This window comes from Lepidochelys kempii, chromosome 1 (genome assembly GCF_965140265.1).
Source record: "Lepidochelys kempii isolate rLepKem1 chromosome 1, rLepKem1.hap2, whole genome shotgun sequence".
Classification (NCBI taxonomy): domain Eukaryota; kingdom Metazoa; phylum Chordata; order Testudines; family Cheloniidae; genus Lepidochelys; species Lepidochelys kempii.
In genome coordinates this window covers 1,074,626-1,133,793 of record NC_133256.1, presented here as the reverse complement: position 1 = coordinate 1,133,793, position 59,168 = coordinate 1,074,626, and the positions used below count along the sequence as shown (strand labels likewise).

General features: G+C 47.5%; 1 protein-coding gene and 1 pseudogene across 1 annotated transcript; one reads left to right on the top strand and one right to left on the bottom strand.

The window, feature by feature from the left end:
- Positions 1-17,231: 17,231 nt before the first annotated feature.
- On the top strand, positions 17,232-18,173 carry LOC140913429 (olfactory receptor 52K2-like). The gene has a single exon (XM_073349855.1). It carries the CDS (start codon positions 17,232-17,234, stop codon positions 18,171-18,173), a length of 942 nt encoding a protein of 313 aa, XP_073205956.1.
- An 11,696-nt stretch (positions 18,174-29,869) lies between these two features.
- Positions 29,870-57,666, bottom strand: LOC140896714 (olfactory receptor 52R1-like; annotated as a pseudogene).
- Between the last annotated feature and the right edge of the window lie 1,502 nt (positions 57,667-59,168).

Sequence of the window (59,168 nt, the reverse complement as noted above, 5' to 3'; positions counted from 1 at the left end):
CTGGAGGTGATAGATTGGATCTCCTTCCTAACAGCCCAAAATTGCCTTATTTCAATATGACTGGTTTGAAATGTGTGAGGATGTGACCATTCGCTTCCCAGCTTCTGGCTGCCCCTGCTGCTTAGCCAAAGGCCTTAAGAACAAGGCCTTAGACTGTCCTAGTGAGAGAAGGCCGGTACACAGGCGGACTGTGATTTTGAATTCTTTTTTTTGTACTTTTATAACTAACTAACTAATAAAAATATGCCCAAATTCTTCAAGTCTGTGCCTTTACAGACAGGCCTGAATATCTGCATCCTAACAGCCTGCTCCCCAGAAGGGGGAGTGAGGGACCCTATCCCAGCTTGCTGACACCACCCGAGGGGTCCCTCCCGCCTGTTTGCCAGACTGCCTGCCAGTGCTGCTTGGAAGCTGCTGGTGCCTCGAGGGGGAAGAAGAGGAAGCCCTTGCTGTTGGGGGAGCACGCAGAAACCCTGCAGGACACTGCAGAGGGGGCTTCCAGCAGGACTGAGAAACTTTCCAACTTTGCTCTTGTGGTGGGGATATTGCAGTGGGGAGACAGGGGGAGTGGTCTGGAGCCTGCCCTCATCCATTTGTCCCTCCTACCCCGCACTTACCATTGGCCTTCACTCCTTACTCCAGGACTCAGTGGCATGCCTAGCCCCTTTTTCCACCGCTTGGACCTGTAGCAGCTGCAAACACAGACTGAGCTTTTACAAGGGCACATGCCTCCCCGATCCCTGCAGCAGTCTACCTCTTTCCCCGTTGCTACCTGTCACGCCCACTCCTTGCAGCCCTTTCTACCCCACCTTTTGCCCTGGACCCATTGCAGCTTCAGTTTGCTTGCCTGCCCTGCTTCAGCCCCTGAAGCTTGTCCTTTTCATTTGCTTGCCCTGTCCCATCTGTTCCCAGCCTGTTTACTTCTCCCCTTTCCCTCTGCGGTGACCCTGCCTTCCTCAGCCCCCTCGTTCTGTGCATCCGTGTCCCCTCCAAACATGCTTGTATCCCCTCTCCCATTACACTGAGCCTCATTATTCACTGTATTCCCCCTCTGCTGTTATAGATCTTCCTCCTCCCCTAGTGCAGCTGGAGGAGTCAGTAATCCCATTTTGTGATGGTGACTGCACCTCTCCTTCCCTGCCTTGATAGGTGCCCCTTTACCCCCTCCTCTTCTACCTGCAGCCTAGTGGGGAGTAGCAGTCAACCTTTATCTCCCCCTTCCCCATTCCCCCCTCCAGTGTTTCCTCAGAAGCTGGTGGGGAGGCCCCTGGGGTAGTGGGTGGAGAGTTCTCCTCCATTTTTGAAGCAATCAAGGCCCTGGGTCTGACCCCAGTCACCCAAGGGGAGGACGTCCCCCTGTCAGCGGACCTCGATCTGGGTGGATTCACACTGCTCCTCCTTCCTTCCCTTCCCCTATTTGTTTCTCCTACTCTTACTCCCGGTAGCTCCCAGGAATCATCTACCTGGTTGGCAGCACACGGCACCCCACCAGTGGCCACTGAGCCCTCTGAGGCGACAGCCAGTGCCATGCGGCCAGGCCCTGAGCCATTGGGAGGGCCCCATGTTGGAGTAGGGTAGCTGATTTCCTTCCCAGGTGGGGGCCCCATTGTTGAACTTCCATCCCTATGGGTGTGAAATCCGCTGTGGTGCCCGAGTCCAGCATCACCGAGGGCCCTCATCCTGCTCCTGCTCCCCAACCCCTGAGTCCAGCCGACAGGTGCCACACTCTGATAGCTTGGCTACCAGGGCCCCCGATCCCAGATCTGCTCCACTCCCTGATCCTGCCCCGACCCCAGTCCCATCCCTGATCCCGATGCCATTCCCATCTCTTCCCTCCTCTACCTCCCATGTTAATGCCACCCTTGGAGTCATCTCATTCGACTTCCTGTCAGACGACCCTCATAAGTCATGTGTTCCAGTCCCCTAATCATTTTTGTTACCATCCGCTGGACGCTTTCCAATTTCTCCACATCCTTCTTGCAGTGTGGGGCCCAAAACTGGACACAGTACTCCAGATGAGGCCTCACCAATGTCGAATAGAGGGGAATGATCATGTCCCTTGATCTGCTCGCTATGCCCCTACTTATACATCCCAAAATGCCATTGGCCTTCTTGGTAACAAGGGCACATTGTTGACTCATGTCCAGCTTCTTGTCCACTGTAACCCCTAGGTCCTTTTCTGCAGAACTGCTGCCTAGCCATTCGGTCCCTAGTCTGCTACGGTGCATGGGATTCTTCCGTCCTAAATGCAGGACTCTGCACTTGTCCTTGTTGAACCGCATCAGATTTCTTTTGGCCCAATCCTCTAATTTGTCTAGGTCCCTCTGTATCCTATCCCTACCCTCCAGCGTATCTACCTCTCCTCCCAGTTTAGTGTCATCTTCAAACTTGCTGAGGGTACAATCCACACCATCCTCCAGATCATTTATGAAGATATTGAACAAAACCGGCCCCAGGACCGACCTTTGGGGCACTCTGCTTGATACCGGCTGCCAACTAGACATGGAGCCATTGATCACTACCTGTTGAGCCTGACGATCTAGCCAACTTTCTATCCACTTTATAGTCCATTCATCCAGCCCAAACTTCTTTAACTTGCTGGCAAGAATACTGTGGGAGACCATGTCATAAATATAAAGGGAAGGGTAACAACCTTTCTGTATACAGTACTATAAAATCCCTCCTGGCCAGAGGCACAAAATCCTTTTACCTGTAAAGGTTAAGAAGCTCAGGTAACCTGGCTGGCACCTGACCAAAAGGACCAATAAGGGGACAAGATACTTTCAAATCTGGGTGGAGGGGGGAGGCTCTCTGTCTGTTCTGTGTGCTTGCCGGAGAGAGATCAAGGAAGGAAGCAATCCAACTCCATTAGAATCGGTAAGTACTAGCAAGGGAATACGTTAGCTTATTTTTGTTTCGGCTTGTGATTTTCTCTGTGCTGAGAGGAAGGTGTATTCCTGGTTTTCTTTTTGTAACTTTAAAGTTTTGCCAAGACTGAAATCCTCTGTGTTTTAAATCTAATTGCCCTGTGAGATTAGCTTCCACTCTAATTTTACAGAGGTGCTTCTTTTACCTTTGTTCCTTCTAATAAAGTTCTGATTCTTTTAGAAACCTGACTGATTTCTCTGTCATCCAAAGACCCAGGGGTTTGGGTCTGTGATCACTTTGTAACCAGTTGTTTAGGATATTATTCTCAAGCCTCTCCAGGAAATCGGGTGTAAGGGCTTGGGGAAGGATATTTTGGGGGCACAGGAACTCCAAGTGGTCCTTTTCCTGATTCTTTGTTAACTCACTTGGTGGTGGCAGTGTACCCTCCAAGGACAAAGAATTTGTGCCTTGGGGAAGTTTTAACCTAATCTGGTAGAAATAAGCTTAGGGGGTCTTTCATGCAGGTCCCCACATCTGTACCCTAGAGTTCAGATTCGGGAGGGAACCCTGACAGACCGTATCAAAACCTTTGCTAATGTCAAGGAATAACACATCCACTGCTTTCCCCTCATCCACAGAGTCAGTTTTCTTGTCATAGAAGGCAATTAGGTTAGTCAGGCATGACTTGCCCTTGGTGAATCCATGCTGATTGTTCCTGATCACCTTCCTCTCCTCTAAGTGCTTCAGAATTGATTTCTTGAGGACCCGCTCCATGATTTTTCCATGGACTGAGATGAGGCTGACTGGCCTGTAATTCCCTGGATCCTCCTTCTTCCCTTTTTTAAAGATGGGCATGACATCATTTGGGACCTCCCCCGATCGCCATGAGTTTTCAAAGATAATGGCCAATGGCTCTGCAATCACAGCCGCCAATTCCTTTAGCACTCTTGGATGCAGCACATCTGTCCCCATGGACTTGTGCTTGTCCAGCTTTTCTAAATAGTCCTGAACCACTTCTTTCTCCACAGAGGGCTGGACACCTCTTTCCCATGCTGCTCATGTTCATGAAGACAGATGCAAAAAAAGCATTGAGTACATTAGCTTTTTCCACATCCTCTGTCACTAGATTACCTCCCCTTAGTCAGGGGCCCACACTTCCCTTGACTTTGTTCTTGTTGCTAACATACCTGAAGAAACCCTTCTTGTTACTCTTAACATCTCTTGCTAGCTGCAACTCCAGGTGTGATTTGGCCTTCCTGATTTCACTCTTGCATGCCCGAGCAATATTTTTATACTCTTCCCTGGTCAGTTGTCCAATCTTCCACTTCTTGTAAGCTTCTTTTTTGTGTTTAAGATCAGCAAGGATTTCACTGTGAAGTCAAGCTGGTCGCCTGCCATATTTACTATTCTTTCTACACATCGGGATGGTTTGTCCCTGTAACCTCAATAAGGATTCTTTAAAATACAGCCAGCTCTCCTGGACTCCTTTCCCCCTCATGTTGTTCTCCCAGGGGATCCTGCCCATCAGTTCCCTGAGGGAATAAAAGTCTGCTTTTCTGAAGTCCAGGGTCCATATTCGGCTGCTCTCCTTTCTTCTTTGTGTCAGGATCCTGAACTCAACCGTCTCATGGTCACTGCCTCCCAGGTTCCCATCCACTTTAGCTTCCCCTACTAATTCTTCCCAGTTTGTGAGCAGCAGGTCAAGAAGAGCTCTCCCGCTAGTTGGTTCCTCCAGCACTTGCACCAGGAAATGGTCCCCTCCAATTTCCAAAAACCTCCTGGATTGTCTGTGCATCACTGTATTGCTCTCCCCGCAGATACCAGGGTGATAGCAGGGCGAGGGGATCTGCAGATTTTTCACCAGGATGTCACTGGGTCCCGGAACAAGATGCAGCTCGCTCTCCAGCGGTGGGGGGATTTCCATCAAATCCTCCGGGGCGTGAGGGCCACCGGGGTTTGTAGGGGAGGTCTCTACAGTTGTTAGATGCTTCCCTTCCTTCGGGGTGGGGATACAGGCAGCTGAAGTCGGGGTACAGTATCTATTTTATCCATCTCACAAGTAGTATGGCTGGAGTGTCCACCCTATTCTCCCCCAGCCTACAGTCCAAGTTGTTGAGGTCATGCCGGGCCACCTGGACCCATATGGAGGGGCTGGCAGTGAACCTTGTCAACATCTATGCCCCAACATCAGGCCCAGAGTGGGTATGCTTTTCCTAGCAGGTGTCCACCCTCCTCAGCTCCTTGGATCCTCCAGAGTGCCTGGTCCTGGGTGGGAACATTAACAACACCCTTGACATGCGAGACCGAGCAATGCCTGGCTGCCATGGAAGTCCTCCAGGATACTGTTGACCATCACTCCCTGGTGGATGTGCACGACCACCACCTGGATGATGGGTTAAGATTCACGTCTCTCTGGATGGAGGTACATCAGTCATGACACTTCCGGTTGGACGGCATCTACTTATCTCACCGTAATCTTTCACGGGCTCACTCCTCCAGCATCCGGCCAGCCTCATTCTCAGATCACCATTTGGCAAGGGCAGAGAAGTGCCTTTTGCTTGGCGCAGCAGTGGTGGGATGTGGCGAAGGTGCGCACTCGACTCTTCTGCCATGTCTTCACCCAGGGCACCAGCCAGAGGAGGGATGGAGCAGTTGGAGTGAGAGGTCTTAAGCTCGAGAGGCATCTGACCACTACCCCTGCGGATCAATCCCTCTGCAGAGCATGCCAGGAGCACTAATAAATAAGCAGGCATGGACGGGCTGACTGTGGAGTTCTATCGTGTATTCTGGGATGTCCTCGGCTCAGACTTTGTCACCGTCTGGGCTGAGTCCTTGGGGAGCAGGGTCCTCCCTCTGCCATGCAGGCATGCTGTGCTTGCCTCCCTACTGAAGAAGGGGAACCTCCACGATCTTCAGAATTGTTGGCCCATCTCAATCCTCAGTACGGACTACAAAGTTGTAGTGAAGGTCATCTCCTTGCAGCTGGGATCCATGCTGGCAGATGTGGTGCACCCCGACCAGGCCTATGCCATGCCATCTTGGGTCTCACCATCTTTAACAATCTGTACTTGGTCTGGGACCTTCTGGAGCTCAGGTTTAGAGAGAGTCTGTCATTTGCCCGCCTGTCCCTGGAGAAGGCGGTCAACAGAAGATGGACCATGGGTATCTCCTGGGCACTCTGCGGGCATTCGGTTGTGGGTTTTCTCCAGGTGCTGTACGACTTTGCAGCTCAACTGGACCCTGACCAAATCTGTCAGCTTTGGGCAAGAAGTAAGTCAGGGATGCCTGCTGTCAGGCCAGCTGCGTACTCTGGCCATTGACAGGCCTTCCTCTGTCTGCTCCACCAGCAGTTGATGGGGTTGGTGCTTTGACAGCCAGAGTTGCTGCTGGTCCTGTTGGCATATGCCATTGACAAGCTCCTTGTGGTCCAGGATCGGGATGACCTGGTGCAGGTGGAGACCTGCCAGGCTATTTACTTGGCGAACTCCTCCACCCGGATGAACTGGGTCAAGAGCTCTGGCCTAGTGGTTGGGGATGGGTGGCAGGCAAGTTGCCTCACACCTGCGCTTCAAGCCATTTGGTGGACTGCAGGTCCACTGTTCTATCTGAGTGTTTACCTCTCCACCACACATCTTTCTCCACAAGAGAAATGGCAGGATTTGGAGGCCAGGGTGAGTAAGTGGCTGTGGAGATGGACAGGACTTCTCCTGTGCCTCTCCCTGCGAGGAAGGGCACTGGTGCTTAACCAGCTAGTCCTGCCCATGCTCTGGCATCAGCTCAACACTCTGAGCCCGGCCCCGGGGATCCTAGCCTGGCTCCAGAATTTTGGCTCTAGAGTTCATCTGGCCGGGACTGCAATGGGTTTCTACAAGGGTTCTGAGTCTTCCCCTGGAGGAGAGGGGACAGAACCTGGTCTTCCTCCACAGCCAGGTCCATGTCTTCCATTTCCAGGCCTTGCAGAGTCTCCTTTATGGTGTAGGTCGTCTGAAGTGGAGAACATTGGAGCATGCCTTCCTCTGCCACCGCTGAGGGCTCCAATATAACCGGCAGCTACTTTATTTCCATATAGGAGGTTTTCCGCAAGACATTTCTAAGCTGCTGGTCTTCTGCTAGGAGCTCTTCCGAACCTGGAAACTGTTTTCAGTGACTAGGTCCATGGCAGTCACTGAGGGGGCAGATCTCCTCATGGAGCCCCTGCTACACAATCCCCAGCTTCGTGTGCAGGTGGCAGAGTTCCCGTCAGTGCGCTGGAGGTTGGTCCTGGCAGATGTCAACAGGATTGGAGACCTCCTGGACTATGACCGGGGAGACTGGGTGGATCTCCTGATACTCGCTCAGTGCATGGCACTTTCCACCTGTTTGTACTCCCCAGTGCATACTTCAGGAGGCAAGGGGAGCCTTATCACCCATTTCTTGGGTCTACCTCAAGCAGATCCTGCATTTCTTCACCCTCATGCCCCATCCCAATGCTAAGTTGTGGGACCTATTGCTATGTCTTGAGGGTAAGGAACCCTGGTAGGGAATCCTTTAGTCTACCTTGCTTCTACAGCCAACTGGGGATATTGGTTGGTGGCTCCCTCACCAGCTGAGGGATGGTCTGTTAGCAGTGGTTGGGCTTGCATCCTCCCACTTCCCAAAACCCAATAGAACCCCCCCCTTACCTAACCACTAGGTTCATACTTGGCTGTCCCCTCTTCCCTCTACTGGATGTGGCACTACTGACTGTTCCCCTTCCTTCTTTGGGTCCTCCTTATGGGGTTTGTTTATCCCCACCCTCAGAAATTACACTGTGTGATAGGTGGATACCCCACTAGGTCCACTGCAACCCACACTTCCTTCCACCATTTGCACCCCAGGTGTGTCTCCCCTCCTCTTCTGGCAGGGGTTCAGGATTGGTCCTTACTTCGCCCCTGAACATGCAGGGCTGTGGATTCCTTAAACCCAGCAAGCGGGGCCTGGGCCTCTTCTGTCTTGTAGGGAGCTCCAGTGCGCCTTTCTCCTCTGCTAATGGCCCTGAGAGGGATGTCTTCCCCATCCCTCCTTCCTCATTTCCTTCCTGAATTGGGCTCTGTTGTCTAGGGCTTTTCACTTTTAGGTCCTGAGGACATTGATCTCCATTCTTATTGGGGCTGTGTGGTTTAGGGGTTTCCATCTCCTTCTTTGGGGGACTGTGATGGGGCGTATCGGCCCTGCACCGGTGCAGCAGGGGTTAACCCTTCTCTGCTAGCCAAGGAGGCCAAGCCCCTTCGTATCTGCTGGGCATGCTCCAGCTGGAGACCCAGTATAAAGGCCTGCAGAGCAGCTCAGTACAAGGAAGGAGGCACGTTGTCTGTTCATGAGGAAGGATTGCCTGTGCTCCAGAAGCCAGCCGGACTGAGCCACGCCTCAATGTGCAGACGGAGGGCGTCTCACAAGGGAAGGAGGTCAGAGAGCCCCCAGACACAGAGGACGTGGTAGGAAGTGACCTGGGAGAGTTTTAGAGGGAAGAGAGCTGAACAAAGGCTGCAGATCAGTCTCTCTCTTGTCTCGGTACCACTAGATGGGACAGTACACCACACCCAGAAGGTGTGTGGGTTACACTACCAGTCTCCTTCCACTCTCTGGCTTCCCCCTTTTTGTCTGCACCCCTTTAGCTTCCTTCCTCTGAGGCTTTTATGCAGCCCCAGGCTAGTTAAGCTGGCAGCTGCTTCCCCTTTACCAATCAGATGCAGGTTTGGGGCATTGAAGAGCGATCTGCCAATAAGATCCTGCTCCCGGCCCCAGGACCGGCTGCCAAGAAGACATCGAGCTGTTGATCACTTCCTGTTGAGCCCAACAATCCAGCCAACTTTCTTTCCACCTTATTGTCCATTCATCCAATCTATACTTCTTTTATTTGCTGGCAAGAATACTGTGGGAGACTGAATCAAAAGATTTGCTAAAGTCAAGATATATCACATCCACGGCATTATCCATATCAACAGAGCCAGTTATCTCATCACAGAAGACAATCAGGTTGGTCAGGCATAACTTGCCCTTGGTGAATCCATGTTGACTGTTTCTAATCTACTTCTTCTCCAAGTGTTTCAAAATTGATTCCTTGAGGACCTGCTCCATGACTTTTCCAGGGACCGAGGTGGGTTTTTTCCCCAATCTGTATTTCCCCGGATTCTCCTTCTTCCATTTTTTGTAAAGATGGGCACTATATTTGCCTTTTTCCAGTCTCCTGGGACCTCACCCAATTACCATAACTTTTCGGATAATGGTCAATGGCTCTGCAATCACATCAGCCAATTCCCTCAGCACCCTCGGATGCCTTAGATCCGGCCCCATGGACTTGAGCACGTCCAACTTTTCTAAATAATCCTTAACCTGTTCTTTCACCACTGAGGGCTGCTCACCTCCTCCCCATAATGTGCTGCCCAGTGCAGCAGTTTGGGAGCTGACCTTGTCTGTGAAGACGAAGGCAAAAAAAAAGCATTGAGTACTTCAGCTTTTTCCACAATATCTGCCACTAGATGACCTCCCCCATTCAGTAAGAATCCCACACTTTCCCTGTCTTCTTCTTGTTGCTAACATACCTGTAGAAACCCTTCTTGTTACCCTTCACATCCCTTGCTAGCTGCATCTCCAATTGTGCTTTGGAGTCCTGCAGGCTTTTCTGCTGCTTGGCCTGCCAGGTTAGAAAGGCCTGCCTCTCCACCTGGTGGGATTGCTGCAAGCCCTGCATGGCCTCTGCATCTCCTCCTGCTACTTCACCAGCCATTTCAGGGTCTCGTCTGTCTCTCAGCTGCTGAACTCTTTCACTGGCTCAGGATCCCAGACAAGCCTCCATGTGTAACAGGGCGTAGTAGGGCTCCCCCCCTGGTTCTGCCTCTGCTCCAAAAACCACTCAGAGAACTGCAGTAACTAGTCCAGTTTATTTACAGTGTTCAATCCCACCTCCTTCTCACCATGTATAGCTTGGGGGCTTCAGCTTTAAGGGCTTCTCAGTCACTTCAGCCAGGAAGGAAGAGCTACTGTACTGCAGACAGACCCTGGTTGTCAGCGGGTGGGATCAAACTTTGGGCCTCTGGAGATTAGTGCATGAGCTTCTACTATGTGAGCTAAAAGCCAGCTGGCTGTTAGCTAAGGCAGAACACCACACCCAGAAGGTGTGTGGGTTACACTACCAGTCTCCTTCCACACTCTGGCTTCCCCCTTTTTGTCTGCACTCCTTTAGCTTCCTTCCTCTGAGGCTTTTATGCAGCCCCAGGCTACTTAAGCTGGCAGCTGCTTCCCCTTTGCCAATCAGGTGCAGGTTTGGGCACTGAAGAGTGGTATACGAATGAGATCCTGCCTCTTTGTTGCTGTTTTCCCTTCTTTTTCTTTCTTAGTTTCCTCCTGACACTTTGTCATAATCATGTACCAGATATGGACTGGCTACAGACCTTGTTATGTACACTGGATAAAGTATAATAGTACCCATTAATACTCTGCCATCTCAGGTTCGCATCAATAAGGTATTTTACATAACTTGCTCAGAGTGGCTCAACGGCGTATTACAACTAAGCATTGCAATATATATCCCACTATTAGTGAAAGGACCAGGCCCATCTCCCCTCATCGTCACCACCCTCTTTGAGGGACATTTGCTGTGTGTTCACCTCTCAGCCTCATCACCCTGACAGGGGCCAGGCACTTGCCGGTGCCTCTGGCCCAACTCTTCAGTCTGCATTTGGCACTCTTAGTGAGGAATGTGAAGAGGCTCGCAGTATGAAAGGGAGCCGAGCTAGAAGATGCTCAGCATTTTGGGCAGGGTGGACGTGAACAGGACCCGGTCGGTGATGGCCAGCATCTCCAGGAAGAGGGACATGGGCTCATACAGGCTAGACTCTCTTAATAACAATGACATTTCCCAAAGCAGCACTGACATACATGATGCAGAAAGGGAAGGCGATCCATACCTGGTCCTCTTGCAGTCCAGGGATGCTGACCAGAAGGAAGATGGCAGGGTGGGAGCACGTGCTGGTGTTCAGACATGACATGACTTGCAGTTCTTCTCCTAGCTGAGCTGGGGGTGCTTTCATCCTGTAAACAAGCAGCAAAGAACCCATGAGTTAAATTCAAGAAAATAGAAAGGAACATAAACTCTGATAAACAAAACATAAAAATATAATGAGGAAGCCCTACAAAGAATTGGAAGAACAGCTCGCGAAAGGCTCAAAAAGTAATAGCAATTTTTTTGAAGTACATCAGAAGAAGGAAGCCGGCTAACCAACCGCTGGGGCCACTGGATAATGGAGACAGTAAAGGAGCACTCAAGGACAATAAGGTCATTGCAGAGAAACTAAATGAATTCTTTGCATTGGTCTTTCTGGCTGAAGATGTGAGGTACATTCCCAATCCTGAGTTATTCGTTTTTAGGTGTAGTGAGGCGGTATGGTTACCTGCCACCCCGGAGAGGGATGAGCCACTCTGGGTGCTGGAGGGAGTGCAGCCGGAACACCCTGGGCCTTCCTGAATAGCTCAAGGTGCAGGACAGAAAGCATAAAAGGCTAGCCTCCGTGCTCACTCAGGGGCCAGCTGCAGGCGAGACCAGACACCACTGATTTGGCTCCTGGCTGGGAGACCCACCATGGACCATGGCAGAACAGAAGAGTGGCCAGACCCGCCAGTAGCCTGCTCTGATCAGAGCCCAGAGGACCTTCCCAGTCTGCCACTCACCAGCTACCTGGAGGACCCCATGTCATTATGAAATAGAGCCTGGGCTGATTGCCTGAGTCCTGAATCTTTGTTGCCCTGACCCAGGCCAGGGGCCTTGCTGTTTATGTACCGCTACTCAGCCCCAACCTGAGGCCTGACGGATTGCTACTCGCCCAACCATAGGCCAGATGCAGGTAGCTACAATTGTTTGCCTCTACTGCTGCCATGGAGAGGCTCCTCTGGCCAGACTGATTCCCCTCCGGCAACTTGAGTCCCAGCCAAACACCTCCACATTAAGTGACAAATCTGAGAAACCATCGAAGATTGAGGTATCATTAGAGGAGGTTTTGGAAGTAATTCATAAACTAAACTGTAATAAGTCACCAGGACCAGATGGGATTCACCCAAGAGTTCTGAAGGAACTCAAATGTGAAATTGCAAAGCTACTAACAGTCATCGTTTACATATCATTTAAATCAGCTTCTGTACCAAATGATTGATGGATAACTAATGTGATGACATATTTTAAAAAAAGGACTTTAGAGGTGATCCCAGCAATTACAGGTCAGTAAGCCTTATTTCAGTACCAGGCAAACTGGTTGAAGATCTGAAGAAATGCCAGCGATCTCACCTTCTACCATCTAGTGTCTGACCTCCCATTCCTAGGCCAGCTAATGGAGGAATACTGCCCCAGCACCAGGCCCTGGCCTGAGCCATGACTGAGAGAGAACCAGGATGTGCAGCTTTCAGGCAGCACTGGAGAAAGTTTTTTAATGAGCTTCTCAATTAAAGCTGTTTTAGATCAGGGCTACACTAGAAACTTTTGCTGGGATAGCAGCGTTGGACAGGGGGTGATTTTTTGCAACAATTCTAGCTGGGTAAAAGCCCTAGTGTAGACACAGTTATACCGGCATAAAAGCGCTTTTGCTGGTGTTTCTTATTTCACTTGCTGCTCGTATGAGCTGCGTCTACACGAGGAGCCTTTGCCAGTAGGGCTACACTGCCTCTGATGGAGTCATAAAACTTGGGTCAGGCGTGGGACCTAAACCCTAGTTTTGTAACTTGACCGGACACTGGGTTGGCAGCAGGGTCCTTTACCATCCAACAGGGGATACATGCTCCCCACATTCCCCCAGTCCCAGGGCGGGGGGGTGGGAGGCCTGACCCCTGCACTCTAGAGCCAGCCCCAGCTCAGAGACCCCAGAGATTCCCCAGTCCCAGCACAAGCCCTGCCTCGCCCCACTCGCTGGGGACTTCCTGAGCCCAGCCTCTGACGTGGCCAGGCAGCCTCACACGGTGACGTCCCCAGGCGTGGGGCCAGCCCACACCCACAGGCAGAGATGGCCAGACCCAGTGGGAGTGAGTGGCCTTGTGACCTGGCCTGTGGGGTCACAATGCCACTCAAATTCGCAGCAATGATCAAAAGTTGTGGTTTCTGCAACCAAACGGCAGCCAGATCTATGAATGACTCCAGGAACGTACAGCACTGGAACAGGCTCCTAGAGTTCATGAGCCTTGGCAAGCCCTGCATGGCTTTTAATTTGTTTTATAATAATGAGCTTTCCCTGTTTTCTTGGGCACCGTATGCTCAGGGAGGGGAAAAGCAGGGGATTGTTTGTCAGTCTCACGCTCCCTGATGAGCTGCGGCTGCTCAGGTGAGGCAGAATCCTGTTGGGATCCCACAGCGATGGTTATAAACCTCCCTGCCCAGCGCTCCTCCGGCACTTCTCAGAGACTCTCTGGACACCTCCCGCTGCCCAGGGCAGCCCCTCTCTGCTGCACAGGAGACAGGTGAGTGCAGGGCTTTGGAGCCCAGAAATGGCCCTCGTTAGCAGCACCTGCCCCACATAATAGCCCAGAGGAAACTCAGAGCTGAGACGGGGTGAGGTGGGATCCTGCAGGTTGTGCCAGGCCAGTGAAGCTTACAGAGGGGCAGGCTGAGGGTCTGGGGAGAGAGCTCTGAGAGTCACTTGTCTGGAAGATTGCTCTGCAGGAAAGACACTTAGCCTGGGTGACCCTCTTAGCTTCATCCCCCTTTCCCTGCCCAGAAGGGGCAGGATTGTTCAGTGGGGCTTGCCTGGGAAACATGAATTCAGTGTGAATTTCCCTCTCCCACATGGAGATGTTGCCCTGGATTTAAGGGATGTATATACCCCTGAATGTGATCAAATGAATTGCAACCCGATTGTGTTCACTCATCCATGATGAATTATTTAAATATAATACCATATAGCAGGGGTTCCCAGCCTTGGGCCGAGGCTTGTTCACGATAAACCCATGGCAGGCCACGAGCCATTTTGTTTACCTGAGCATCTGCAGGTCCGGTCACTCACAGCTACCCCTTGCCACGGTTCACCGTTCCTGGCCAACGGGAGCTACAGGAAGCAAGGTCACAAGTACTGGCAGTTTTTCCTAGTCAGTTTTTTTTAAAAAAAAGTAAATAACTAAAAATTTAAAAAGTAAATAAGCATCCTTAAGTCTGGATGCCCCTAATAATAAAAGCAATAACTACAACCTGCATGTTTATAAAAGTTAGTTATGAAAAGTTTAAATAATAAAGCGTACTTGGGAGCAGTCCTTGGGACCTCTCCTGGGAGAGACATTTTCCTGACATCTTTACTCCCCAGCAGGGAGGCATTTGGCCAATGTTGACCTGTCATTCATTACTCAATACCATCTCAAAATAGACCTAAATATTTGGGATGTTCTAAACCTATTGCTTATGTCTGTGTGCGCTTACATCTAATAAACTGCAGTGTGAGCCAAGAGCATGCTGACAGGTTTCTAGGTTTATCTGCTGTTACTTATTTGTAGTACAGCAGTAATCAGAAGCTGCAATTAGAAGCTCTCTGCCCAATTCTCTCTCTGTCCTTCCATCAAAGGACAATGGAGGTCTCATCACAAATAGTTTCTAGCCAGACTTTGAAATGCGCAGATCTAAATGCACCACGTACAAATTACACCTCACTTGGGATGGAGTGAGCCCTCTGGTTCAGCCAGCCTAGGCATTGGCAAAGAGCTGTTTGTCTGCCTAAGTGTTGAGATACCTGTCAGTTAAATGAGAGATCCCAAGAGAAATACCCACTGCTGGGAGTGTCCTACAGGTTTCAGAGTAGCAGCCGTGTTAGTCTGTATTCGCAAAAAGAAAAGGAGGACTTGTGGCACCTTAGAGACTAACCAAATTATTTGAGCATAAGCTTTCATGGGCTACAGCTCACTTCATCGGATGCAACATCTGAGGAAGTGAGCTGTAGCCCACGAAAGCTTATGCTCAAATAAATTGGTTAGTCTCTAAAGTGCCACAAGTACTCCTTTTCTTCCTACAGGTTTGTAACATTCCTCTGACAGCAGATTGGTCTCATTCACTTCCAGGTTAGGGGGCAGTGATTTATGAATAAGCATGTCCATAGTGCTCATTGGAACCTAGCTCAGGCACTTGTGATCCCGCCTTGCCACCCTCCGTGAGGTAGACAGTATCATGATCCCCATTTTACTCGCAGGGGAACTGATGGTGCAAGAGGGAATCTGAAGAGCACCTGGTTTTCCTGAGACCAAAGCCACACGCCCTGGTCCAGGTGTGTGCTTTGGGTAGCAGACATGCCATGGGGCTGGTTGTTTGCATTGTTGCCCTGGGAATGTCCCTGCCCCCGTGCCCTGTGGGTGAGAATCCCAATGGAATAGAAACGGGTTCTTCCAAAACGTGACAGGAGGCTGCCATTCCAGGACTAGTACTCTGCCTCTCACTCCAGTGACAGGCAGGCTCCGGGTTGGGGAATCACTGCTGCTTCATTGAGGCCTTGTCTACATGAGACAGTTGAACTAGTTTTTAAACCAATTTAGGTAAACTGGTGCAAACTCCTCTGAGGATGCTCTTATTTCACTTATGAAGGGCTTACTGCAGTTTAACTAAGACTGATTCCCGATCAGCTTTACCTAAATCAAAATAAAGGAAGTCACACACAGGTTTGCACCAGTTGAATAACCTAACCCCCCTGGTAGACAGCCCTATGTCTTCCCTTGACATAGCTATCGCCTCTTGCAGTGGTGGACTAACTACACAGGCAGGAGAAGCACTGTACAAGGGGACAAGCCCACAGACCTGCACTATTTTAACTAAAATGGTTTAGTTGAACAGATGCAAATCCTTGTTTGGACACTTTTATTATGTCTTAAATCTCTCCCCACTCTTCTTAAACTAAATAGCAATAAGCCACACTTAGTCTGAAATCAAAATGTCCACAAAGTCTTTTGCACCAATTTAACTGAATAAGTTTAAAATTGCACCCTACGTTAAACCAGTGCAACCCCGTGTTTACATGAACCCCAAGCTCTACTTTGCACCCAGTGACCTCAGGAAACCCAGGCCAGGAGCTGCTGGAAGTTCTTCTAGCTTGTGCAAAGCCACTAATACATTGCACTTGGATAATGGGCAGAACTCTGCTCATGGCTTACTCATTATAGGCTGAGCTGTGAATGCTGGTGCCGTTAGTCCTGATGGTGTGGAGTAAAGTTACCAAAAGGTTCTTTAGAGCAAGACGGGCTACACCTCGAGGTGTAATTCCCAACTTGGGCAGACGTGCCCACACTAGATCTGACCCAACTCGCTCACTACATATAGAAGCGTAGCTGCTGCAGTGCAAAACGTGGGAAAAGCCAGCCTCCCAAAAGCACAACTAGGGGTTCTGATGGGCTTAAACTTGGCCTCCACACCACCAAGGCTAACCTGCTGTATTTAGCATGCTGGATCTATTAGAAATGGGAGTGACGTCAACAGCTATAGTGTTGACAAACCCACAGACATTAGATGGAGGAGCGAGAATGTCATTGGAGGGGAAGCAGGCAAGCTTCAGAGATGAGTCATCCAAACCCATTACCCACGTGAATGGTAATGCTCACAGCACTTTCCCTCCCCTCCCCTAGAATCATAGAATATCAGGGTTGGAAGGGACCCCAGAAGGTCATCTAGTCCAACCCCCTGCTCGAAGCAGGACCAATTCCCAGTTAAATCATCCCAGCCAGGGCTTTGTCAAGCCTGACCTTAAAAACCTCTAAGGAAGGAGATTCTACCACCTCCCTAGGTAACGCATTCCAGTGTTTCACCACCCTCTTAGTGAAAAAGTTTTTCCTAATATCCAATCTAAACCTCCCCCACTGCAACTTGAGACCATTACTCCTCGTTCTGCCCCAATACCTGCAGCCCCTGCTGCAGGTATTCAGGAGGCAGTGTACAATCAGTGAAAATGGCTTGAACCAGGTTTCTCTTTCAGCGGCCTGCAATGGGCCAGATCTCCAGGTGGTGTAAATGGGTATAACTGTAATGGCTATCTGCCCATTTCTGACAGCTCAGGACTGAGCTTGATGAGTCTATTTTCAGGCAGAATTTTCATGGACAGTTCATAGTGCATCTAATGAGAGGAATGTAGAGAAAAAGAAACTGTGGTTTGAACTGCTACAGAGCCCTCACTTACCGCTTATTGTCTCTGTAATGAGAGTGGAATGGCTGCAGTGCAGGAGCCAAGAATAGGCTATTCGTCCCTCACTCTTTTTGTGCCATTAGCACAGGACACGTGAAGAACTAATGCTGAGAAAACACCACCTTGTCATGGTACCATCAGACAGTTACTGATTGTTTTAATGGTTAGTTACAGGGGCAGGAAGTAGCCGTGCCGTGGAATTGAACATACGCAACCAGCCGCACCATGGCAGCTTCCAACTGGACCACGCCCCACCCCTCCACCTTCATCCTCCTCGGCATCCCGGGGCTGGAGGCGGCGCACGTCTGGATCTCCATCCCCTTCTGCTCCGTCTACCTTCTGTCCCTCCTGGGGAATGGCCTCCTCCTGGCTGTTATCAAGACCGAGCCGAGTCTCCACGAGCCCATGTACCTTTTCCTTTCCATGCTGGCACTCGCCGACCTGGTCATCTCCACCACCACCCTGCCCAAAGCCCTCTGCATCTTCTGGTTCAGCGAGCGGGCCATTCACACCAACTCGTGCCTGGCCCAGATTTTTTTGATTCACTCACTTGCTACCATGGAGTCCGGGTTTATGCTGGCCATGGCCTTTGATCGCTACATCGCTATCTGTAATCCACTGCGACACTCGGCCATCCTGACCAATCAGGCCATAGCCAAGATAGGGGTAGGCATTGTGATGAGGGGGGCCGTGTTACTGGGCCCACACCCATTCCTGCTGAAATGGCTCCCATACTGCAGGACCCACGTGATTTCTCACACCTATTGTGAGTTCATGGCACTCGTGAAACTGGCCTGTGCAGACACGACGGTCATGAGAGCCTATGGTCTGCTTGTGGCGTTTCTAACAGGGGGGTTAGATTTTATCCTCGTTGTCCTGTCCTACATCTTGATCCTCCAGGCCGTCTTCAACCTCCCCTCCAAGGATGCACGGCACAAATCCTTGAGCACCTGCGGCTCCCACATCTGCATCATGCTGGTGTTTTACACCCCCGCCTTCTTCTCCTTCCTCTTCCACCGCTTTGGCCACGTGGCTCCCCATGTTCACATCCTAATCGCAAACATGTACATCCTCTTCCCTCCCATGATGAACCCCATCATCTACGGGATGAGAACCCCACGCATCCGGCAGAGGGTGCTCCACGTCTTGGGCATCAAGCCATCCTGAAACCCACGGCATGGGTCAGCAGCTGGGGAGCAAGGTCTGTGCAGGTGATGTGAGGGCCAGCAAGGCCAGGGTTCCAGACAAGTCACTCACTCCTTACTGTGAAAACCCACCACAGCCTTGCTGAGCAGCAGGGCTAATAAACATACTTGTCTGGGTCTGTAGCACAACACGGCTTCAACTTTTCATTGCACAGCAGTGGCTACATTACGGCCTGACACCATTACTACTTGCCTACATGCTATGCCAAGCTGGTGCTCCTGTCCACCTACCCACCCTAGCCTGGGAGGCAAGGCAGTTTCCCTTCCCCTGGGTCAGAGTTGGGCTGTCCTGGGTGCTGGGTGTCAGGACGACCTCATCTCCCTGACCATCCATTGCTCGCTACAGTCGAGGAGATTCCTAGGCACCAACCTCCCGCAGATACAAGGAGCAGGCCCCAGAGAGCACTGAGCCCTTAGCCACGGTTCTGGTGTGGTGGCATGGCTCCGGAGTGACCAGGGGACACAACCTGGGCACCCTGGCTGCCTGCTATGGGGAAAGGGTGGGGTTAGTGAGTTGTCATGCCAACAGGAGAGCCCCCTGCACCTGAGAGCCTTTACTAAGCTCCACCCAAGGCTGCCTCCCCATTACGGATAATGTGTATAGGAGCTGTCATAAATATAAAGGGAAGGGTAAACCCCTTTAAGATCCCCCCTGGCCAGAGGAAAAATCCTCTCACCTGTAAAGGGTTAAGAAGCCAAAGGTAACCTCGCTGGCACCTGACCAAAATGACCAATGAGGAGACAAGATACTTTCAAAAGCTGGGAGGAGGGAGAGAAACAAAGGATCTGGGGCTCTCTGTATGCTGCTTTTGCCAGGGACAGAACAGGAATATAGTCTTAGAACTTTTAGTAAGTAATCTAGCTAGGTATGTGTTAGATTATGATTTCTTTAAATGGCTGAGAAAAGAACTGTGCTGAATAGAATGACTATCCCTGTCTGTGTGTCTTTTTTATAACTTAAGGTTTTGCCTAGAGGGATTCTCTATGTTTTAGTATCATAGAATCATAGAATCTCAGGGTTGGAAGGGACCCCAGAAGGTCATCTAGTCCAACCCCCTGCTCGAAGCAGGACCAATTCCCAGTTAAATCATCCCAGCCAGGGCTTTCTCAAGCCTGACCTTAAAAACCTCTAAGGAAGGAGATTCTACCACCTCCCTAGGTAACGCATTCCAGTGTTTCACCACCCTCTTAGTGAAAAAGTTTTTCCTAATATCCAATCTAAACCTCCCCCACTGCAACTTGAGACCATTACTTCTTGTTCTGTCATCTGCTACCATTGAGAACAGTCTAGAGCCATCCTCTTTGGAACCCCCTTTCAGGTAGTTGAAAGCAGCTATCAAATCCCCCCTCATTCTTCTCTTCTGCAGGCTAAACAATCCCAGCTCCCTCAGCGTCTCCTCATAACTCATGTGTTCCAGTCCCCTTATCATTTTTGTTGCCCTTCGCTGGACTCTCTCCAATTTATCCACATCCTTCTTGAAGTGTGGGGCCCAAAACTGGACACAGTACTCCAGATGAGGCCTCACCAATGTCGAATAGAGGGGAATGATAACGTCCCTCGATCTGCTGGCTATGCCCTTACTTATACATCCCAAAATGCCATTGGCCTTCTTGGCAACAAGGGCACACTGTTGACTCATATCCAGCTTCTCGTCCACTGTCACCCCTAGGTCCTTTTCCGCAGAACTGCTGCCTAGCCATTCGGTCCCTAGTCTGTAGCTGTGCATTGGGTTCTTCCGTCCTAAGTGCAGGACCCTGCACTTACCCTTATTGAACCTCATCAGATTTCTTTTGGCCCAATCCTCCAATTTGTCTAGGTCTTTCTGTATCCTATCCCTCCCCTCCAGCATATCTACCACTCCTCCCAGTTTAGTATCATCCGCAAATTTGCTGAGAGTGCAATCCACACCATCCTCCAATCATTTATGAAGATATTGAACAAAACCGGCCCCAGGACCGACCCTTGGGGTACTCCACTTGATACCGGCTGCCAACTAGATATGGAGCCATTGATCACTACCCGTTGAGCCCGACAATCTAGCCAGCTTTCTACCCACCTTGCAGTGCATTCATCCAGCCCATACTTCCTTAACTTGCTGACAAGAATACTATGGGAGACGGTGTCAAAAGCTTTGCTAAAGTCAAGAAACAATACATCCACTGCTTTCCCTTCATCCACAGAACCAGTAATCTCATCATAAAAGGTGATTAGATTAGTCAGGCATGACCTTCCCTTGGTGAATCCATGCTGGCTGTTCCTGATCACTTTCCTCTCATGCAAGTGCTTCACGATTGATTCTTTGAGGACCTTCTCCATGATTTTTCCAGGGACTGAAGTGAGGCTGACTGGCCTGTAATTCCCAGGATCCTCCTTCTTCCCTTTTTTAAAGATTGGCACTACATTAGCCTTTTTCCAGTCATCCGGGACTTCCCCGGTTCGCCACGAGTTTTCAAAGATAATGGCCAATGGCTCTGCAATCACAGCCGCCAACTCCTTCAGCACTCTCGGATGAAACTCGTCCGGCCCCATGGACTTGTGCACGTCCAGCCTTTCTAAATAGTTCCTAACCACCTCTATCTCCACAGAGGGCTGGCCATCTCTTCCCCATTTTGTGATGCCCAGCGCAGCAGTCTGGGAGCTGACCTTGTTAGTGAAGACAGAGGCAAAAAAAGCATTGAGTACATTAGCTTTCTCCACATCCTCTGTCACTAGGTTGCCTCCCTCATTCAGTAAGGGGCCCACACATTCCTTGGCTTTCTTCTTGTTGCCAACATACCTGAAGAAACCCTTCTTGTTACTCTTGACATCTCTGGCTAGCTGCAGCTCCAGGTGCGATTTGGCCCTCCTGATAACATTCCTACATGCCCGAGCAATATTTTTATACTCTTCCCTGGTTATATGTCCAACCTTCCACTTCTTGTAAGCTTCTTTTTTTATGTTTAAGATCCGCCAGGATTTCACCATTAAGCCAAGCTGGTCGCCTGCCATATTTACTATTTCGACTCATTGGGATGGTTTGTCCCTGTAACCTCAACAGGGATTCCTTGAAATACAGCCAGCTCTCCTGGACTCCTTTCCCCTTCAAGTTAGTCCCCCAGGGGATCCTGGCCATCCGTTCCCTGAGGGAGTCGAAGTCTGCTTTCCTGAAGTCCAGGGTCCGTATCCTGCTGCTTACCTTTCTTCCCTGCGTCAGGATCCTCTACTCAACCAACTCATGGTTACTGCCTCCCAGATTCCCATCCACTTTTGCTTCCCCCACTAATTCTACCCGGTTTGTGAGGAGCAGGTCAAGAAAAGCGCCCCCCCCCCAGTTGGCTCCTCTAGCACTTGCGCCAGGAAATTGTCCCCTACGCTTTCCAAAAACTTCCTGGATTGTCTATGCACCGCTGTATTGCTCTCCCAGCAGATATCAGGAAAATTACAGTCACCCATGAGAATCAGGGCATGCGATCTAGTAGCTTCCGTGAGCTGCCGGAAGAAAGCCTCATCTACCTCATCCCCCTGGTCCGGTGTTCTATAGCAGACTCCCACCACTACATCACTCTTGTTGCACACACTTCTAAACTTAATCTAGAGACACTCAGGTTTTTCTGCAGTTTCGTACCGGAGCTCTGAGCAGTCATACTGCTCCCTTACATACAGTGCTACTCCCCCACCTTTTCTGCCCTGCCTGTCCTTCCTGAACAGTTTATAACCATCCATGACAGTACTCCAGTCATGTGAGTTATCCCACCAAGTCTCTGTTATTCCGATCACGTCATAGTTCCTTGACATTACCAGGACCTCCAGTTCTCCCTGCTTGTTTCCCTGCTTGTTTTTTTAATCTAATTACCCTGTAAGGTATCTACCATCCTGATTTTACAGAGGTGATTCCTTTACTTCTATTAAAAGTCCTCTTGTAAGAAAACTGAATGCTTTTTCATTGTTCTAAGATCCAAGGGTTTGGGTCTGTGGTCACCTATGCAAATTGGTGAGGATTTTTACCAAACCTTTCCCAGGAAGTGGGGTGCAAGGGTTGGGAGGATTATGGGGGCAAAGACATGTCCAAACTACGTTTCCCAGTAAACCCAGTTAAAGTTTGGTGGTTGCAGTGGAAATTCCAAAGGCAAAGGGTAAAATAATGTGTACCTTGGGGAACTTTTAACCTAAGCTGGTAAAAGTAAGTAAAACATAAAGTAAAACTTCAGTCCCCAGAACAATCAAGAAGCAGGTCCTCAAGGAATCAATCCTGAAGCACTTACATGAGAGGAAAGTGATCAGGAACAGTCAGCATGGATTCACCAAGGGAAGGTCATGCCTGACTAATCTAATCGCCTTCTATGATGAGATTACTGGTTCTTTGGATGAAAGGAAAGCAGTGAATATATTGTTTCTTGACTTCAGCAAAGCTTTTGACATGGTCTCTCACAGTATTCTTGTCAGCAAGTTAAAGAAGTATGGGCTGGATGAATGCACTTTAAGGTAGGGAGAAAGTTGGTTAGATTGTCGGGCTTAATGTGTAGTGATCAATGGCTCCATTCTGGATGGCAGCCGGTATCAAGTGGAGTGCCCCAAGGGTCGGTCCTGGGGCCGGTTTTCTTCAATATCTTCATAAATGATCTGGAGAATGGTGTGGTTTGCACTCTCAGCAAATATGCGGATGATACTAAACTGGGAGGAGTGGTAGATATGGTGGCAGGTAGGGATAGGATACAGAGGGACCTAGACAAATTGGAGGATTGGGCCAAAAGAAATCTGATGAGGTTCAACAAGGATAAGTGCAGGGTCCTGCACTTAGGAAGGAAGAATCCAATGCACCGCTACAGACTAGGGACCAAATGGCTAGGCAGCAGTTCTGCGGAAAAGGACCTAGAGATGACAGTGGACGAGAAGCTGGATATGAATCAACAGTGTGCCCTTGTTGCCAAGAAGGCCAATGGCATTTTGGGATGTATAAGTAGGGGCATAGCGAGCAGATCGAGGGACGTGATCGTTCCCCTCTGTTCGTCATTGGTGAGGCCTCATCTGGAGTACTGTGTCCAGTTTTGGGCCCCACACTACAAGAAGGATGTGGAAAAATTGGAGCGAGTCCAGCAAAGGGCAACAAAAATGATTAGGGGTCTGGAACACATGACTTATGAGGAGAGGCTGAGGGAACTGGGATTGTTTAGTCTGCGGAAGAGAAGAATGAGGGGGGGTTTGATAGCTGCTTTCAACTACCTGAGAGGTGGTTCCAAAGAAGATGGTTCTAGACTATTCTCAGTGGTAGCGGATGACAGAACAAGGAGTAATGGTTTCAAGTTGCAGTGGGGGAAGTTTAGGTTGGATATTAGGAAAAACTTTTTCACTAGGAGGGTGGTGAAACACTGGAATGCGTTACATAGGGAGGTGGTAGAATCTCTTTCCTTAGAAGTTTTTAAGGTCAGGCTTGGCAAAGCCCTGGCTGGGATGATTTAATTGGGGATTGGTCCTGCTTTGAGCAGGGGGTTGGACTAGATGACCTCCTGAGGTCCCTTCCAACCCTGATATTCTATGTAAGCTTAGGAGGTTTTCATGCAGGTCCCCACATCTGTACCCTAGAGTTCAGAGTGGGGGAGGAAACTTGACAGGGAGTATTGCTGATTCAGACCTTAGCCAAGGCCAGATGAAGCCACTCAGGGAAGGACTCTGTCCCCTGTCCCATGCAAGAATAGGTTAAAGCATAGGCCTCCTTCTGCAAGAGCCGTTACACACGCTGGGGTCCAAACTCAGTTTAAAGCCATAGCTCACTCAGGTCTAGGCTCCGATAGTCTGGCTCCCACCTGCCAGGGCAGCATCACACAACTGGCAGGTACAGGGGAGGGGAAGGAAGAAGCCAAGTCTCTCATGATGGGCTTAATCTCTATGGTTTAGTGCTGGCTGCCTTCTTTTGGGACGGCCTTGGGAGCAAAGGGGACAAAACCCCACTCACCACCGCCCAGCAGCCCCAGGAGTGCAGAACAGGGCAGGGGGAAAGGTGTGGGGGTGGGGGCTGGCATGGAGGCCCGGGGAAGAGGGGGAGCAGTGTTGCAGCCTCCCCTGATGAGCAGACCCAGACAGGGGTGCTGCCTGTGCCTCCCACACCCCGTCACAGTCAGGTCTCCTGTCCCCACAGCCTGCCCTAGGGGCATCCTGGGGCTGATGGTAGCCTTCCTCTCTCTGCTGGAGCTCTGGTGGCCTGGGGTCGCCGCCTCGGAGCTCACGCTGGGCTGAACCGGGCTCCTGCCACACACCCGCACACCAGAAGCTCAGCTGCAGATGGTTTGACTCCTATTAATACTCATCAGAGCCCCTTGGGCATGATTGGCAGTTGCTGCTCACCAGTGGAAATCCCCTTCCCCACCAGGGCCCCGTCAGTCGCCCCAGGCCTCTCCGTAGGACTTGTTAGTGCCCCCAACCCTCCCCAGTGCCCTGTGTGTGCTGGGCAGAACCTGCAGCCTCCACATGCCCAGCAATGCAACCACAAAGGGCCCTCGAGCTGGGACAATCTCTAGGAAAGATGCAGACTCTGGTTCAAATAGCTATTGAGCAGAGCGGGCCTTGTTCCCTGCCCCACTGGGCTCAGGGGAGGGGGAAGGTTACTGTGAAAAGCCACTAGCTTTTCCAGGCGCGTCTGCATTTGTGTCTTCCCCACAGGAACCCGCAGGTTCTCCAACGTCTTCTGTCACTTCACATTATGCAGCATCTTCCATGCAAACTGCCCCTTGTCTCTCTGATATCCTGGGACCAGCACAATTACACCTGCACTGCAAACAACCCTGAACTAGCTGACAGTTTACATGAGGCAGCAGGAGTGAGTTGTGGCTGGGAACAGACAGTGGGGGGGACTGCCCAGACACTGGACCTAGCCTGGAGGGGTAGAATCAGATACTAAAGGCTCAGGAGGCAAGGAATGCGAGCCCTGCAGGCAAAGGCTGAAAGAACTGGGTATGTTTAGTTTGGAAAAGAGAAGATTAAGAGGGGACATAATAGTGGTCTTTGAATACTTGAAAGGCTTCCATAAAAACAATGGAGGAAGATTGTTCTTTCTTGCCACAGAAGGCAAACTCCAGCATAGCAGATTTAGATGAAATCTCAGGAAAAATTCCCTAATTGTCAGAGGAGTAAGACAATAGAACAGCTGTCTGAGGAGGTTTGTGGAAGCTCCTTTGTGGAGATTTTCCAGCGAAGGCTGGACAGTATTCTGTGTGGGATGGTTTAGACATAACACATTCTCCATCTTGGCAGGGGTTAAACTCGCTGACCCTTGCTGTCCCTTCTTCCCCTGTGGGTCTATGATTCTATGTGCTCCTCAGCACCATCAGCTTTCCCCTAGCCCTTAGTTTAAAAAATCCTCTATATGCCAGCAGGATCGTTCCATGTTGACTTAGGTGGACGCTGTCCTTCCTGTGTAGACTCATCCTTTCCCGAAAAGTTCCCTCGTTCCTAATAAATTTAACCCCCTCCTGCCTACACCATCATCTCATCCATGCATTGAGACCCTGAAGCTCTGCCTATCTAACTGGCCATGCGCATGGAACTGGAAGCATTTCAGACAATGCTACCATGGAGGTACTGGACTTCACTCTCTTACCTAGCAGCCTAAAATAGGGCTCCAGGACCTCTCTCCTATCCTTCCCTATGTCATTGGTACCTCCATGTACCATGACCACCGGCTCCTCCCCAGCTCTACTCATAAGTCTATCTAGATGCCTCGAGAGATATGCAACCTTCGCACCTGGCAGGCAAGTCACCATGCATTTCTCCCGGTCATCACAAACCCACCTAGCTATGTTTCTAATGATCAAATCCCCCATTACAATTACTGTTTGGTGAGGCTTATCAAAGCTGAAGTTCTCTGGGGCATTAAAAAGTGACATGTCATTGAGATCTTGTCCTCTTTGTAGCTGTTCCATCTGTCTGCAACCTTTGTTGTTGTTTCCCTTCTTTTTTTGTTCTTAGTTTCTTCCTGACACAGTGTAATGTTCCTGTACCAGATACAGACTGGTTACAAACCTTGTTGTGCACTCTAGGTGTGTCCAGCATAGAATCCATTAATACTCCGCCAGGTTTGGCTGAGGTTAGCATCAATAAGGTATTTTACACAAAGTATTCAGACTGGTTCCAACAGTATAGTACACTTTTAGCATTGCATTATAGGTCCCAGCACTAGCGAGGTTGCCAGGCCTCTCTCCACTACTGTCTTTAGATTGTGTATTAATTATATAGATCACTTAAGAATCCTCAGTTATCACATTAAGGATTGAAAGATTCTTGTCCCAAAATCAGGCCCAGTATTATTTAAATTATTATATAGTCGGAACCCCGATGTGCACAGTTACAACAACCACACTGTAGGAACTCTTTTATATTTTACTATCGTTTATTAATACAGGTAGCACAGTTGGAAACACCCCAACTTAACAAGCTAGATAAAGAATGTACATCTGCACTTCCACATACTCACACCATCCCTTGTAGAACCACCGGAAGTGTTATCCATCATCTTCCTCATCACCTTGCCCATCATCACTGGTGGCCATCATTCTGGCACCTCCCAAGGACCACATCTCCTTCTCCTACTGCTCATAGCCTGGGATGCCACTTTTATATGTTATGCTGATGTTGTTATGTTTGATGCAAATTCAGTAGGGAATTTTTCCCTTATTTGTCTTTCCTCACCTTACTAATGTTGAAGCGTCTTTTTCCTATAGGTCAATATATCATTGATCTTAACTTACTATCACAGACTCCAATTTGTTACCATGGCCCTTTTGTGGTTATGTGTCACATTTGTTATTTCCGTCCTAACCAGACATTTCAGTCTGGTCTTAAACGGTTACTTTGTTTTTTTTTCCAAATTGTGGTGTACCTCTTACATTTAAAAGGGTCAGAAATTGGGAAAGCCCCTTTGCCAACCTGCTTTAACACATCATATGTGGACCTTATGCTTTAGCTCATCACCATCTAGCTGGCTGAAAGGTCCCAAACATATGTGAGCCCACTTCGCTATCTGGGTGAATGGTCCCAGACCTGTGTATGCTAAATTTGCCCTAGCGCAACATATAGGATGTAGCCTGTAAGTCCCTCGTGTTACAGCCGAACTACTTTAATATAAACCCATTGTAATAAAACAAATAATCAAAACATAAAGAAATAAGAAATCTAGAAGAAAATATATTTCTATAGGCGAGCAAGCAGTTAGCCCTATAGGTTACATCTCTTAGGCACATTTGTTGTGCTTTCACCTCTCAGCCCCATCCTCCTGCCAAGGGCCAAGGGCCTGCTGGTGCCTCTGTCCGAACTCCCCCGTCTGCATCTGGCGCTCTTAATATGTCCGGCACACCATTGCTGCTGCTCAGAGCTGGAGGGGGCAAGTCATGTAACTGCATCTCTGGCCCCCATTCTCCTGACAAGGGCCGGACGTGTGTCTGTCTATCAGCCCCTTAAAGGGGCTGGTCATGTTCCTGCATCTCTCAACCCCATTCTCACAGGGGCAGGGTGTTTGTCTGAATCTCTCAGCCCCGTTCCCCTCATCGGGGCCAGGCATGTGTCTGGGACTCTCGGCTCTGTCCCCTCACAGGGGCTGGGCATGTGTCTGTGTCTCTCAGCCCCTTCCCCTCACAGGGGATAGGCGTGTGTCTTTGTCTGTCAACCCCTTTCCCCTCACATGGGCTGGGCGTGTGTCTGTGTCTCTCAGCCCCTTCCCCTCACATGGGCTGTGTCTGTCAGCCCCTTTCCCCTCACAGGGGATAGGTCTCTGTCTGTGTTTCTCAGCCACAATCCCCTCACAGCTGCCAGACGAGTGTCTGTGTCTCTCAGCCCCTTTCCCCTCACATGGGCAGGACATGTGTCAGCATCTCTCAGCCCTGTTCCCCTGACAGGGGCCAAGTGTGTGTCTGTGTATCTCAATCCTGTTCCCCTTTTGAGAACCAGGCTTGTGTCTACATCTCTCAGCCCCTTTGCCCTCACTGGGGCGAAGCATGTGTCTCTTTCTTTGGCCTATTCAGCCACCAAGTAGGGCTGTGTGAATTAAACTGTGATCTCTTCAGGGAAGAGACTGGTTTTAGTTTTGTATTGGATGGTTTCCAGTCTATGTATGGTGCTATGCAGCTGTATAATGGATACCAAGTATTAATATCTGTAGCGTATAAGATAAGAGTAGTGTTAGGGGGCTTATTCCTTCACCCACTTACTTCCCTGGTCCTTCTCGCATGAACAGAGAGCAACAATACCCGAAGTCCAAAGGTGCAAACAATTCGATGTTTATCGGGGTGAACTTCCAGCAAGCATGATTCCAGTTTCCTTCCTTAGTATCCTCCTTCCCAGCTCTGACACCACAGAGCCTTACACCTGTGTCCCTGTTCCCATTCCTACTCTTAGCCAAACATGATTCCAACTTCCTTACTCGCATTCCCTGTTCCCATTTCCCCCTTTAGCAAAACATGATTCCAATTTTCTTACCCCCATTCCCTGTTCCCATCTCCCACACCCACCCCCTCCCACCCACACCCACTCACTTCCTCATTGACTACAGATTATATAGTAAAACTTGAGTTCTGCTTAGCTATACCTTAACCAATCATTTTCCTGAAATTTAACTAACCAATCCTAACATATTGTAACATGATTATGTAACCAATTATATCCCACCACCTTAATTAGTTTACACCCAGCAAAATTAATTATACAGCAGACAGGAACAATCACAGAACCAGACAGAGATTATACAGACAAACAATAGCAAAGTGGGAACTATAATGACAAGACAATACAGAAGTGAGGATTTCACATCCCAGTTATTGATAAGTGAGTTCTTGCCAGACAGGATGCTATCAAACTAAGTTTCCTTTTACATTTTCTAGGCACTTCCCTTTCCCTGGAGGTGATAGGAATACAATCCTGTCCTGATAGTGCCTAACAGCCCAATTGCACCTTATTTCAGTGTGACTAGTTTGGAATGTGAGGAGGTGACCGGTCGCTTCCCAGCTTATGGCTGCCTCTGCTGCTTAGCCAAAGGCCTTAGCCTAAGAACAGGGCCTCAGACTGTCACAGTAAGAGAAGGCCCTTACACCAGCAGACAGTGATTTTGATTCTTTCTTTCATACCTCTATAATTAGCCAAGTGATAAGAATACACCTAAATTCTTAGAGTCTAGGCCTTTACAGACATGCCTGAATATCTGTATCCTAACAAGTAGTATCCGTTTGAATCATTTCAGAGCCCTGTAGCAGAGCTCAATGTGGTCTATGTTTCAGAAGCCACCAGAAACCAGCCAGTTTCTACCTGAGCCCAGCTTGTACCTGAGCCTTGAACTTTGGGGTATATTTAGAACATACACCTGTTTGGGACCTAGCAAACCATTGCTAAAAGCTGATATAAATCATTGAGAGTGATGGGTGATAGAGATCCACAGAGATCCCCACCAATGAGCCATCCAGCACCCAGGCTGAGGGTATCATGGCAGCTGAGGGAAGAGGTTTCCATTTCACATTTGTCCTTAGAGCTCCACTGAGGTGATCTGACCAGATGCTTTCCTTGGGCAGGAAGTGGAGGTGGAGTCCATGGTGACATCTCTATGATCACATACTAGTGTGAGTGATGGCAGGTCATGAATGGGTCAGAGGCCATGGTGATGAATGTTTTATATTCCTAGATTAAATTAGACAGGCACACACTGCTCACATTCCTTTCTGCTGAAAGATACGGAGAACCCTCTCCCGGATCTGTTTAGTTTGCACCCCATACACAATGGGGTTTAACATGGGGGGCACCAGCAAGTAGAGATTGGACACCGGGATGTGGACATGGTGGGGGACATTGTGGCCAAAGCGGTGGGTGAGGAACATGAAGAGGGCAGGGATGTAAAATGACAGGATAACACACAAGTGAGATGCACAGGTTCTGAAGGCCTTGAGACGGGCGTCAGTGGATGGGAGTCTGAGTACAGCCTGGAGGATCATAGCATAGGACATGGAGATGATAAGCACATCAACCCCCCCCCACCATAAAAGCCATGAACAGGCTGTAAATGACACTGACTGTAGCATCCCCACACGCCAGCTTCACCACGGCCATGTGCTCTCAGTATGAGTGGGAGATGAGGCAGAGCTGGCAGAAGGGCAGCCTGAGGACAAGGAGGGAGAAGGGGCTCACCAGAAGGACCCCATGTGTGAGCACCAGGCTTCCCGCTGTCACTACGGCTGGGACGGACAAGATACTGGAGTGCCAGAGGGGGCAGCAGATGGCCACATAGTGATCCAAGGCCATGGCCATGAGCACGCCCGGCTCCACCGATGAGAAGGTGTGGACAAAGAACATCTGGGTGAGACAATCTCCCTGGAGCCCAGCCAGAAGATGCTCAGCATTCTGGGCAGGGTGGATGTGGACAGGACCAGGTCGGTAACGGCCAGCATGTCCAAGAAGAGGTACATGGGCTCATGCAGGCTTGGCTCAGTCTTTATAATGCAGAGAAAAATGACATTTCCCAGCACAGCAATGACATAGATGATGCAGAAAGGGAAGGCGATCCTGACTTCAGTATGGGGCAAACTGGTTGGAACTACAGTAAAGAACAAAATTGTCAGACACAGAGATGAACATAATTTGTTGGGAAAGAGTCAATATGATTTTGCTAAAAGGAAATCATGCCTCACCAATCTATAGGAATTCTTTGAAGGGTCAACAAGCATGTAGACAAAGGGGATACAGTATAGTGTATTTAGATTTTCATAAAACCTTTGACAAGGTCCCTCAGCAAAGGCTCTTAAGCAAAGTAAGCTACCACTTGATAAAATGGAAGGTCCTCTCATGGACTGGTAACTGGTTAAAAGATAGGAAACAAAGGGTGGGAATAAAGTGTCAGTTTTCAGAATGGAGAGAGGTATATAGTGGTGTTCCCCAGGAGTCTGTACTGAGCCTAGTCCTATTCCATATATTCATAAATGAGCTGGAGAAAGGGTAAACAGTGAGTTGGCAAAATTTGCAGATGAAATGAACTTGTTCAAAATAGTTAAGTCCCAGGAAGACTGCAAAGAGCTACAAAAGTACCTCTGAAAACTGGGTGACTGGACAACCAAATGGCAGATGGAATTCAGTGCTGTTGAATACAAATGGGTTCTAAATTGGCTGTTACCATTAAGAAAGAGATCTTGCACTCACTGTGGATAGTTCTCTGAAAACTTCCACTCAATGGCAGTCAAAAAAGGGAACAGAATATTGGGAATAACTAAGAAAAGGGTTGATAATAGGACAGAAAACATTTGAAGAAAGATATATTGAAATTGGACAAGGTTCAGAAAAGGGCAACAAAAACAATTAGGGATATGGAACAGCTTTCATATGAGGAGAGATTAATAAGACTGGGACTTTTCAGCCTGGAAAAGAGACAAATAAGGGGGGACATGATAGAGGTGTATAAAAGTATGACTGATGTGGAGAAAATGAATAAGGATGTGTTATTTATTCCTTCTCATAACACAAGAACCTATGGATTATCAAATGCAATGAATAGGCAGCAGGTTAAAACAAACAAAAGGAAGTACTTCACACAATGCACAAACAGAGGAACTCTTTGCCAGAAGATGTTGTGAAAGCCCAGACTATAATAGGGTTAAAAAAAAAACCTAAATGGAGGATAGGTCCATCAATGGCTGGGCAGGGATGGTGTCCCTAGCCTCTGTTTGCCAGAAACTGGGAATGGGTGACAGGGAATGGATCAGTTGATTCCCTGTTCTGCTCATTCCCTCTGGGGCACCTGGCATTGGCCACTGTCCGAAGGCAGGATACTGGGCTAGATGGACATTTGGTCTAACCCTGTATTGTTGTTCTTATGTTCTTATGATCTTTTGTGGCAATAAGCTATGTGAAAATGTGTTTCCTGGATTCATAGACCCCCAAATCAGAAAATACCATTGTAATTATCTAGTCTGACACAGGCCAGAGAATTTTCCAAAAATAATTTTGGCTCAGATCTTTTAGAAAAACATCCAGTCTTGAATTAAAAATGGTCAGAAATGGACAATCCACCACAACCGTTAGTAAATTGTTCCAGTGGTTAATGATCCTCACTCTTAAATATGTATACTTTATTTCCAGCCTGAATTTGTCTATCTTAAACTTCCAGCCATCACCTTTTTCTGCTAGACCGAAGAGCCCATTATTAAATATTTGCTCCCCCTTCAGGTACTTACAGACTGTGATCTAGTCCCCCTTAGCCATCTCTTTGTTAACCTTAATAGATTGAGCTCCTTGAATCTATCAGTATAAGTCAGGTTTTCTAATCATTTTATCATTCTTGCGACTTTTCTCTGAATCCTCTCCAATTTATCAACCTCCTTCCTGAATTGTGGACTCCAGGACTAGACACAGGATTCCAGCAGTGTTCACAGCAGTGCCAAATACAGAGGTAAAATAACCTCTCTATGCCCGGCCAAGATCACCAAATCTTTTTCAAAGTCACTTTTTCCCAGGATAGAATCCCCCATCCTATAAGCATGGCCTGTATTCTTTGTCCCTAAATAGATGCATTTACATTTAGCTACATTTAAAACACATATTGTTTGCTTGCACCCAGTTTATAAAGTAATGAGATCCCTCTGTACAGTGACCTGTCCTCTTCATTATTTGTAAAAAGAAAAGGAGTACTTGTGGCACCTTAGAGACTAACCAATTTATTAGAGCATAAGCTTTCGTGAGCTACCGCTCACTTCATCAGATGCATATCATGGAAACTGCAGCAGACTTTATATATACAGAGAGAATATGAACCAATACCTCCTCCCACCCCACTGTCCTGCTGGTAATAGCTTATCTAAAGTGATCATCAGGTGGGCCATTTCCAGCACAAATCCAGGTTTTCTCACCCTCCATCCCCACCCACACAAATTCACTCTCCTGCTGGTAATAGCTCATCCAAACTGACCACTCTGGTTTAACTTGGATTTAAACTTGAAGAGTGGTCAGTGGATGCTAGTATAGCATAGGTTAAAACTTCCCCAAGGGACAAATTAATTTCACCCTTTGCCCTTGGAATTTCCACTGCCACAACCAAACTTTAACTGGGTTTACTGGGAAATGTAGTTTGGACACATCTTTCCCCCAAAAATCCTCCCAACCCTTGCACCCCACTTTCTGGGGAAGGTTTGGTAAAAATCCTCACCAATTTGCATAGGTGACCAGACCCAAACCCTTGGATCTTAGATCAATGAAAAAGCATTCAGTTTTCTTACAAGAAGACTTTTAATAGAAGTAAAGGAATCACCTCTGTAAAATCAGGATGGTAGATACCTTACAGGGTAATTAGATTCAAAACACAGAGAATCCCTCTAGGCAAAACCTTAAGTTACAAAAAAGACACACAGACAGGAATATTCATTCTATTCAGCACAGCTATTTTCTCAGTCATTTAAAGAAATCATAATCTAACACATACCTAGCTAGATTACTTACTAAAAGTTCTAAGACTCCATTCTTATTCTGTCCCCGGCAAAAGCAGCCTACAGACAGACACAGACCTTTTGTTTTTCTCCCTCCTCCCAGCTTTTGAAAGTATCTTGTCTCCTCATTGGTCATTTTGGTCAGGTGCCAGCGAGGTTACCTTTAGCTTCTTAACCCTTTACAGGTGAGAGGATTTTTCCTCTGGCCAGGAGGGATTTTAAAGGCATTTACCCTTCCCTTTATATTTATGACATGCCCCCCAAATCTCAGCTAGGGTGAAACGCTGGCTGGGATTTCTTCCTGGAGGTCTAGGAAAAACAGAGTTAATAAGACACATGCACCTCTAAATATACTACCAAGTACATAAAGACTAAGAATATTTTCCACATATCAAGGATGATTTTAAGCAGTTGATTCTAGGAAACTTTCATAGGAGAGTGCATCAGCCACTTTGTTAGATGCTCCTGGGATGTGTTGGATGTCGAAATCAAAATCTTGGAGAGCTAAACTCCACCAAATAAGTTTTTTGTTATTTCCCATGGCGGTATGAAGCCACTGTAGCGCAGCATGGTTGGTTTGCAGGTGGAAACGCCGTCCCCAAACATATGGGCGTAGCCTTTCCAGGGCATAGACAATGGTGTAACATTCTTTCTCACTGACTGACCAGTTGCTATCTATCTCAGACAGTTTTTTTGCTGAGAAACACTACAGGGTGGAATTCTTGATCCAGTCCTTTCTGCATTAAAACTGCTCCCACACCGCGCTCGGATGCATCTGTGGTTACTAGGAACGGTTTGTCAAATTCTGGGGCCCTTAGTACAGGGTCAGACATGAGTGTCACTTTAAGGTGGTTAAAGGCCTTCTGACACTTTTCAGTCCACTGAATGGCATTTGGCTGTTTCTGTTTGGTTAGGTCTGTCAGTGGGGCAGCGATTTGGCTGTATTGCGGTACAAATCGTCTGTAATAACCGGCCAAGCCTAAGAAGGATTGAACCTGTTTCTTTGACTTTGGGACAGGCCACTTTTGGATAGCATCCACTTTGGCCTGTAGGGGGCTGATAGTTCCTTGACCCACCTGGTGACCAAGGTGAGTCACTCTGTTTAGGCCTATTTGACACTTCTTAGCCTTAACAGTTAGTCCTGCCTCCCTTATGTGCGCAAGGACTTTTTGTAGATGTTCCAGGTGTTCTGCCCAGGAATCCGAAAATATGGCCACATCGTTAAGGTAGGCTACTGCATATTCTCCTAATCCCGCTTGGAGACCATCTACAAGTCTTTGGAAGGTGGCGGGTGCATTTCGCAGTCCGAAAGGGAGTACATTAAATTCATACAGCCCGAGATGTGTGGTGAAGGCTGACCTTTCCTTGGCGGATTCATCGAGCGGTACTTGCCAGTACGCCTTGGTTAAGTCCAAGGTAGAGATGAACTGGGTCCATCCCAGTTTCTCTAATAGTTCATCTGTGTGTGGCATTGGATAGTTGTCTGGGCGAGTTACAGCATTTAGCTTATGGTAGTCCACACAAAAACTTATCTCCCCATCTGGTTTGGGAACTAGAATCACTGGAGATGCCCATGCACTTCCAGAGGGGCAGATTACACCCATCTGTAACATATCCTGGATCTCCCGTTCTATAGCAGTTTTAGCTTGAGGAGACACCCGGTAAGGTTGGACCCTAATTGGGTGAGCATTACCTGTGTCAATGGAGTGGTATGCCCGTTCAGTCAGTCCTGGGGAGGCTGAGAATGTTGGCACGTAGCTAGTGCACAGATCCTTGATCTGCTTCGCTGCATACGTCCAAGGGTCATGGAGAGGTTCACCTCTTCCACACCACCACCACATTTCCCTTCATAGTAGACACCTTCAGGCCACTCATTGTTGTCTCCTCCCTGGGCTGTAAACTGACAAACCTTTAATTATCTGGAATAAAAGGGCTTTAGAGAATTAATATGCTACACCTTAGGCTTTCAGTTGGAGGTGGGGAATGCTATGAGATAATTAACAGCTTCCAGGCGTTCCTGGATCGTGAATGGCCCTTCCCACAATGCTTCCATTTTATGGGCCTGGAGCACTTTTAAGACCATGACCTGGTCCCCTACTTTGAAGGAACACTCTCTGGCATGTTTATCATACCAGGTTTTTTGCTCTTTTTGAGCATCCTGTACGTTTTCTTTTGCAAGGGCTAAAGAGGTTTGGAGGGTGTTTTGTAGGTTGGTTACAAAGTCCAGAATGTTAGTTCCTGGAGAAGGTGTAAATCCCTCCCATTGCTGCTTCACCAACTGTAATGGTCCCTTAACCTCACGGCCATATACAAGTTCAAATGGGGAAAACCCTAAACTGGGATGTGGTACAGCTCTGTAGGAAAAGAGCAACTGCTGCAACACTAGGTCCCAGTCAACGGAGTGCTCATTTACGAATTTGTGTATCATGGACCCCAAAGTTCCATTAAATTTCTCCACTATGCTATTTGTTTGATGGTGGTAAGGAGTGGCAACCAAGTGATTTACCCCATGAGCTTCCCAGAGGTTTTCCATAGTTCCTGCCAGGAAATTAGTCCCCGCATCTGTGAGGATGTCGGAGGGCCAACCTATCCTGGCAAAAATGTCTGCTAGTGCCTGGCACACACTTTTAGCCTTGGTGTTGCTTAGAGCTACTGCTTCCAGCCATTGGGTGGCAAAATCCATGAAAGTCAGTATGTACTGCTTTCCTCTGGGTGTCTTTTTTGGAAAAGGACCCAGAATATCCACAGCTACTCGCTGAAATGGAACTTCAGTGATGGGGAGTGTCTGGAGAGGGGCTTTGACCTGGTCTTGGGGTTTTCCCACTCTTTGGCATATTTCACAAGACTGGAAATAGGTAGAAACATCCTTGCCCATTCCCTCCCAGTGGAATGACACCCCCAAATGGTCTTTGGTCCTGTTCACCCCAACATGGCCACTAGGGTGATTGTGGGCTAAGTTCAAGAGCTTGGCCTGTTGTTTAGTTGGAACTACCAACTGTCTCTGAGGATGCCAGTCTTCCTGGTGTCCACCAGAAAGAGTTTCCTTGTATAAAGGACCTCTTTCTACAACAAACCTGGATCAATTAGAAGAGCTGAGAGGCGGTGGGTTGCTCCGTGCCGCCGTGCAAGCTCTCTGGAAGCTTTCATCTGCTTCCTTTTCGGTCTGGAACTGTTCCCTTGATGCTGGAGACATCAGTTTCTCATTGGATTGTGGATCTATGCTTGTTCCCTCTGGAAGCAATGTAGGGGATTGGGCTGTTTCCGTTGACTGTGAACCGCTCTCCGCTGGGACACTATGTTGGGGTTCAGGCTCTGGCTGATCCTCTTGTGTACGGTTCTGGGCTGCTGCCGGTTCAGGTTCGGTGGGGCCCTCTGGTGTTGAGGTTGCAAGTACTGGATTCAGTGCTGACACGGGGTCTGGTGTTGGTTGTTCGGCTGGTTCCGGTTCTGGGACTGGTTCCGTCTGGGTCTCTGGGACTGGATCCACTACTGCTGTTGCAGACATTGGCCTGGGGTCCAGATCCATCACTTCTGACCAGGTCCTGACAGAAGTTTCCGGGACAGAGCTAGGCCTCATGGCTTGTTTTGCCTGGCTGCGGGTGACCATTCCCACCCTCTTGGCCTGCTTCACATGATTGGCCAAGTCTTCCCCCAACAGCATGGGGATGGGATAATCATCATAGACTGCAAAAGTCCATGTTCCTGACCAGCCCTGGTACTGGACAGGCAACTTGGCTGTAGGCAAATTGAAAGAGTTGGACTTGAAGGGTTGAATCGTCACTTGTATCTCTGGATTGATTAAATTGGGGTCCACTAAGGAAGCATGGATAGATGACACTTGTGCTCCGGTGTCCCTCCACACAGTAACCTTCTTCCCGCCCACACTCACAGTTTCCCTCCGCTCCAAGCATATCTGGGAGGTATCGGGGCCTGCAGACCTCTGGTGTGAGTCCAGTGTAGTGAACTGTAATCTGTTGGGGTTCTTGGGGCAGTTGGTCTTTACATGCCCCAGCTTTAAGACATTTAAGACATTGTAGAGCTGACGGGTCATTGGGGCGAGGTGGATTGCTGGAGAACGGTGTGGTGGGACGATAAGGTGTCTAGTGGGTTCTTTGGGAGGTAGGTGGGGCCTTGGGCGGCCCCCAGTAATAGGGTGTGGTCTGGGGTTGTCCCTTCTGGTCTCCGCTCCAACTGTGACCAGTTTTCTTCTTCTCTGCCACCTCCACCCATCTGGCTCCAATCTCTCCTGCCTCGATTACAGTTTTGGGTTTCCCATCTAGGATGTATCTTTCTATTTCCTCAGGAACCCCCTCTAAGAATTGTTCCATTTGCATTAGGAAGGGCAAATTTACTGGAGATTCAACACTTGCTCCTGATATCCAGGCATCCCAATGTTTCACAATGTGGTCAGCATGTCGGGTAAATGACACGTCTGGTTTCCACCTTAGTGCTCTGAACCTCCAACGAGAATGCTTGGGTGTTACCCCCATTCTGACTCTTGCCTTGGATTATAACAGTTCATACTTGTTCATGTGGTCTTTAGGCATTTCAGCTGCCACCTCAGCTAAGGATCCACTGAGCTGCGGCCTCAGCTCTACCGCGTATTGGTCGGTAGAGATGCTGTACCCAAGACAGGTCCTTTTGAAGTTTTCTAAGAAGGCCTCCATATCATCGCCTGCCTTGTAGGTGGGGAACTTTCTGGGATGGGAAGTGGTACCTGGAGAAGGATTGCTAGGGTTTGTTGGTATATTCTGCTGAGCCTTTACCTTCTCCATCTCCAGCTTCCTCTCTTTTTCCTTCTCCTCCAGTTCTTTGGCCCTTGCCTCCATTTCCCTCCTGTGGGCAGCCTCCTGTACCTCTTTCTCCAGCCGCATATGTCCTATCTGTCTTTCATGTTCCTTTTGTTTTTCCTCAGCCTGAAATCTGGCTAATTCCAGCTTTTGTTGAGCCATGGATTCTGTCATCCTAACCTCTCTTTTTTAAACTAACTTTACACCCGAGGTTTAGAAATAAACAAACAAAACTTGGCTGTAAAATTTTGCTGTGCTGGAATAGGATACCTATTCTCTGATAGTGATTGTCAGCCTACAGAAAAAGACAATTCCCTTTGTCTCTGCTCTGGCCCCAAATCAAAGCAAAAAACCTCCAACTACTTGGAAACCTGCTTACCAGCAGCCCAGAGGAAAAAAAAATCCTTTCAAACCAGTGCTTCTTGTAAAAAAAAATCAAAATCCTAAAAAAAACCCCAAAAACCCTGCCACTTTTGTCTCCAGGCAAATGGGTAGAACACGCCCCCCCCCCCCCATTTACTTTTAGAGGGAAAAAAAAACCTTTGGTTTGCGAAGACTGTGCATTTCCCTGCAGGAGTTAATTACTCTGCCTCCAGGCAAACAAAACCTGCAATTCACAAAGATAATCCCCTTTTGTCTCTGCTCTGGCCCCAAAGCAGAGAAAAAACTAGCTGCTTTCAGTTGCACCTCGTTTCCAGCAGCCCCAAAGGAAAAAAAAATATTTCCTTTTTAAAATCTGTTTTTCTGGTTCAAAAAATCTCAAATTGATCTCAAAAGGATTTCAGGTTAATCCTACCATGCTGCCACCATGTCAAGTTCCTCCCCCACTCTGAACTCTAGGGTACAGATGTGGGGACCTGCATGAAAACCTCCTAAGCTTACTTTTACCAGCTTAGGTTAAAACTTCCCCAAGGTACAAATTAATTTTACCCTTTGCCCTTGGAATTTCCACTGCCACCACCAAAGTTTAACTGGGTTTACTGGGAAATGTAGTTTGGACATGTCTTTCCCCCTAAAATCCTCCCAACCATTGCACCCCACTTCCTGGGGAAGGTTTGGTAAAAATCCTCACCAATTTGCATAGGTGACCACAGACCCAAACCCTTGGATCTGAGAACAATGAAAAAGCATTCAGTTTTCTTACAAGAAGACTTTTAATACAAGTAAAGGAATCACCTCTGTAAAATCAGGATGGTAGATACCTTACAGGGTAATTAGATTCAAAACATAGGGAATCCCTCTAGGCAAAACCTTAAGTTACAAAAAAGACACACAGACAGGGATAGTCATTCTATTCAGCACAGCTATTTTCTCAGCCATTTAAAGAAATCATAATCTAGCACATACCTAGCTAGATTACTTACTAAAAGTTCTAAGACTCCATTCCTGTTCTGTTCCCGGCAAAAGCAGCAAACAGGCAGCCCCAGACCCTTTGTTTCTCTTCCTCCTCCCAGCTTTTGAAAGTATCTTGTCTCCTCATTGGCCATTTTGGTCAGGTGCCAACGAGGTTACCTTTAGCTTCTTAACCCTTTACAGGTGAGAGGATTTTTCCTCTGGCTAGGAGGGATTTTAAAGGCATTTACCCTTCCCTTTATATTTATGACAGCCCTCTTCACTGAATTACTGACTGGACAGTGACAGAGACATTAAACCTTTTCCTGGCCTTACTGTGCTGTGTCAGTTTGACAATCTGGGGAATCAGTCTCACTCGTTTGCCACTTTTCTAATTGCTGGTAAATGGACCCTATAACTCTGCTCAAAACCCCACCTCTTCTGCCAAGACTCCACCCCTGCTTTCCCTCTTCCCCCTAAGGCACCACCCCTGTCATTTCCACCTCCCTGCTGGAATGTAGCTATTTCAGATTTTTTTAGGGTGGCAACGTGATTCCAGGGTTGCCTTAAGCTCTCGAAAATTCTAGTTTACTGGCAGATAAATTAGCAAATAGCTGACAAGAGCACTGCATCTAAGTCCTATATGAAAGAAAGAAAATGAAATAAGTATTTGACCCACTCATATCTAAAACCAATATGTTCTTACATCTTATAGCAAGTCACATAAGAGACACTGGTTAGGTTTAAAATTTATATATTTATTTATATATTATATATATATACTTTGTTACTAACTCTGTAGAGACAGAGACCCTGTCAGGACTCCTGGATTCTATCTCAGCTGTGGGAGAGGAGTGGGGTCTAGTGGGTTACCATGGGGGCAGATTAATGTGGGTTCTATATAAAAACATCAGAAGGGCCATATTTGGTAAGATCAATGGTCCATCTAGCCCAGTATCCTGTCTTCGGACAGTGACCAATTCCAGGTGCTTCAGAGGGAATGAAGAGAACAGGCAATTACCAAGTTATTAGCATCACCCAGTCCCAGCTTCTGGCAAACAGAGACTAGGGACACCATGCCTGCCTATCATGGCTAATAGCCATTGATTGACCTATCCTCTATGAACGTACCTAGTTTTTATGGGAACTCTGTTACCATTTTGGCTTTCACAACCTCCCCGGGCAAAGAGTTCAACAGGTTGACTGTGAAGAAATGTTTCCTTTTGTTCGTTTTAAATCTGCTTCCTTTTAATATCTTTGGGTGACCCCTAGTTCTCATGTTATGTAAAGGAGTAAATAACATTTCCTTATTCGATTTTTCCACACGTGTCATAATTTTATAGACCTCTCTCATATCCCCTTTTAGTCTCTTTTCCAAGCTGAAAAATCCCAGTTTGTTTTAATCTCTCCTCATGCGCAAGGTATTCACGGCCTTAATCATTTATGTTGCCCAAGATAGCAACAAAATCACTTTCACAATGCTTTACTGGTGACACAGAATCCAAAAGGCCGTTCCCTTAAAGCAACCTAGAACCCAGAAAGCCAAGTCAAGTATCATGATGATTATGAAATTCTTGTTCATCATAAACAAGTTCTACCAATTCCAAAGGATCAGACACATCCTCTCCCAGGTCAAGGAATGTTTCAGATATTACCCAAATACACACTTACAGCCAATTCTTATTAACTAAACTAAAATTTATTAAAAAGGGAAAGAGAGAGAGTATTGGTTAAAAGATCATTATACATACAGACATGAATAGAATTCTTATGTCAGTTTCATAGTAGAGATGGTGGGCTTTGTAGCCACATAGAGTTCTTTCAGAATTAGTCTATATAGTCAAAATATTCAATATCAGGGTAGTTAAGTGTGTAACTGGAGACCACAGTCTTGTGACTCAAGCTTCCCCTGATAAAGCTTAAGCAGATCTGAAGTTAAAAGGATCAGGACCCAAGAGCCCTTTACACAGTTCCTGGGCAGCACAGCAGTCCTTGGGTGAACAATAAGCTTTTGAAGTCACCTTCTCTTTCCTAAACATCACCGGTAATTAACTATCTGGATTAATGTAAGGTAATTATCCATTAAACAGTTCATAGACAGTTTACCACAAACTTTAAAGAGACAATGTGTGGATGAGATGATGGTGTTGGGAAGAGGGTTTTTTTAGGAACTGGGGAAACATTTGGGAAAGAAGGTGTTGGGGGTAGAATTTAGAGAGAGGGACGGATCGACCCCGGAGGCTGGATGGTTCAGTCTAGGTACCACTGTTTATTGCATCAGAGGTGTTACAAGCTTGCAAGTGACCATAATATAATTCAATTTAGCATCCTTGTGGCAGGAAAAACACTACAGGAGACGAACATTTTAACATTTAACTTCGCAAGGCGGAATTACACTAAAATGGGGAAGTTGGTTAAATAGAAGTTAAAAGGTACAGTGCCAAAAGTGAAATCCCTGCAAGCTGCCTGGAAATTCTTTAAAGACACCATAATAGAGTGTAACCTCTTTGTACGAGAGGGGCCTTTGAACTTTAGTGGGAATGTTCCAGTTGGGAAGAGCCTGTGTGCTGTAATCTAGCTTTAGAAACTACAACTCCCATGATGCCTGGGGCAAGAGCGAAAGACTCCCTCTTCCAGGGAGTGCAGAAGGGAGCGGGCGGTGGGCTCCAGTGTGGGAGAGCACTGTCTACACCAGGAGCTGCTGCTTTGAGCCTGCTGGGGCTTTGATGGAGCAGGGAGCCTCAGGTGGCTTCCCTGGGGCCAGGGCAGAGACTGTTGCTGTGCCGGGAGCTGAGGGAGGTGGGGGCTGCAGTGAAGGTCTGTGAATAACCCCCACCCTTATTTGGGAGAGTTCTTGCAAGTGTAGCCCCTCCATCCTCCTGTTCACTGACCCAGTGTGAGGTTGTTCAGGATAGGGGACGCCTATCTGTTGACTTTTTACACAACTTTGGGGACCTGGGCCTGAGGCTCCTTTGTGTGCTCTGCATTGTGAGTCAGTGTGCATTCACCTCAGAGCAGACCCGCTCAGACAAACCACCGGGAACCAGGCTTTATTCTGTAAAGAACTTAGAACAGGATCCCAGTCCAGCAGCCTCCTCTCTGCTCCCCTGCTCCATGCTCCCAGCTCAGTCAGGGCTGAGACCCCCTGCTCAGGGGTGGCAGGTTTGTAGAAATTTTGGTGGTGCCCAGAACCTGCCCCTCCCGAAACTCCACCCCACACCTGCCCAAGGCTCTGGGAGGGACTGTGGGTGGGGGAGGAGGTCTGGGGTTCAGGACCTGGGCTGGGGCAGGGGATTGGCTGCAGGAGGGTTGCAGCGTGCAGGCTCTGGGAGGGCATTTGGGGATGGGAGGGGGCAGAGGGAGCAGGTGCAGGTTCTGGGAGGGAGTTTAGGGATGGGGGTGTGTGGAGGAAGGGGGCGCAGGGGTGAGGGCTGTGGGGTGAGGCTGGGGATGAGGGGTTCACAGTGCAGGAGGGGGCTCAGGTCTGGGACTTGGGGTTGGGGTACTGGGGGTGCAGGCTCTGGGGTGGGGCAGGGCCAGGGATGAGGAGCTTGGGGTGCAGACAGGGTGCCCCAGGGCTCGGGTCAGAGAGGACTCCCGCACTCTGCTCCCCACTGGCAGCAGCGAGCTCCGGGTGAGGGACCCCTCCTCTCCCCCCCCAGCACACTCACTCTGCACATGCTCCTAGGGCCCCTCTCAGGTCCAGAAAGCCCCCTCGCCTCCCCTGTGGTGTCCCTTATACTCGGTACCGGGGGGGGGGCTCCCATCAAGTGTGGCCTCCCCTGCTGTTGCCCCTCACCGTAGCCTCACTGGAGGTGGGGTATGGGGCTTCCCCTTGCCCAGCATGGGGAAGGAGTGGTGGCTGCGGGAGGAGGGGGGGCAGATAACAGGTCAAACACTCACCGAAGCCCCAGCAGCTGCTCCGGTGAGTGAGGTCCACTGTAGCTGATCAGGTCTCCCGCCAAAAGCCCCCTCGGCGTCTCCTCCTGGTGGGTGCCGGGGCAGGGGAGGGCTGAACTCAGCTCCAAGAACAGTAACCCAAAAGCTACCCCCTAATTTTGAGTCTTTCTTTTTCTCAAGAAGGACCTTGAACAGCAACTAAAAAACTGCCAACAGGGGACTTCTTCTTTAAAAGATGCTCTAAAGAGAAAAGGAAAAGGAAAATTCTTAAAATGAACATTTCGATTAATTCTGTAAATTCCAAAAGTTGTAACTCTTTTTTCTTGGATTCATAGACCCATAGGGTGAGAAGAGTCTGCAAGGGTCAGCTAGTCTAACCCCCTGCCAAGATGCAGGATTCTTCTTTGAGTAATTAATAAAAGACCAGCATATATTTTATGGTGATCGTTAAAGCGGGAGTTGTCAGCTGTAACTTTATGTGAAACCCTGGACTGCACTTAACTGTTTAATATTGTCACAGTAAAACAAGGGTTTTATTAACCCCTTCAACCCACTGCGCACCTACTTTCCCCTCACGAACACAGCTGAACAAATGGGTAGGGTGGTAAGGACCTTAGCTGAGAGAAGAAAGTATCTGATGTTAGGAGACCCAGCTGTTGACCAATAGGGATGTCTTGTGAGTAGGGAAGACAGAACTTGCGTGGGAGATGGACCTCATCTGTGATATTGACTCCCAGGGGAGGTCAAAATGGCCACAGGCCTCACTATGCTGAAAAGTTAAAGAAAACGGCTCTTTAAATTAGCTCTCAATAACCCCCTTCTCTCTCTCACCTTCCCTCAATGCCCCAAAAAAGCCAATACGTTAATCTAGGTAGTTCTTCATCTTTGGAAGGAAGAGAGAGAGGAAGAGAGAAAACATGTAACTTATTTTAAATAGGTGGCATTCTGAATCTTCTGCGATGGAGGATTTCTAAGCAGATAGACAGAGGAGATTTAGCTTTGTGCAGGACTGGGGTTAATTGCTCTACCTCAGATGGTTGCAGCACAGTCCTTGGCATGCAGCAGAGGAGCCCTCTTGCTTGACCTAGAGGGTTTTTTGTCATAGGCTGGATGTTCCCAAACTATTATCCAGGAACCACAGGAAGTCTGAATAATACAGCCGAGCAGTCCACAGAGAGCTGGCTGCTCACATCGCTGGCTTTCCTCTTACTTTCCAGCTACTAAATTGTAATTGGTAGGAAGATAAAAACACACAACATACTTTCCCAATATTGCATTTCCATGCCACTCATTGTTTTAGTTATCTTAGTGGTATGTTATCATGAAGAAAACAGAAAGTGCCCCAGCAATCAGCTGATGGGACAAGGTGGCATTTGCTCAACAGTAATTCATCCAATAGACCCCTAACATCACATAAGTATTGAATCATAACTAATCCACTATACGTCTCAGCCATTCCAGCCATTCTGTTCTGATTGCAACATGGCTATAGCCATTACTGGCCAAGGTGGATTTACAATCCTGAGACGTGATAAAGCAAACTAAGTCCACATTTCCAAGATCCCAGTGTGGATCAGAGGGTAGAATTTGCCCAACATGTCACAAATGCAATCCAGTGAAGAGAGACTGAAAGGTCCATGTGTTCAATCACATCCACAAACCACTGACCCATACAGAACATGCAGGCACCTCTGTCATAAATAGGAGAGCTAGGAAACCTGCAGGGTCTGCCTGAGGGACAGGGACATTTAAGCTGAGCTAATGTTCCCCCAACAAGTCCCAGTGGATTCAGACATAGGATGCATCCCTTTCTAAATATCCAGAAGAAGACAAAAAATCAGCCACTCATTGAATAACTCAGGTCCTTGTTAGTTAAAAGTGGAATCAAGCTCTGAGATAAGGCTTCCCAAACATTTTGCTGGCATGGAACCCATTTCAATGAACTGTTTCTTCCTGAGACCCCAGACAGCACGGACGATGCTGTTTGGAAGAGCAAAATGGCATCTTCCACATAGTGTGACTTTGTGTGTACATTGTCTGTGAGGTCACACTGTGCTAAGGATGCCATTTTGTAGAGCAAAAAGGCATTCTTCAGGCATCCTGATCTTTCATGCACCAAACCAAAGGGAGGTTTAGGTTGGACATTAAGAAAAACTTCCTAAACTGTCGGGGTGGTTAGGCACTGGAATAAATTGCCTAGGGAGGTTGTGGAATCACCATCACTGGAGATTTTTAAGAGCAGGTTGGACAAACACCTGTTACGGATGTTCTAGCTGATACTGGTCCTGCCACAAGTGCAGGGGACTGGACTTGAAGACCTCTTGAGGTCCCTTCCAGTTCTATGATTCTTGGTCCTATACCTGCAAGGTGATGCTGTGCAGATCAAAATGGTGTCCTCCATACACAAGGGATCGCCACAGCCCTATCTGCTCATAGCGTAAGCCACAGTTTGTAAACCACTGTCCTGAGAGCATCTTGGGATGGGACCCTTTGGATTAACCTTCTAATCAAGGCACGTTCAAGGTCACTGACCTATCTTTGAGTGGCCTGGCCCCAGCATATCTAAAAGGACCTAAATCCCAAGGATGAAGATCTGACCCCCATGTTCCTCAATCTCAGTAGAACTTTGTACCACGAGCAAAAAGCTCATTTAGACCTTTCCCAGGGGCCAAGCCCAGGCTGTGGAACAAAAGGACCTCTCCCATGAGAACTAAGGACCACTCCCAACCCTCCCCACCTTCCGCTCCAAGTGCAAAGTGCACTTCTTCAACCAGCCGTCTCTGGTATAAGCACTGGCTGTGTGGGCATCGGAAACCCCCAAACCCTGTCAAAACAAACACTCCACACAGCGTCTTCCCCCTGAAGAGCTCTGTGCAAGCTTGGAAACTTGTCGCTTTATCAACATATATTGGTCCAATAAAAAGTATCCCCTCATCCACCTTGTCTCCCTAGACGTTAGTCATGTCACTTAACACACATCTGGAAGGTACTCAGCTAGTGTAGAGGTGAAGGTGAGAAAAGCACATGAATCGACTAGAACACAATTCCAGACATATGGCTCTCAGAGCTCGGCCCCCGGACCCTGAGCCTGCCCCTCTCTGAGCCCTTCTGGCCAAGGGACAATCTGCCCAGCAGGCAGCCCTTCACATGCCCCAGCTCTGTGCTTCCTCTACTATTGCATAGGACAGGTGCTGAAAACGAGGGACATTTCTGCGCTCCGAAGCCCTGCACTGACCCAGCTCCTGCTCATCAGAGAGGGGCTGCTGAGAGCAGCAGGAGGGTCTGGAGGGTCTCTGTGCTCTGTCAGAGGAGCGCTGGGCAGGGAGGTTTATAGCCGTCGCTGGGGGATCCCAGCAGGGTTTCTGAGAAGCCGCAGCTCAGGAGAGAGCGTGAGACAGACAAACAGCCCCCTGTTTTCCCCTGTGCCTGAGCATACAGTGCCCCAAGGGAGCTGGGGAAGGGGAGGTGTCAGGGACAAGCAGAGACAATGGGAAAATCTTCTTGCAAAAACATCAAAAGCAATAAATTGTTTTCCACGGGTTGTTAATTTGGGGGATTTTGTTCAAATATCACTACACCAGGGAGAGTCCTGACTCCTGATTCTTTGGGAGTCTACTCTGTTTTATGGCCTGTTTTGATTGTTGGATCCCAGGTCCCTTCTGATTGCTTCTGTCCCTCATTTTTAAGAGGCGTGGACCAGGTTCTGCCTCAGAGACATGGGGCAACTCCCAACATAGTTAGCAAGAGCTGCACACCATGACTGATGGGGTGGGGGGACAATTGTACTGGAACCCCAAACTCAGGGGCACCACAAAATGTTTGTAATATCTGCATAAATACAGTGAAATGACAGTGTGCGGGGCCCAGGAAATAGGATGTACCATGTCCCCTAAATTTCTCTTGACAGGCCTGCTGCAAACTGACCAGGGGGTGGATCTGCACTTTTTTAAAGCAAATGGCTTGTGGCTGTTACTGGTAGCAGTTGCATAGTGGAAATGTTTGTATTTCACAGCACCAATAATCCAGCAGTTATGTCAGATCTCAGTGTCCCATGAGGGCTGCCCAGCTATGTCCAGATTCTGCCCCCATAGATCTCAACGCTGTCTGTGTGTGAGATGTGTTGTGTCCCCTGGGTCTGTATGGTTCATAATAATGTTTCTATAGCAACCTCCCACAGGACAGGTTACAGAGCAGGTTGCAGGCTGCAGCAGGTTTATGGGAATCGCTTCACTCATTGCATAAGTGCAGCCAGCTGTAGTGTGAAACAGGCAAGTTGCTTCCACCTATCTATTCCATCCATCCCTCTCTCCACGCAGCCCTCTCTCTGCCTGTCTGTCCGGCACTGCACAGCCAGGGTTAAGGAGATGAAGTGGAAAAGGACTGCACAGCCAGGTGAATTTACAAGGGAATCCTTCTGGAGATATGAAGTAATTCCTCTGGTTGCAATTGAACCAGGACACCAGGTCCAATGCTCCTCACACCTTCATAAAGTGCCAAGGGATCTTTGATAGCCACAAGTGTCCAACCCCTCAGTTTTAGATCTCACGAACCCACTGAATCCCCACCAGGTGAGCAGGCTGGGGTGAGTCCAGGGAGAGGAGAAGTCAAGAAAATTGATATGATTGGTATTAGTGAAACCTAGCAGAACAACGCACAACTGGAACATTAATCACTAGATATGATCTATTTAAGAAGGATACAGTGGCCGGGGGCCGCCCTCTACATTAAAGATGCCATTACTTGCTTTGGAGTTATTGATACTTCAAAAGGACAGGACCAAGAACATGAGAAGACCCATGCTACAGTAAGCCACTCTTAGCCTGAAATCAAATGTCTGCAAAGTCTTTTGCACCAATTTAACTAAATGAATTTAAAACCACGCCCTATGTTAATACAGTGCAACCCCATGTATACATGAGCCCTGTCATAAATATAAAGGGAAGGGTAAACGCCTTTAAAATTCCTCCTGGCCAGAGGAAAAATCCTCTCACCTGTAAAGGGTTAAGAAGCTAAAGGTAACCTCGCTGGCACCTGACCAAAATGACCAATGAGGAGACAAGATACTTTCAAAAGCTGGGAGGAGGGAGAAAAACAAAGGGTCTTTGTCTGTCTGTGTGATGCTTTTGCTGGGGACAGAACAGGAATGGAGTCTTAGAACTTTTAGTAAGTAATCTAGCTAGGTATGTGTTAGATTATGATTTCTTTAAATGGCTGAGAAAATAGCTGTGCTGAATAGAATGAATATTCCTGTCTGTGTGTCTTTTTTGTAACTTAAGGTTTTGCCTAGAGGGATTCTCTATGTTTTGAATCTAATTACCCTGTAAGGTATTGACCATCCTGATTTTACAGAGGTGATTCTTTTATACTTCTATTAAAAGTCTTTTTGTAAGGAAACTGAATGTTTTTTCATTGTTCTAAGATCCAAGGGTTTGGGTCTGTGGTCACCTATGCAAATTGTTGAGGATTTTTACCAAACCTTCCCCAGGAAGTGGGGTGCAAGGGTTGGGAGGATTTTGGGGGAAAAGACGTGTCCAAACTACGTTTTCTCAGGAAGCCAGATAAAGTTTGGTGGTGGCAGTGGATATTCCAAGGGCAAAGGGTAAAATAGTCTGTACCTTGGGGAAGTTTAACCTAAGCTGGTAAAAGTAAGCTTAGGAGCTTTTCATGCAGGTCCCCACATCTGTACCCTAGAGTTCAGAGTGGGGAAGGAACCTTGACAAGCCCCAACCTCTACTTTGCACCCAGTGACCCCGGAAAACCCAGGCCAGGAGCTGGTCAAAGTTCTCCTAGCATGCGCAAAGCCACTAATATGTATCACTTGGATAATGGACAGAACTCTGCCCAAGACTCATCCATTACAGGCTGAGCTGTGAATGCTGGTGCAGTTAGCTCTGATGGTGTGGAGTAAAGTTACCAAAAAGGTTCCTTAGAGCAAGGCGGGCTACACCTGGAGGTGGAATTCCCAGCTTGGGGAGATGCACCCGCGCTAGCTCTGACCCAGCTCGCTCACTACAAATAGAAGTGTAGCTGCCGTGGCGCGAGCAGTGGGACAGGCCAGCCTCCCAAATACACAGCTAGGGGTTCTGATGGGCTTGAACTTGGCCCCTCACACCACCACGCCTACCCTGCTGTGTTTAGCATGCTCACTTTATCAGAGCTGGAAGCGAAGTCTCCAGCTGCAATATCGATTGCACATGCACACTGTGCCAGTCCTTTATCAAATTTGCTTCTGCCTAAAGGGAACCTGCTCCCAGGGTCCTCTGCAGCCATCCATGCTTAATTCATGTCAAGTTATGCTCCCTCCAAAAGGACTGGCAGTGACGCCAGCCACAGGTCTCCTGAGCATATGTGGGGCTCCGATTGGCATTTCCAGGTACTCTAGCAGGGCAGTTCCGCTCTAGCTGCGAATCCTGTAAAAAGAAACTTTAGACACAACAGAACCATTCCATCTGAAGGGTTTGCTCTTCTCACATGAATTTATTGCTGGAACTGGTGCTGGCCTGACAGCCCTGGAGAAAGCTTACGGGGGTGTCAAGCTACAATCCCCCATGCCATTGAAATAGGCTTCATCTCTGACTGACAGAGGCTGCCTCTGAGGGGTGCTGGAACCAGGTGCGGGGACCATGGTCCATCCACTTTTTGCCACAGGCCCGGCCTTCTTCTCCTCCGTATCCCTCTGAGGTCTCATTCCCCTGCCAAGTCAGAAGCAAGAGCTTGACCGAGGAGCCTGGTCCCCTCCATCTCCACAGGCTTCTGGCTTGGCAGCGGAGTGGGACCTCGGAGGGAAGAGTAGGGGCAGGGGCAGGTTCACAGAGAGGGTGTGGCCTCGTGCCCCCCCCCCTTTAGGAAGAATCTATTGCCTCTCTGCTGAGATTCCCCCCAGGGGAATGATTAGCCACCATTGTTCCACAAGTATCAGGGCTGAGCCATCCAAAATCCATTATTCATATGAATGGTCCTCCTCCCATCACATTCCCTTCCCTCCCCCTAGGATACAAAGCACAGTGAGTAAGAATGGTTCCACTTAGGTCTCTCTTTCAGCTGGCTGCAATGCGCCAGATCTCAGGCTGCGTTAAATGGGTACAACACAAATCGCTCCCTGCCCATTTATACCAGTTCAGGGCTAGGTCTGACAGCTAACAAAGCAGGAGGGTCTATTTTCAGGCAGGTATTTTGTGGACCATTCTTACTACACCCAATGAGAAGAGTGCAGAGAAAAAGGAAGAAAAAGTGCTTTGAGCCCTCATTCACCACTAAAAGCCTCTGTAATGAGTGTTGATTGGCTGCAGTGCAGGAGCCAAGAATAGGATATTTGTGACTCACTCTTCATGTGGCATTAGCACAGGACACGTGAAGAACTAATGCTGAGAAAATGCCACCTTGTCATGGCATTTTATTGCTACGTTGTTTATTGTAACCCACCTCTCATTTTAACCACTCTGCCAATCTTTGGGTCGTCTGCAAACTTTATCTGCAGTGATTTTCTATTTGCTTCCAAATCACTGATGAAAATATTGAATAGCAGGCCAAGAACTGATCCCTGCAGAACCCCACTAGAAATCCCCCCATTCCCTGACAATGGCCCATTGACAACAGCTTTCTGAGATCTGTCAGTTAGCCAGTTTTTAGTCCATTTGACATGTACTCTACTGATATCAGGAGGAATGGTGGAACATGAGAAACAAACACATTTATTAGAGCATAAGCTCTCATGAGCTACAGCCCACTTCATCGGATGCATAGAATGGAACATACAGTAAGAAGATATACATACACACACAGAGAAGGGGGAAGTTGCCATACAAACTGTGAGAGGCTAATTAATTAAGATGAGCTATTATCAGCAGGAGAAAAAAGGTGTGAGGATACTTAACATGTGGAAATAGATTCAATATGTGTAATGACCCAGCCACTCTCAGTCTCTATTCAAACCCAAGTTACTAGTATCTAGTTTACATATGAATTCAAGCTCAGCAGTTTCTCGCTGGAGTCTGGTTTTGAAGCTTTTCTGTTGCAGAATTGCCACCCTCACATCTTTTACTGAGAGAACACTTCAACCTCTCTGGCCCCTCAGTAACAGACTTAAGGATGGCAATTCTGCAACAGAAAAGCTTCAAAAACAGACTCCAATGAGAAACTGCTGAGCTTGAATTCTTCTCTTCTGCAGACTAAACAATCCCAGGTCCCTCAGACTCTCCTGATAAGTCATGTGTTCCAGTCCCCTAATCATTTTTGTTGCCCTCCACTGGACTCTTTCCAATTTGTCCACATCCTTCCTGTAGTGTGGGGCCTAGGACAGAATGGCTGATTAAGTATCTGTGCACCCAGGCACCCTTCCTGTTGCTCAGGCTATGAGACAGAACAGGGAAGCAGTCACACAGCTGACCTCTCGGGATAGACAGAGGGGTGAGGGAGTGTAACCCGATCCAGGTCCCGATTTTTCAGGACTTTGTCCCTCATGTGCTTCTGAAAACTAACTCTGTCTCTTTAAGACAGGAGGTGGGTGTCTGTTAAAATGCTAATGATTCACCTGAAAGAAGGGAGGAGGAGCAGCTATGAAAGAACTACTGGGAGAAAACACACTTCTCAGCCCAGATCACAACTCTCTAGGTCCCAGTGCTGGGAGTGGGGATCACAAGGAAAGCATGAGATGGGGATGGGTGGATTTTTTGCATGGGCATAACCCTGGGGCTGGGAAGGTACTCCACGGTGGGCTAGCCAACATGCAAAGTCCCCTTGCATCCTTACCTCACCAGACACTGGAATACCAAGACACTAAAAATGACCTTAGGCTGAGATTCCACACTGAAGGGAACACTGAGGGAAAAGGAAAATCAGTAATTAAACACATGTTAATGTTCAGGGAGGACTGAAAGACACAAAGGGTTTTGAACAAAGGAAACAGTCCAAGCAAACAGTGTCTCATAATAAAAATACTTGGAAATGCCTACCTGTGATAAAAGATTTGGTGTTATTGTTAAATCTCATGATGCAAAGTTTGTTGCTAATGCTAAACATTATAATAGATAATTTGGTACTGATCGTAAATCCTACAAAAAGGTGTAACATGCATGATTTTTGGGAAAAGGTCTTGGACATGCTTGGAGTAGTAAACAAGAAGCCCTATGGGGACACTGCTTCTCAGCTAATGCCTGTAAAGGGGCTCAAAGCTTGTCACGTCAGGGAAAACAAAATAAACCTAGTCTGCTCTGTGGAAGGGGAGACAGGGGCACACCAGCTGATTCCATTGATGGATATCTTTATTGCATTATCACCAGTTGGAAAAGCACAATGTTTTGCAATGCTGCACAGATTCAAAGCGATGTTTTCTAAAGACCCACAGATGACACACTTTCTGACTTTTGACATCACTAGGCTGATCTACAAAGTGTTCAAGGGTATATAAAATTTGCAAGTACACCTGTGGGTACAACAATGTTTTGCATCTCTTCCTAGCTGTATGTTAAAAACATAAAGAGTGCCTTACTCCATGTTAGTCAATGACCAACACTCCTGCAGTACACTAAGGGTGGAAGTATGACATTCTGCATCCCAAAGCAACATCATGGTACCCCATACTTAACAGATCTATCATAGAATCATAGGACTGGAAGGGATCTCAAGAGGTTATGGCACTCATGACAGGACTAAGTATTACCAGTCCTGACAGGTGTTTGGAGATTTTTAAGAGCAGGTTAGCCAATAATAGAGATTCCACAACCTCCCTAGGGAATGTAGTCCAGTGCGTAACCACCTTGACAGTTAGGAAGTTTTTCCTAATGTCGAACCTAAATAAACCTTGCTGCAATTTAAGCCCATTGCTTCTTGTCCTATCCTCATAGGTTAAGAACTATTCTTCTCCTTGTTCCTTGTAACAACCTTTTATGTACTTGAAAACTGTTGTCATGTCCCCCTCTCAGTATCCTATTTTCCAGACAAAACAAAACCTTTTTTTTTTTTAATCTTCCCTCATAGGTCATGTTTTTTAGACCTTTAAACATTTTTGTTGCTCTTTTCTGGACTTTCACCAATTTATCCACATCTTTTCTAAAATGTTGTGTCCAGAATTGGAGACAATATTTCAGTTGAGGCCTAATCAACATGGAGAAGAGTGGAATAATTACTTCTCATGTCTTGCTTACAACACTCCTGCTAATACATCCCAGAATGATGTTCGCCTTTTTTAAAATTTGTTTTGTTTTGTTTTGCAACAGTATTACACCGTTGATTCATATTTAGCTTGTGGTCCACCATGACCTCCAGATCCCTTTCCACAGTACTCCTTCCTGAGCAATGATTTTCCATTTTGTATGTGTGCAACTGATTGTTCCTTTCTAAGTGGAGTACTTTACATTTGTCCTGATTGAATTTCATCCCATTTACCTCAGAACATGTCTCCAGTTTGTCCAAATAATTTTGAATTATAATCCTATCCTCCAAAGCACTTGCAACCCCTCCCAGTGTGGTGTCATCCACAAACTTTATAAACTCTTTATGCCATTATCTAAATTATTGATGAAGATATTGAACAGAACCAGACCCAGAACTGATTCCTGTGGGACCCCACTCATTATAACCTTCCAGCATAATTGGGAACAGTTTTCCAACCAGTTATGCAGCCACCTTATATTAGTTCCATCTAGGTTGCATTTCCCTAGTTTGTTTACGAGAAGGTCATGCAAGACTGTGTCAAAAGCTTTATGAAAGTCAAGATATACATCTACTGCTTCCTCCCATCCACAAGACTTGTTACCTTGTCAAAGAAAGCTATCATGTTGGTTTGACATGATTTGTTCTTGACAAATCCATGCTGACTATCACTTATCACCTTATTATCTTCCAGATGTTTGCAAATTGATTGCTTAATTATTTGCTCTGTTATCTTTCCAGGTACATAAGTTAAGATGACTGGTCTATAATTCCCCAGGTTGTCCTTATTTCCCTTTTTATAGATTGGCATTATATTTGCCCTTTTCTAGTCTTCTGGAATCTCCCCTGTCTTCCATAACTTTTCAAAGATAGTCGCTAATTGGCTCAGATATCTCCCCAGTCAGCTACTTGAGTACTCTAGGATCCATTTCATGGCACAATTATACTGTGTTTTAATAAAATATATAATGTAAGGTATAAATGTGTATTGTATGCATGTTTTTCAACCTAAAGTTATGACAATTGACTATGTACCAGGATATCATATGTGTTTCCTCTTGGGTAACGCCTACAAGGTCACTTACAACCAGCTGGATGAACCATTCAAAGTAATGGACCATGAAAAAAACATAATAGCCCTTAGAAGAAGCTTAACCCCACTGCACTGACTTCCCTGTGAATGTTCTAGACAGGATAAGGGTAATGGAACCTACTATGACTCATAGAAGCATGCAAGGTCATGTGACCAGCTCATCCGACAGTGGACTTCATTTTGTGCCTGTTCATTCCCACTAACTATGCTGGGAGCTTTTACTTGGAAAAATGAAGTTCCCTGCACATGGCAGAAGCTATAACAGGGGGAAGTGGCAACATCACTTCACACACCCCACAACTCGACACCTGGAAACACCTTAGGTGCAAGGAATTAACTGGGTCTGTAGTGCCAGCTTGAAGAGATTTCTGTTATGTGTATGGAATATTGGCGGACTGTTTGTATCATCAGGGTGTGACTCTGCTTGATTCAAATCCCGTTTAGTGTATAGAACTTAGATTGCAGTTTTGTTTGTTTGTTCTTCTACCAACTGTGATCTACATACTATTACTTATAGTCACTTAAAATCTATTTTTCTGTACTTAATACATCTGTTATATATATTTAACCTAAAAGAGTGTGTTGTTTGAAAACTAAAAGGGAATCCTGGTCTGGAACAGGGGCTGGTGCATTGTCCTCTCCACATTGAAGGTGGGCAAGACTGGGTAATAATCTTACACTAGTCAGGCTATTGACCAAGACAAGATGGTAAATCTCTGGGGTCTTAACTTGGGGGTCTGGGTGGAACTGGCTGGAGCCTCTGTATTATTGGTTCATGAGTGGCTACTGAAAGCATTTATTAAACTGGGTGTGTATCTGCCTGTGCATGGCTGTGTGAGTGCAAGACCTGAGAGGGTTGCAGATTGTCACAGCCTTGCAGCGTAAGAGGGGGCCCAGATGGGTTTGTCATGAGGCTCAGTGGTACCTGACTTCCAGGTTGCAACCTGAGAAAGTCCATCACACCCATCCAATGAACAGGCACTGTTAGACCATGAACCCATTTCCCTCTTGTCATTCACTCAGTTACTGAGGGAGAGACTGTGGTTACAGCAGGGAATTCAGAGTGATTAATTCTGTCCATCATTTTCTGTGTGACTTTGGCTAAATCACATCTCCCTGTTCCTCAGTTTACCTATTTGTATAATGGGGTTATGTTCATAGTGACTTTCCTTTGCTTGGTGTTTTGAAGATCCTTCAATTAAAGGTACTGCACAGTATGATGATAGTTACTGATGAGAATTACTGATCCCTTAATGACAGCCCAGGGTGCCTCCAGAAAGTGTTTGTGTTTCCTCTCAGTCGTCTCCCTCCAGATCTGTCTATCTACTATCTACCCAGTCATCCTGGGCATTTACAGGGTGTTAGATCAAATGGAGATCTAGATGTTATCCCTAGTTTTCTTGCTAATCAACTGTAATTTTTAAATATACACAAATACACACAACAGCCAATTCCTTGCTATCTCAGCACAGAGCCCAAGAGTTCTCACCTCCCTTTGGAAAGGTATCTTAGTTACTGTTTACTCCTAATGCTGGATAATTAGCACAGAAGCAGACACAGGCTTGTCTCCAGCCTGTTTTCATTCAGATGCTGCTCCTCCCCTAGAGGCTGAGAAAATCCCACTGGGACTGCACAGAGCTCTATTATATACAGTGAACATCCCTGTGTGGACTCTCCGTGTGGGATGTTGCTACAGATGCTGCAGTGAGAGAGGTGTGAGACACGGCTACCTGAGAGCAATTCCCAGGGAAGACGCTTCCATCTCCAAATTCACAGGTACGCATCTTTTGCTGAGAAGCTCACCTGTACGACAAACCCAGGACAACATGGGAACGATGGGCTAGAGAGCAAGTCTGGGGTCCTTTCCAATCTGCACAGCAGTTGAACAGCCAAGAGTTCTTGCCACAGATGATGAATTTGCTCCAATATCACTGGCCAAAATGTCACTTTTCTCTATGCACACCTGCCCATCCCTGCTCATGGCCTGCAGCTCCGAAGTGGCTGCATTTCAGTGGCAGAGGGGATCCTTCAGGATGAAAGGTTTTATGAGATATACAATACAAGGCCAAATTCTGAGGCTGGGACACATACTTTGCTCAGACCCCACTAAGGCAAAACTCCCTGTGGAATATGAACTCAGTAAAGAGTTCAGGAGCCATCTGTGTGTTAATGCACAGACACTGTCAACACCTCTTCCACTTAAGGGTCTGACTGTGAATTGGGGGCTGTTACCTGAATGTTATCAGCTGGAATGCATGGAGCTGCTAGGGCTCCTCACTGAACAATTATACAGAATTTTTCAACATGGGTAAGACATATTTTCTCCAAGCTTCATTGAAGAAATTGGCTGAACTGTTATGCCATAAACTTTCAAAGACAATTCAGCCGGAAGCAGAACCCCAGCATGGGAAATTTCAGTCCAAACACCTACAATTTGGCAAACTTCCAAGCAACTGAAAATGAGGTCTTCCTATTAAAGTGTGTCTAAGTCATTGAAGACTAAGGGATATCCACAGTTCCACAGTCCTCCTCTTCTTACAGTTAGGAAGTTTTTCCTGAAATTTAATTTAATTCTGTTATGCTGGAAGTTTGAACACACTGCCTCTTTTCCTGTCCTCTGGTAAGACAGAACAGCTTTCCTCCACCTCTTAATGGCAGCCTTTCAAGTATTTGAAGAACGCTATCATGCCCCCCCTTAATATCCTCTTTTCCAAACTGAACATACCCCGTTCCTTCAGCCTTTGGTCGTATGGCTTGTGTTCTATCCCTTTAGTCATTTTGTCACTCACCTCTGGATCCTTTCCATCCATTGGTGACCATAATTGGACACAGTACTCCAGCTAAGGCCAAACCAGTGCTTTGTAGAGAAATACTATCACATACCGCGACTTGAATGCCATGCCTCTGCTAATACAACCTAATGTTGCATTTGCCTATTTTGAAACAAACCAACAAAAAAAAATAGACTAGCAGATTTGGAAGTGACCTCTGGAGGTCATCTAGTCCAACCTGCTGCTCAAAGCAGGACCAATCCCCAATTTTTTCCCCAGATCCCTAAATGGCCCCCTCAAGGATTGAACTCACAACCCTGGGTTTAGCAGGCCAAGGCTCACACTACTGAGCTATCCCTCCTCTCAAAAAGTCAAACACCTGAGAGAAACATCAATCTAACCCCGGTGTAGACATGAAGAGGTAGACTTAAGAATTCTTCCGTCCACCTAGCTAGCACTTCTTGGGGAGGTGGATTACCTATGCTGCTGGAAAGAGTCCTGCCTTTAGTGTAAGTAGTGTCTACACAGAAACACTAAGTCAGCTCTGCTATAGCGTTTTAATTGTAGACAAGCCTGCAGGCAGATTTTGCAAAAAATTCAGTCTGGATCTGCCAACATGGAGAGTTGGAGAATCCACCACTTCCCTTCACAGTTTGTTCCAGCAGTTAACTACCCTCAGTGCTGAACATTTGGTCATTATTTCCAGCTGGAATTTGTCTGCGTTCTGCTTCTACCCCTTGGGCCTTGCTTTGCCTTTCTCCTCTAGATTACAGAGTGCATCAGTACCCACAGTTATCTCGCCATGAAAGTGTCCGCTTGATCAGTTTTTTTGATAAGTTAAATAGATGAAATCCTTCAAGTTTTTCATGGTCCAGCTTTTTCTCCAGCCTCCAATCATTTTTGTGGCTCTTTTCGGCACCCTCTCCAATTTTTCAACATCCTTTTAAAATGTGGACCTCAGAAATTGATGCATATGGTTTCACCAATGCCATGTACAGAGGTAAAATCCTTCTCCTTCTCCTGCTCCAACTCACCCTCCCCTGTTTATGCATCCAAGGATCATATCAGCCCTTTTGGCCACAGCATCACACTGGGAGCTCACAAAGAGCTGGTTTTACACAATGACGTCTAAATCCTGTTCAGGATCCTTGCATTGCATAATACAGTGTCCAAGACTGCGGGTCAGGCCTGCATTTCCTGTTATGAGAGGATACATTTGCATCTGACTGTATTAAAACATTTTGTTTGCATGGGACACTCTTACCAATGTTCCAGATCAGTCGGTATGCCTGCCCTGTCCTCCTCATTTTCACCACTCTGCCAATCTTTGGGTCATCTGAAAATTTTATCTGCAGTGATTTTCTGTGTCCTCTCAGATCATTGATGAAAATACTGCCTAGCATTGGGTCTAGAACTGATCCCTTCAGAATGCCACTAGAAACAGACCCGTTCACTGGCAATAGCCGATTAACAATTGATTTCTGAGATCTGTCAGTTCAACAGTTTTA

Excerpts from the sequence above, each read along its gene's own strand:
- LOC140913429 (XM_073349855.1), top strand. The coding sequence starts at position 17,232 with ATGGCAGCTTCCAACTGGACCACGCCCCACCCCTCCACCTTCATCCTC.